This window comes from Crocodylus siamensis, chromosome 2, assembly GCF_052110815.1.
Source record: "Crocodylus siamensis isolate JL-2025a chromosome 2, ASM5211081v1, whole genome shotgun sequence".
Taxonomy (NCBI): Eukaryota; Metazoa; Chordata; order Crocodylia; family Crocodylidae; genus Crocodylus; species Crocodylus siamensis.
In genome coordinates this window covers 87627793-87688740 of record NC_143396.1, presented here as the reverse complement: position 1 = coordinate 87688740, position 60948 = coordinate 87627793, and the positions used below count along the sequence as shown (strand labels likewise).

Genomic DNA, 60948 nt, shown 5'->3' with positions numbered 1-60948 from the left:
AAACACAGTGTGTACTGGGCAAGCTACATGTATCATACCTGTTTTTCTCAAGCCACTCACAATTATCAAGACCTCATTTATAACTGGCAAGCAAGAATTTTCTCATGAATACATGAGAAGAGGAAATTATTCCAGATAGCAGATTTGCAGTTTTATTTCTATTTCTGTGTAGGATGTTTCAAAAAGCACCAGACAGTCTACCATTCCTGAATCTTAACCTCAAAAGGAAGATAGAAAAGAAAACAAGTAGAGGAGAGGCTGAAACTTTAAGGCAGGAGGCAAAATACATAGTGACGGCTGAGGGGACAGGAAAGAAATAGGGATGGACAAGAGCAGGAGTCTAGAGGGTCCAGGGATAGATGGGACAGAAGAAAACTTGGGAAATGCTAAAATTAATGTACCACTGAAATTTAGTTCTCTTGTATATTTTGAGTAATATTTTTAAATGCAGAGTATCTACTAGATATCCATAGGACGCAGTGATAAAATTCACTCCAACTGAATGTCACCCTTGAGAACTGGATCCTGTCCCTGCCTTTGCCATAAGACCCTGTGTGATAATGGGCAGTTTACTTAAATAAAAATATTGACAGGTGATCATTAAAAGTGTGGGTTCTCATTTTCTAGTTGTCAAGCTCATAACACCTAGAACTAGATTTGCACAAATACTGAGCTTTCATGATTGCAAAATAGGGTAGGCTGGGGCTGTGTTTCAAACATACAAAGGGCTAGGAAAGTGTTAAGTACTCTGAAACAGAGGATCTCTGACTCTCTAATGGGCATCTCAAGGCATTAAGTCTGGTCCCCGTATGTCCAAAAGGATCAAAAGACTATCTATTCTAACCCCTCTCACACATCCCAGTCACAGAGCAGCTTATATAAATACAAAAAAAATCTACAATGTGCCACGGGTTAAAAGAGGATATTGCATCCACCAACTGTTGCGTCAAGAACACCCTACCTTATTTTACTCCCATAAAATTTCCAACCAAATTTCAGAGCAATTCAGGTGCCTTGTTCCCCTACCTAGCTTAGATGACTGTTCCAAAACTTCAGTTCTCTGATCCTTAGAAACTTCCTCCTTGAAGTCTGAATTTGCCACAACAGGGTCTAGGGAGCACTAGAATTAAAGCGATTTTGGGGGACACCCTTTGTAACATGGTGATAACATTATCCACTGACCTTGCAGAGGCCTTAGGAGAATGAATTAATATTTGTGATCTGTTCAGATCACGTGGCAATGAGCCCATGAGGAAATGGATGAATCTCACTTCATCCCCAGGCTTGAATAAATGCAATAAATAAGGTACGGGGACATGCAGTAAAAGAGGAAAAAACAAAAGAATGAATACCTGCTCATGACATGAACATCATGAATTTTGCTCAATGAAAGAGACACAAGAGTTAAAGATTATGTCTGAATGTGTATGCATGAGGGGATCGAGTCGAGGTTGTCAGTACCCAACTTTTTAAGTGCCCAGCTTTACAACCTTAATAGTGTTCTTTTAGCACAGCGTATTTGTGTGTAAGATGCATGTGAGCCCATGCAAAAATGGCCATTAACATTCAGTTAAGGTTGCAGGTACATATTATGGCTGTGAGTGCCAGTTACCTACTCAGAACATTAGAGGTTGAGGTGAGAGACAAGGAACAGGATCAAAGCCCTAAAGGATTAGAAATCCAGGAAGCAGCCGTGCGTGAGCTACATTTCTCAGAGTAGACAGCAGAGCTACTTTAGCTGTAGCCGGTGCTCCTCCCACTGCTTCTGTCACTGCATCAGGCCAGAGCACATGACATGAGACAGCTGCTGATACAGCACAGCCACCCTGGGGACCAGCGTGGGACAGAAAGTTCAGAACAGGGATGATTTTCTGCTTAATAGGCAGTTTGAACTCTTCACCACTCACAGCACTTCAAAGGCAGTGGATCCCTTTAGTGTTATTTGTACTTTAAAAGATAATAAATGGGAAGGAGGTGTGGTGTGGGAGTCTGATCACATGAGGAGGAGAAGGAGGAGTAACTGGGTGCAGGAAGTCGAAACTGCAAAGGAACAATTGTAAGTAAAGTCCCAGTGAAGGAAGGGGGTACTTTTATATCTAGGGGTTTTGTAAAAAGTGAGCAATGGGGCTGCAAGGGAGGGCATGGAGGTGACTGGCAAGAGGAAAGGAGAAACATTTGTACAGAGCAAAGTAAAAAGGGGTGTTCATTTCCTAAGTTAAATAGACAGGGAGACTAAAGCAGTGATTGGATGGAGGGGTGGCGGGGGGGGGGAGGGGAGGAAGACTCAGAACTAAGAATTGAGAGAGGTGATTCCCACCATAGAGAATATACAAGTGCTACTTCTGAAATGAATGCTTCAGTGTTTAAATTAGTGCTTCTCTGAGTATCTCATTCATGTTTTTGTGACAGACAGAAAGGGCCAAACTTCTGCTAATGGAAATGAATGAAACTATATTGTCTGGAGCTGAGTTCATTCACCCCAATAGACAATTTGGCCCTAGATCATCCACACAAAAACACTACAAATGAGTGATTGCTGAAACAAAACCATGAAGGCAAATTAAATCTCTCACCCATGCAGATTTTCTGTGAAGGGTAAAAGGATAACTAACACCTTTGTTTCACTTGTAACTGTATTAAGAATGAATTATTTATTTTCTGCCACCTGTATACTTGGTGGGGAAGTCCATGCTAGGACAGTAGTTCTTTTGAAATAACATAGCATAGTAAAACCTAAATAAGGGAGGGCCTGTATATTCATATTATTTAAGTACAGCTCTTTGAAAATTTAGCCTGAAGAATCATCTCTCAAACGCTTCTAATTACAGAAAGAATGAGAGCTTTCCTTAGCAAATCTCAGTCTCACATCTGAATGTCATTGTAGGTTCTCCTTGATGTGCAAGAAATCTGTGACAGTGAAAAAGAAAATGCTGTCTTAAATCTAAAGAAACTGCTAAGCAAATAACTGTCTGTGTAGCTTGCAACTTCTGAAATGCAAGTTTGTGTAGCGTGGCTATATATCCCCAAGGAAGCCACAATTTCTCTCAAGGCTCAACAATATCTTTTATGTGCCTTAAGATGAAAATTCTTTCAAGCTGGATACTGTTTTCAAGCTGTCTGTTTTCACCTGTCTGAAAACAGCATAACATACACTATGGGTACCACATACATAATAATTAGAAACCTGTGCCCTCTACCTGTGACTTGCAGGCTCTGGCCTGCAACATGTATATAAAACAAATGTCACTATGTCAGTATTATGTGATATGTTGTTTCTTCCTAAGAACAATTCAAACCTAGTTGAGATACTGGTCCTGAAATTAAACCTGAGATCTGAGCATCACCGATCTCTGATCTCTGAGGCATATGAAATTCTGAACCTGTATTTCTGCAGAAAGAGCATGCATCTGTTTCTGCCTTCAGGTTGTTGATTTTTCAGAATACTCATATAGGCTGTCATCTAATGACACTTATTCCATAAACTAAAAATCACAGCCCAATGAAAGGGCTGATTATAAATATACCCATTTCAACACAAACTTTCTGCCACAGCCGTTATGCACAAACACACACTCCCACAGAAAAGGGATTTTGCACTGTGCTCAGAAGCAATCAGTGTGGCTAGGGACAGACATTCAAAAAGCCTGAGTCTAAATTCATTCAGTCTTTGCAGATTAGTCTAAACTGCAGAGAGTGAACTGGTTTGCAAGTGGATAGATGTTCGGCACATGCCTGCAGTGGCTCAAGCCAAAAGCCCAGGGGGACTAGAGCAGCCCTCCCTTCCACAGGGAAGCTAAACTGAGGAGGGGGGCATGGCCTGGCCCTAGCGGCTCCCTGACAGCCGGGAGCACTCCAGGCGTACAGGGCTGCCCAGCCCCAAAGGGGAACTCTTCCCACTCCTCCCTCTCCCCCATCACTGTGGGACTGGGAGGGGGACCCTGTTTGGTGCTGGGGGAGCTCTTCTCCTCCCCCCAGGGTGTGGAGGCAGGGGCTCTATGAAGCTGCCTGGCCCCAGAGGGGAACTCTTCCTCCTGCTTCGCCCCCCATTGCTGCGAGGTATATGGGATGCTGTCCAGCCCCAGATAGGGACTCTTCCCCCCAATCCTTCCCCCACAGGGCAGGTGGAGGCTCTGTTCCATGCTGGAGGGGACCCTTCCTCCTCCTCCTTCTCCCCCCAGAAGGGCAGTGGGAGTGCAGAGCTCAATTGGGCAGGGTGTGGGTATGTAGGGTTTGAGGGAGGGCGCACTGCCCCATGGCATGCAGCCCCCACTGCATAGCAGCAGCAGCAGGTGCAGAGGTCAGGGGGCTCCGCCCAGCACTCGCAGCGAGGCAAGTCCCACACTGAAGCCAGCTGTGTCCCCTGCTCCCTGCTGTGTAGGTCCCAGCACTCTGCTGGGAGTGGAGGGAGCTTTGCCCCTGCTTCCCCGCAATCTAGCGCAGGGCTGCCCCTCTGCAAATGCAGACCTGCAGGCACGCCCAGCCATTTCTATCTCCAGGGCTCTGTGCTGCATGCCTGCAGCTCTGCACTCGCAGATGGGAGGCCCCCCGCTGGACTCTGCAGGGCTCCCTCCATTCCCAGCAGTGCTGGGATCTGCACAGTGGTGAGTGGGGGAAGCAGCTGGCTCCGAAGCGGGGCTTCCTCCCTGCAAGTGCTGGAGCTGCAGGCTCAAGGAGCAGAGCTGCAGGGATAAGGCAGGCTCCGCTCCCTTCCCCTGCGCAGCCCTGGCCAGAGCCACACCTGCTAGGGGCACAAGCACCCTGGCTTCCCTGCCTGCTGCTCCTGCCAAGCAGTAGGGGCTGCATGCCATGGAAGAGTGTGTGGGGATCCCTATGCCCCCCACCTCCCCTCACACCCCATACACCCACACCCTGCTCAGCTGAGCTCTTCAGTCCCCTGCCCCTGGGGGGGGAGGATGAGGAGGGGGAAGAGTCCCCCCACCAGCATGAAACAGAGCCCCCCTGCCCACCCTGTGGATCAATCAGCCCAGTATGGTCCTGTTAAGGTGAAGGGAGCAGGGAGAAGGGTTAATTCCTTCTTCCCTGCAGCTGGGGTCTAGCAGCTCCAAGGGCCACTGCTGCATCCGCCTCCCCCGCAGACAGGCTGACCCCGGCTGCAGTGGAGGAAGAGGCGAAGGAGGGAAGAATTAACCTCCTCCTTGCACACTTTGCCTTAACTGGGGCCATGTCAGTTGGTATCTCCCTTAGGGCCTGGCCCTGCTCCAGCTAGAGAGCAGAGGAGCCCTTCTATGGAGCAGAGAGCCCCACCCAGCCCAGAGAGCATGCTGGGATGCTGGGGGTGTCTGGTTTATCTTACGACAGACATTGTATAAATGGGTTTGAACCAAATCAGTTTAGTCTCATACTACATTCAACCAGGTTTTTCTCAAACCAGTTTCAACCAGTTTCATACTGGTTTATGTGCACTGAATGTCTGTTCTGTTAAAGGTTTAAACCAGTTTCTGATCGCTTAAACTGGTTTATGTGTAATGTCTGTCCCTACCCCTTAGGTCAGGGGTGGGCAAAATGTGGCCTGCGAGCCAGATGTGGCCCACCAGGCCATTCTATCTGGCCTACGGGGCCCCTAAAAAATTTAGAAAATTCATATTTATGTGCCCCGGTTGCCTGTCATGCAGTCCTCGGTGGCTTGCCAAAACTCAATGAGCGACCCTCCGCCCAAAATAATTGCCCGCCCCTGCCTTAGGTCTATGTCTCTAAGAATCCTGAAATGTGGCTTTGTCAAGACAAGCTGATTCCGGATCAGCATCAGGCAGCATCTTTATTCATCTCATCAAAGGATGCAGCACAACACTACAGGGTGCCATGTGAATTCAGCAACCCGCTTCTATCTTGGAATGTAGATGTAGGCTAAATATGTTAGAAAAGCAAGTATTTTGAAGGAAAGAGCAAGTATGCAAAATTGTTTGGAATTTGCAAACAGAGTTTTGAGTATCCATGTCAAATTTGGAACCTGCTGATTTTGAGTATTCCTGAATGACTGTAAATTTCATAACTTCGGGTAGTGTTTATATTGCATCAATAGTCATTGATCTGTTAATTTAGTCCTTACTTAAGATTGACTCATAGAGGGAAAAATGTCTTTCATCTTTCTTCATTCTTTCAGACTATAAACAAGGAGTCTGAAAGGTTTTCACACCCCCTCAACAACCTTTCCCTCCCATGCTTCCAATTTTCTGTAGCCTTTTCCCCTTAAAATTAACAAAAATATCAAATTTTATCTTGATCATGGAGGACTTCTTGGTTGATTAATACAATTAAATTAGAAGCTTTCTCAGACCTTAATTGAAGTGAGGACATTGTGTATTACAGCATGTTTTCCTTTGAGTGTCTTAGATACATAGCTGTTAAGAAAAATATGGTGTTTTAAACAGTATGAATAAAAACCACTTCTCAGTAATCAGAGGTTTCACTTCCATTGTACCTCAGATGGTTCCCCAGTCATATCATATGCTCCAGAACGCAAAATACAAGAGGAAGTATCAGGCGAAGTCTCTGTCCATGCATCACATGCTTTTTCCCCTTGGCGGAAATATGCAAAGCATTTGGGGGCTCCTTAAGGCACCATAAGAAAGTTAAAAAGGGCACAAAATTATTTTCTTCCTTTGAAAGGCACTTAAAGCACTGTAGTGATTTATCCAGCTAAGGGCTACAGAAATAAATCTGCAAAATAAGCAGAAAAATAATTATTATCTGAATGCCCCTAACAACAGGTCCTCTTTCTTGTGCAAAGGCCATTTTCCCACTTATATGTCTGGGACAGACATTGCATAAACTGGTTTGACACAAATCATTTAAGTCTGATACTACATTCAACCAGGTTTATCCAATGTCCTCACTTCAATTAAGATTTTAAAAAGCTTCTAATTTACATGTATCAATCAACCAAGGAGTCGTCAAATAAATCGGTTTCAGCCACTTTCAGACTGGTGTATGTGCACTGAATGTCTGTTCTGTTACAGGTTTGAACCAGTTTCTGATCACTTAAACCAGTTTATGTGTAATGACTATCTCTAGTCTATAGAGATTAGCATATTGACTCACTGAGTAAATAGACTTGCCTTATTCTTCGCCTGACACTTCATGCTTAGTGTTTCTCAAGCTGTGATACTCTGAAGCTGTTGCAATGTTTTATTATTGTTTGTATTTTTATTTTATTATTTTTATTGTTTTATTATTACTATTATTATTTTATTTGGTTTTTTACTTTATTTTTATTATTATTTTTACAAAAACAGTAAAAACAACAAGGGTTCAAGAAGGAGACTTGGGTACAGTGATCTGGTGGATAACTCTTCTCACAGTGGGGTACTCCAAGCCTAAGGGAGAATCCTCCAAAGAGGAAAAAAAAATCTAGGTGATTAAATGAACTGTACTACATGTGAGGACTAAACTTTTCGCCTGCTAATACTAATAGCTCCTTTCAACCAAAACCTACTGAAACTGTTGATGATGCCATACCAGGGGAACTTACACTGAAAAATAAGGAAAGCAAGGTAAGGAGTTAAAATAAAATGGATAGATTTCAGGGAACACAGCTCTTCTTGTCTATTAACAGCAGAGTGCACCTCCTCTCACTTACCTAGTCAGGCAAGAATTTCCTGTTTCAGTCAGCATCTCCTTTAACCACTAGGAATAGTCAAGAAGCATGTACAGCACTGCCATAATCTAGCATAGGAGTGGCTATTGAGGGGACTGATCAAAATTTCATACACTGTTTAGTCTCCAAAGTTAACATGATTTTCACATTCCTTAACACCTCTGAGACTCTAGTCACTTTTATTTTTGTGCCTACTTTTGGCAAATTGGGGGATATTATAACCACTGTTATAAATGTGTGTTACTTTGTACTAGCAGTATTTATTATATCTAAGTCTGAAGATCTCAGACTGCACTAGGATATTATTAAGCATACAAGTATCAAGTATATAATAACATTGCATGGATTTCACATCAAAGAACCTCCTTCATAATTACTACATAATGATGGTTTGGGGGATCTTTACACATCAAAATTCTAGCATTGCAGACAGTCATTTCATATAAACAAAATGTTTTACATTTTGTTACCATCTGAAGCTATTTCCTGATAAACTCCCAGTAACTGATTTTTGCATGTAGTCCTCTAAGTCTGGTGTTTCCAGAGTATTTAAAATGCCTTATGTGCTGCTGCCTACATTAAACATTATTTCAGTGATGGCTGTGATAGCAAACAAATAAATACTAGATAATTACAAAGATAAAGGGAAAATGGACAAATACTAGATAATTACGAAGAAAAATAAAGAGGGAAAAAACAGTAAAAAGCTCTGTGGTATACTATATCTAAAATCTACAAAAGAATGTGAAATTCACTTACTTACTAATATCAGGATGGCAGTTCAAAAGATTTTTTTCTATTAATAGGCCTAAAATAGTTTTTCCCTTGGGGAAATCCTATTTGCATGAGACTGATATGAAATAAAATTCTGCAAGTTTTATTCCCCCCCACCCCCCAAAAAAAAAAAAAATTTCCATGGGGATTGAAAGAACAAACTTGACAGGGTTCCTTTCTCCCTCCCTACAATCCTTCGCAGAAAAAAAAAAATCAGGGGTCTTTTCCTTCACTTCCATGGGTTATAACATCTAGAGTAATCCCTATGGCAGCTCTGGGCTTCAGTCCTCACTCTGTGGGACTGCAGAACCAATTAGATACCAAGGTTTCTCTCACCAATAGAAGAAAACTACACATAATTGCCTAACCCTTGTCATCATGCAAACGCAAAGAGGATCAACCTGTTTGTTTTCAACCTGCTTCCAACAGCAACGTTCCAGAACCAGCAACAGCCTAATGTGGGTGCTTTCCTCTTAAAAAATAACGGGCCTTCCTTTAAGCCTGATAATATGAAAGCTTAAGGGGGTTCCCTTAAGCTTTCGTAATTCTGGATGATGGTCGTCTGTTCTCTAATGACTCGTGTATTATATTTCTTAATATTCTTCTCCAGAAAGTTACTTTTAGGTGAAATATTTATTGTGTTCCATTAATTTCCACCTTACTTACATTTTAAGGTGGCCATTCCCTTTGTCCTACATCATTCCTTACTTTTTCGCCTTTTAGGAGGTGTAAAAGTGGGATCTTTTAAACCTTCCTACTATTAATGTGAAAAAAAAAATTAAGCTATATTAAGAACCCTATGGTGTGGTCCTTAAACCTTTTTTTTTTTTAATTCCAGACTCTGGTTCCAGAAGGTATCTGAAAGGAACTGCATCAAAATAGTGCCACAAAGGGTAACACCCTCAACACAGAGATGACCAACTTTGTAAGCAGCAATGGAACCGATCTAACTATTGGCTTTACCTCTTCTGCAGTAGCTGTCTTCTTATTTGGGACAAACTTTGTACCTGTTAAGAAATTTGACACTGGTGATGGTAAGCATTTTGGGGTTTTCTTATGTGTTTATTATTGTGAGAGCAGTAATTAAGCTTTTATATGAACTCTTACAAATGTTAAAATTCCTAGTAATGTCACTATCAATATCAGCCACAGCCTTGAACTATAGTGGCTTAGAAAAGGAAGTACCACATTTTCGCCTCGCAATAATTTGTTTAACTGAAGCAATCACTTACATTTCAGACCGTGGCAAAACTGGAGAGGTCCTTTTATATGTTGCTGTGCACTTTAAGGTGGGCAGTATGCATTTAAGAAGTTCTGCTGGCTAATAAAGCAAAAATGAGGTACCTCATTTCAGATTCTCAAACATACCATGACAGACAAGGCTCTTTGGGTAAATCTGATATCTTTTATTAGACCAACTCAAACAGTTGGAAAAATTTTTCTTAGCAAGCTTTCAAGTTTAAATACCCTTTGTCAGGCTGAGGACACCTCTGCAGTTGGTGTGTGCTCTTCCTGGATGGAATGAATAGTAAAGAAGCCAGAGGCTGATGTGATTACAGAGCCATTGACCATCATCTTTGAAAACTGATGGCAATTAGGACAGGTCCTAGATGATTGGAAAAGGGCAAACCTAGTGCTCATATTTAAGAAGGGAGAAAAGGAAGATCAAGGGAACTACAAGGCAGTCAGCCTCACCTCGGTCCTTGTAAAAAATCATGGAGCAGTTCCTCAAGGAATACATTTCTAAGCACTTGGAGGAGAAAAAAAGTGATTACAAACAGTAAGCCGGGATTCAGCAGGGGGCAAGTTATGCCTGTCCAACCTAATTATCTTCTGTGATGAGATGACTGGCTCTGTGGATGTGGGGAGACTGGTGGATGTGGTGTGGATTGTGGTGAATCTCACAATATTCTTGCAGGCAAGCTAAGGAAGTATGGGTTGGATGAACAGCCTGTAAGGAAGATAGAAAACTGGCTTGAGCATAAGGCTCAGAGGGTAGTAATCAATGACTCAATGTCTAGGTAGTAGACGGTATCAAGTGGAGTGCCCCAGGGATCGGTCCTGGGGCCGGTTTTGTTTGATGTCTTCATCAACAACCTGGAAGATGGCATGGAGGTAGGGGGGGCATGACTTATGAGGAAAGACTGAGGGAACTGGTCTTATTTAGTTTAGAGACGTGCAGACTGAGGGGTGACTTAGTAGCAACTTTCAACTATGTGAAGGAGGGTTCAAAAGGATGGCGCTAAACTGTTCTTAGTGGTGGCAGATGACAGAAGAAGGAGCCAAAGTAACAGAACAGGTGTCAAATTACAACAAGGGAAGTTTAGGTTAGATATTAGGAAGAATTTTCTCACTAGGAGGGTAGTAAAACACTGGAACAGGTTACCCAGAGTGGTGGTGAAAGCTCCATCCTTGGAGGTTTTCAAAACCTGGCTAGACAAAGTTTGACTGGGATGATCTAGTTGGTGATGGTTCTGCTTTGAGCAGGTGGTTGGACTAGATGACCTCCTGAGGTCCCTTCCAACCCTAACTTTCTATGATTCTATGAAGTCTGGCCTGAAAGCTAGCAAATGTGTTACTGAAAAAGCCTGAAGAGGTGTGTCCCATACACTGCCAGTTAGGGCAAACTTAAAGTTGTCCTTTATGGCACTGGAACCAAGTCAGTGATAGCTACTGACAGGAGTGGGGGGAACTCTATCTTCTTCAGGATACAAGCAGACCTCACATATATCTGTAATAACCTTAACAAAAAAGTGCCTTTGCCTGGTTCTCTACAGGGCATGTGAGAAGCCAGAAATAAATGTCCCAAAGTACAACCTTTTTAAAAAGAATTTAACACAGGTACGTTGCACAAAGACTATGACCAGATTTCAGTTCTGTCTGCACAATTTCATATGAGATATAGTATGTTAACAAGAAGTAACTAGCTCCTACATACATTAGTCTAAAAGTAATCTGACATTTAACAGTTTCCTGTAAAATATTAACAAATTCATTTGTTTGCTTCCCAGGAATGTTCTTCCAGTGGATTCTCTGTACTGCAATATGGATAGTTTCTCTGGTGGTCAACCTTATCCAAAAATGTCCCCAATTCTGGCCTCTGGCTATGCTTGGGGGTTTTCTATGGGCTACAGGTAATAAAAATAGAGATACTACTTCTTCAAAGATGCGACAAAAGTATCTTCCCAGAGGAGACAATAACAATACTGAAGTAGTTAATATACGAAGTGTATCTTTTGTTATTACAAAAACTGACAGAACCCTGCCATTGCTGTATGTATTATCTTGAACAAATCATTTTATAATTACATCATTAGTATTAAGTAACATTGATCTTACACAGCTTCCCTTGTAAACCAATATCAAAACATCAGAGTTTGATAAGGACTGGAAAAAACAGATGGTGCTGAAGACACTTATATTTCTATATCTATTTAAAAGATATTTCTAGATCTATTATAAATCTACCTTAAATATATACTGGAACTATATTGGCCAAGTTTTTACCAAAATGTACCTCTAAGGTAAGCTTTTGAACTAGTTAACTGATTTTCAAGTGTTGAACATCCAGCCCTTCCCTCTGATCACGGTGGAAGCTGCTGTGTGATAAGCACCGAGCTTTTAAATTAAACCTTAAAGACACATACAAGAAAGGAGTCATGAATTATCCAGTGAATAGTCAGAGACAGGCTTGGGTGTTTTAATTTAGTTGATCTGAGAAAAATAATTTAAAACTTTAAAAGGCCCCTGAACTGGACTACAGCTAAAAATGAGTGGCATTGCATAGACTAAAATTGTCTCATTAGTAGTGTTCTTCACTCTTGTTAGTGGCTTCACTGCTAGCATGAGACTCAGTGAACTACACAAAACGATTCTGTATGACATTCACAACTGGGTGGAAAGTTTAAAGATAGTCCCACATACCATATTTAGACTCTGATCTTGTTCAAATCATCTGGCCTTATAAATCATATTGAAATGCAAAGTGAAAATACAATTAGGATTTATCCTTATAATAACATAATTTGGATTATGTTTTCTGTATTGCAGGTAATATTACTGTTGTCCCCATTCTTAAAACCATTGGCTTAGGTCTTGGGCTCTTAATCTGGGCTTCTTTTAATTTGCTAACTGGCTGGGCAAGTTCAAGGTAAACATATTTAAAGCTTACGTTATACCTTATAAATGCTGTCAGTTCTTCAATAACAACTCTAATGAAAACCTGTTGCGAACATATATGTATGTGTGTGTGTATAATGCATTATTACTGTTCACATTTGTTCACTCAGCTGATTGAGGGTATAGGCATACAAGCAAGTTACTGTAGTTGTAGGGTGAGAACATACAGTGCATAGCTACTCGACTGGAACTGCCTATGTGCATGCTTTACCTTACTTTCACTGAGGCACAAATTTACTCCACATTTACCTTGGGCCAACAGCATGCACATGGACTGTGACCCCACAGAAGCTCTGTGGCGCTCTGTAAGTTCCCAGTTTTCTTTACCTTATGTGACTTATTTGTGTCCTCAATGAACTTTTTTCCAGGTGCATGTAAAATGCTGTCCATATTTCATTAGTATTCTTCATAGTGGTATATGAATAGATTTTTTTTTTCAGCCTGGGCATTTAGGTGTATATATCTTCCTGTAAGATTTCGCTTAGCATAAAACAATAGCTGTAGTCTGGACTTCAAAGAAATCACTTTCATGAATAAGGATCTTCAAGATTAGATCTTAATTAAAATGTATTTGTAAAACTAATACAGTCAAATGAAATTGGTTAAATATTACAGGTTCGGTTGGTTCGGAATTGATCCAGAAGAGGTAGCAAAACCCACCTTAAATTACATTGGAGCTACACTTTCACTGTTAAGGTAAAATATTCTTCCTAATAATGAATAAGTTCAGTAATTTAAACGATCATTAATTTAATCACTAAGGTGTAGATTTAAAGACAGTGAAAATGGGTGAGTTTAATATATTGTTCTAAATACCGTTTAATTGAACCATAATTCATGACTTGCCCTACCCAGTGTTACAGAGGTATATTTTCAGAATTAGATGCATGTTAATTCTGAGATAATGGCTAAACCGGTCTTCATAAATGGAACAGCACATTTTTAATCCAATGTTAAATATCATGTTCAACAGTAAATGTAGACAGAGTAGTTTCAGTTACATTTCCAAAATGATTCGCTTGGCTCTAATTTTTTTACCGTGGGAAATTATTGTATGGTAAAACTCCCTGGAAAAAGTTAGGGGAGGAAATCTATAAAGAAAAAATAAAGGAATCTTGCATAGATTTCATCTCACATTGATCCAGAACTGTGAAGTTTATCTCCTTTCTACCTTTGGCAAAATGTAGGTCCAAGTCCTGCAGAATCTACTGGAAGCCATATTATCTCTTGCCATAGAAGTTCCCCAGTTCCCAACACCATAGCTCCAACACCTCATTGCCAAGGATTCCCCTACTATTCCATTTTCCAGGATGTAGCAGAAGGGCCTCTACACTTTTTTATGGAAGCTTTGACTATGGGCAAGTCACTTTACAAACACTTAGGAAGGGATGACCATTGCTCTTTAGAGCTTATAATCTAAACATTTAATCTTAGTTTAATGGGGCTGCAGGGGGAAGAGCCATGAAAAAGGACCCTCCTTTCAAGGACCTCCAAGAAACAATCCATAGGCTTAGAATTAAACCAAACCAAATCAAAATAGAAAAATCAAACCCTACCAATCCTGATTATTCATATTTCTCTGATTAACTTGAAAATTAAATGTGTGGGTCATATAATTGCTATTTCTACCTATCATAGAACCAGGCCTTCTAAGAGAGGCCTACTGTTATCAATTGAAAAATGAGTAAAAACATAAAGAAAAATCAGAAACCTTCTTAAGGGAAGGGGCAAAAAACTCATTCTCAGATTATATCTTGGATCAAGCTCAGTGCAGTAAACTGCTTAGCGTCTTATTCAGAAACTATGAAAAAAAGGAGCATTACAAACATTTTCAATACCAGCCTAATTCTAGAAAAATGTAAAGAGTCTCATTAATTTGCACCTTATTTTTCCCTTCAAGTTGGGCTGCTATAGAATTTCCCCTTGGATATCCTAGTACATATCTGTTACAGTCTGAAAATGAATTGTTATGTAACGTCAATTGCCTTTGGAAAAGCATGTCAGAACAATGACACTTCAATACCTTTCTCATGATACAAAATAACTACAAGATCTCTATGATGTTATGATAAAAGGTACACTGGATCAATTTTTTTTCCTGTAGTTTAAGTATTTTTAAGCTAAGAATTCATTTCAAAGATACATTGAAGCCTGACAGTTGAATTCTGAGCAAAATAAGGAACAAAATGATATGGCATTACATTGTTATCCTTCAGTATTAAATATTATGCTCCTATAAAGTGATGTGTGATATTTACTATTGTATTACCTCTTTACAGTGTGATCATATTTCTTTTTGTAAAAAGTGAAATTCCAAGTTCTTTAGCTTCATCAGAAGCTAGGCCTTTATTGGATGAGGCAGTAAGTATTCTATACTTCTTCTTCAGCAAAACATACAGTAAAAACATATATCAGTATAAAAAGTAGTTTCTTAGTTTTTACCAGATGTATAAATGCTCCGGGTGAAATGGAAAAATTTAGAGACAAGCAGATAATTTGTATCTGAACATCAAGTTATGGATAGTGTAAACTTAATAAAATTTAACAGAAAAGTTTTTTTCCCAAAGTCCTTTCTTGACTGGCATGTTTTATATGGCTCAGAAACCCAGCCTCATTATGACAGAGCTCATATGAAATAGAGTTTATCCTTCCTGCATCTGAGAAGGAAACAATTTAATGTACAGTTTTTGAAGCCCAAACCAAACTGTAAAATGTAGACTATTTTGACTAAAGAAAACATGCTGAATAACTTTTCATCTAGATTCTCCTACATCATAGGGCAGAGAAGCAGCTATGGCTCTCTGATTCTCCATCCTGACCTTACTAAAGGTTAGAGGTCAAAGGCTGTGTCTATGCAAGACACCAACACAGTGGCATAACATGACAACAACCATGCTGTGACACTAATACGTAGTATTATTAGGCTACTGCACAGTAGCACTACTGCACAATAGTGTCACAAAAAAAGGTGTTCATTGGTGCTACTGAGCAGTAACTTGGGTTACTCACAGTCATTTAGTACTTGTTTGTACAAGTACTAAATGACTGCACAGTAATAACTGTGCAGTCAGCATCTCACATAGATGGAGCCAGAGACTATTGTTACCCCTGAAGGATGAAACAAGCAAAGGTAGCTGGAGAGCTGAATGCTTCAAACACTTGCCCATGCTGGGTTGCTTGATGTAGAGGCTACAGTTAAAAAAGCATGGTAGCCACTAGAGTCCACCAGGTCAGGGAAAACCTCAGCAGAGTATTATTTGTGGGTGAAACAAAGAGAATAAATACTGGTATACAACCTACTTGTATTATCAAGAGGGATACAGTGCATGTGTGAGAAAATGAAAGCAAGCAAAACCAGTTTATGACAAAGGACGTGCACAGCCAGCAGTATAATAGGAAAACAAATCAATAAGACCTCAAGACTGAAGCATCCACCAAACTTAAGGGAAGACAAGTTTGAAATCAAAAACTGATTCTGATTAGTATTTTATTTTCTCTTTCTGCAATGTGGTGAGTTCAAGCCCACAGTCAAGCAGTCTTATATTTTGAAGCACTCCATATCACAGTCTAGTCTTTTTGGTTTGGGTTTATTTCCCAACACATTATCTTTTGTTAGAAAGGTTTAATTTCCTTTTCTACAGTGTGAGACGCTTTCATTTTTTTCAGTGAAATAGGGCAGCGGTTTTAATTATTTTAAAAGCATATGACACAAAAATTGCTACTGTTTTCCACAGCCAATCAACTATTCTGTAAACACCAGTTCTGATACATCATGGGTGGACAAATTTTCTCCAAAGGGAAAAAGAATTATGTAAGTAGTTACCATTTCTTTTCTTCGTTCTGGTTATTTGACAGGGGCATCTTAAAGTTGCTTAAATATTACAATGGATGTGAAAATACAGTTTCACTTAGTATTCAAATACATTTTAACTCGAATAAGGTGGTTATTGATCTACTTGCTCAATAGCCTCTCTCACTTTCCTCAGTATTAGTTATAGCAAAGATGATCTGAACTGTCTAGTAGAGATCACTTAAAAACCAATTTCATTGCCTTCTAAATTTTCCCAGATGGGTTATTGGGACACCCTAGTACACTGTATTGTCTTGTCTTTAACTTAAATTTTAAGCTGTTTAGGGCAAGAACTGTCTCTTTACAACATTCTTGTCCTTTCCTTTTATGTGTCCTTGCAACAAGGTATTTAGCAGAATTTGCAGATTCACTGGAATCTGACAGGCCATGCTGTGAGTGCTTCTGCTATCGCCTTGAACTTGCAACCTCTGGGTACCTTAGTGCCCATATCACCCCAGCCCCCACTACATTACAGTACAGTACCTAGTTCAGTCAGATCCTAGCTAGGGAATACATGCAATATTATATTATATTATAAAAAATAATGTCCTGGACAGTGTAATTTCTGTAACATTCTTAGCACTTTCCATATAGCAGTATGTTTTACACAGTATCATTATAATCTGGACAGGTCTTAAGTAAACTGATAGATACTGATTTTTTTTTTCTGCCTTTTCTGTTTAAGAGGCTTTAGCCTAGCAGTAGTAGCTGGAATACTATATGGTTCCAGTTTTGTGCCAGTGCTTTATATCAAGGACCATGGCAGAAGAAATGGAACTATATACACAGGAGCAAGTCAATACGGTAAAGACCAATACGCTTTTTTGCATTTCCCCTTGTAACAACAGCATACCCTTGTTGCCTGAGAAGTCTACTTGGTGATTCTTAAGCCTTCTTCCTCTGGTGATATATGGTGATAAATGACTCATTGTCCCCAATTCTCCAAATCCTTGCCTAATAAGTAATCATTTACTTCTGGGCAAATCAATGCAAAATGCTAAATCAAAACGGTAATGTTGATATCCACTATTTCTGGATGTAAATAACCAAACAAAGTATGAGGCAGGGAAGGATTAAAAAAAACAAAAACCTTAACTGATGTGATAAAAAAACAATAAGCCAATAAGATTTTCAAGAACAAATCACATCAAATCAACAATATTTCCTTAATTATTCTAGTGAGTAAGGGGAAAGAATTAGATGTGGTATCTCTTGACTTTAGTAAGATTTTCATATTATATACTTGAAAAATACCAGTGGTTCTCCATCAAACTAGAAACAAGTTCAAGGGGCAGGTACAGCTACCTCCTGCAAGTTGATCTCACCACATTTAGCAGTCCTATATGCTTTTTCTTTTCCACCTCCAATAGTTCACACAGTCTTCTTGCACCACTGTCAATCTCGTAATCTTGTGAGATAGTTTTCATAGATGGTCCTCCTCCGCAATATGCATGGACTTCACCACATACTTATCCCAAACTACTTGTCAGTCAGGTGAACAAGGTGTCTTTTCTCATTAGTATTGTCTACTGGCTATTGCACTCTTCATAACATCACATATGCCTGTAGAGTACATAAGTTTGGGAAGGCAGACCAAACAAGAAGAGGGTCTCACACTTTAACTCACAGAATAACTTTAGGAATGGGACATTAGGCTGAAACCTGAGGATCCATATTCTTGATTCAAAAGGTTTGGTGATTATGGTTAAAAATAAGGAGATACAGTAAGTGAAAACACAGTAAGTGATTTTAGGATTGTGTTATCAAAGACCATGAAGACATTTCCTGCTAAGATAAACAAAAGAATAAAACAGCCAGTACTTCCTCCAATTCTTCCACTACCCCACTTTTTTCAGGAATTTAAATGAAATCAATGTTTTACAATCTATCCATTGTTTAGCTATCCCAAGGCACTAATTCTAGCCATCTCTCTGTTTCCTAATTGTCTTCCAAAGGGAAGTTATATGAAGAGGGAAAAAGTCTTACTTGCATTTCATTTATTCTAAGGTATCTGAGTAGAGAGATGATGCAGTATACCCTTGTAATGCTCTCTGGAAGCAAACTAGCCACCAAAAAACTATAAGCTCAAAGAAAGAACCAGATCCAAAGAGTTTCCAACAGTTCTCACTGAGCTGATTGCCAAATTACTGCAGAAGATTTGGCAAATATAATACAGTTTACTGAGAAATAGTGATTAACTAAAACCCTGTAACTGTTATCATATACACTCTGTCTCTTACTGAATATAGCACTTTATAATACAGTGGAAACTAGACAACTGTTTCATTGTCTTTTTCCATCCGTGGCACAATGAAACAGAATGAAACAGACGCCAACATGCTATATCATACATTTTCTTTTTGTCAGTGCTTCCACAAGCACACTACATAAAGAGCTCATTTATTTTTATAGTGACCACAAGTGCGCTACAGACTTCACTATTGATACATAAAAAGCAGATCCCTATTCTAAAGAGTTTAAGATGTGAATGACAAAACAATTCCATATTGCATACATCAGGAGAGGGAGGAGGAAGGATATAGATAGGGTGCAGGCCATTGAATTACAGACTCACTCAGTTGAGTCCTTCATAAATTTCAGTAGCTTCTAAACTGATATAAAGTTTTTTTGTAGAATGGTGGTTAACCATGTTAGTCTGAAATCAGAAAGTAGGGCAGGGTAGCATCTTAGGGTGTTTATATATATGTTCCAGGAGTTGGGGAGGAGGAGGGGTGCACTTTAATTACAGTGGCTTTAAGAGCCACTCTGATTAGAGCAACTACAGCGTCTCATACGTCAGCATCCCCGTACTTCAAAATGGCAGAGCAGGCGCTTTAAAGCTCATCAAACAAATTTTAGATAAAGCACCCCCGCTGCCAGTTTGAAGCATAGTGACACTGATACACAACACATGGGAGGCCACTGGAGCACAGTAATTGCCACGCTCCAGGAAACTCGATTAACCAAGTCTGCTCCAACACGCTGGAACTACAGTGTATTGAAGGAGCCTCACTGCTCATATATAAGCACCCTTAGAGACTAACTGGTTCAGAGAGCTATGAATTTTTGTAGGTAACAATCTATTATATTAGATGCCATGAGAAAGACTTTTTGTGGATAATGCTGTAGAACTGAGGTGAGAATTGAGGTTTAAATAAGAAGTTTCAAAGCATAAATGCATAGAAAAATGCATTAAAGTGTTGGTGAGAAAACTACTTGTGGATAATATGGTCAATGCACCAAAGCCCCATATTTAATTTAAACAGGTAGGACTAACTCCAGCTATAGCCATATTTGCAGGCATATTTGTATTACATGTGGACAGTACAGCCATGAGCAAACTTCAGATTATTACTATGAATGCATTTTATACTTATGAATAGTATGCCTGATATGTCATAGAATAAATTTAGTAAAATACTCTTAATAACCAAAGTAAGATCTTGAAAATTGACTTTACAATTTCTGTTTCAGATTTAGACTATGTCTTTGCACACTTTAGTGGAATCTTCCTTACAAGTACCATCTACTTTCTGATCTACTGTATAGGCATGAAAAATAAACCTAAAGTTTACCCTGAAGCTATACTACCAGGTATGATTATTTTTATGTGGCTGTTCATTTCACTTACTTTCTCTTAACACCTCAACTCTTCTACTAGAATTAGTACAAGCCATATTTGGGGGAATTTAGGTAGCTCTTGGGAGTTTGTTCATTTGAAATCTTATGAAAGGGCATATTTATTAAGGGAAAGTAATTAGTAGTGGTCCAATTTGAAATGTGAAGTGCCATACAGAGATTTGTTAATGTAGACATTTTGCCAAAACTAAAAAAAGGTGGAAATTGAAAAGTACATCAGCACCCAAGAAATTATAAATCTTAATTAATTGGGTATTTCCATCAGAGATGGTAATCTTTCTTATGAGTTGAAATTTAATAATCTCATAAATTTGTTAATGTTTTAAAGATACTAAAATATTTCAATCTTGTTTTACACTGTTTATACTTAGGCTGATCTTTCAGAACTTGCAGTAGATAGCCTAAAGTGTTGTTGGACATAGTTTTCTATGATTGTGATTTATTGTTTTTAGGATTTACGTCTGGTATACTTTGGGCAATAGCCAACTGCTGTTGGTTCATAGCCAATCACTACCTCAGTGCTGTGGTCAGCTTTCCAATAATTACTGCTGTAAGTATCTAAAAACAATATTTTTCTTTGTGCCAGGTTTTCCATTTTTTCAGAGAAAGCTACAGCTTCAGAGTGTCTGTTATACCCAACCTGCAGACTTTTCTCAAAACACTGTTCCTTTTTCTGCTTGTTTTCATTTGCCTTGCCATGTTTTTAAGAACACGTGCAGTTGTCATGAATGCCATCCTGACCAAAGTCAAATTCAGGATCTCCGAACTGAAAAAGAGAACTGGTCTGTGTTGCTCGTGCTATAACCCTCAGCTGTTTGGGGTTGGAATGGAGAATGGGTTGTGGGTCACATGATTTCATTTGGCAGTTATATCTTCTTGGTTTCTTACAAGTTATGACATTTCTGTCTGAAGAATTCACTTGGAATTAAGATATAAATTCTGCTATTAGCCTTTATGTACATGAAGTGAGACTTAAGCAATAATATAAACAATGAAAATAATACAAAGGTACTATTTGTGTGAGGAGGTGAGCAGAAATTTGCCTATGTACATGTATAAGGCAGTATGTATAAAGCATCTTTAGTCTTTTGGAAATGCTTACATTTTACCCTCTGCTTAGTATGAGCTGTGCGCTCACAGCCTGATCAGTAGAACCTCCCACACCAAAAATAGTTTAACCAGAAGCAGCAGTCATGTAACATAGCCGCTCTAGCATGGCTCTGAGGGTAAGCTAATTAGTTCTGCTGGGAGTTTTGGGCATATCACCATATTAATGTGGTTATACTGCTTTCATTTCAGGGGTACTAGCATGTACAGAACTGTCCCAGACAACTCTGCACAGTGCAAAATAGTGACATACTCAGATATGAACTAATTAGCTAATTAGTCCACCCACAGCACCATGCACTAATCTAGTGATATCACTTCCCATTTGGGAGGTAGTACCATATTTTCTCATATATCACATGGCCCCAAATAAGGCATGCACCATGTTTTTGGACAGTAAAATGTAGGAAAAGTAGATTTCTTCAGAGTCATGGCTGACTGCATAACAGAATAACTCCTGAAAACCCAGAATATCTAGGAAGTGTGATGTCCCAAGAAACAGTGTGGGTGAGGATCTTTCTGACATGACATGACAGTGACAGGGCAGTAGCAAGACTGTTGCTTCTTTACTGTAAATAGTTCTTTCTCTAAGTTCCTTCAAATGTTAAAACATTATTTCCATCCCATGAGCCTCATCAAGAGACAGACTGCAGAAGCTCAGATGCCCTGAACCAGTTGAATTACTCCTTTAGGCACATCTACAGTTCTACAACTATCAGGGTGCATCAGCATGTGTATTTAATGCACTCGAATTTACTGTGCAGTAAATTCAGGCTCATTAAATTGCTCCTGGGTGCATATATAAATGTGCACCCAAGTTGGGAGCAAATTGAGCCTCACAGGACCAACCTAGTCCAGGGCTGCACCTGCCCTGCTCTGCCCCCCAACAGCTGTAGGAGGAGCTTCAGGCTCCCCCATGCCTGGGTACCAGCCCTGAGCTGTCAGGGAGCACTGGGGGCAGCCTCAGGCTGGCAGGGAGCACTGGGGTCATGCCTAGCATCCAGGTGGCAGGGGAGAACTGTCCCTGGCTATGGGGGCAGCTCCTAGCTGTGCAGAGCTTGGGGGTCAGCTGTAGACAGTGCTCCCAAGGAGCACATGCAGGTCCAGGCCACTGACTGGGGAGGCAGAGCCCATGGCATCCATGCTGTACCCATCCTTCCTTCCCCTGGGAGCTGTGATTCCCCCAGAGCCACAGTGGCAGTGGGGCCTGGAGCTTCCCTGCAATGTGTGTCCTACAACCAAAGGGGATGTTAGGGGAGGCAGCAGGGACCACATAGCAGCCCTAGGGCTGGGAGCTGCGCTTATGCTGCTGAGCAGCCAATCCCATTCCTAACTAGGCTGTCCAAGCCCCTGTTCCCCCGCACTACCTGGTACAACAGCAGAGCGCAGCCCAACTTGTCACCAGTCTTGCCTAACTCTGAAGCTTCTGAGGTTTCTTCAGGCCGGCTGTCCCCTGCATGGTTACTTCAGTGCAGAGCTGCACCCAATGCACCTGCAGAGCTCTCAGCAAGGGGTAGGTAAGCGCTGGTACAAGGTGAAGCTGTGAGCACACAGCCCAATGCAGAGAGCAAGGAGCAAGCACTATGGGAACATGGGACTGCAAAAACATTGGGAAAGCTAGGGAGTAGTCAGTTGACCATGAAATCTCATCCTGTATTCATGCTTTCTAAAGGTTTGCTATCTAAAGAATATATCCAGCCAATATATCCAGGCAGTTCAGATAATATTTAAATGTTACATGGTCATCCTGGAAAGACTATTGAGAAAGAATCTATTATAGAAAATGCTGTATATGAATAAAAACTAACCTTGCCTTTTAGGGCCCTGGATTTGTAGCTGCAATGTGGGGAGTCCTTGTATTCAAAGAGATAACGGTAAGTCTACTAGTATCCTAATTATTTCACTTGTATCTGATTCAAAGAATTGCATGTGAATCCTGAAATTTTAGGATACATGGCACAGTACAGTATCTGTAAGACTTCATCTTCATGTCTAACCACTGGATAGATGAAATGCAATCATACAAGAGAAAATTTTCCAAGAAAAAATAATTGAGAAGTTCCCATTCTATAGGTACAGAATTCAGTGCAGGCTAATTTATTCTGTCATGACTGTAATGTAGATATAGCCTCAGCTCCAAGAGAGTGATGCTAAACTGCTCCCCACCCTGCAACTTTATATGCCCCTAACAACTATAGACAACTCGGTTTTTGCTGGTTTAATGGTCTAAGCATCTAAGGTTCTCATTCTGTATATGAATATATGCAGTAGCCTGATAGTAAAAGCACTGGACCAGGATGTAGGACATCAAACCCAATTTCCTACTCTATCTAATGACTTTAAAACCAACGCCTCTCACCTCCCAAGCATCTCTTTCCCCATTTGAAAATTATCTGCAAGTCAGTTGAATATCCTCAGGAGATATGTTGAAGTATTTGCAATATAGGAATAATTCACAAAAGCTATCTGTGACACAACCTGACCTTTCATGCGGTCTGATGTGCCTTTAAGACACAGTCCTAGGGTGTTCTCACATCCTCAGGGGTGCCCTTCAGCCCCAACTCTTTTCTGCCATCTGCTTGACCACTAAGAACAGACTGAGATGCTCCAAAGGTCACTTCCCTGACTTGGGGCACCTCAGCTTTAGCTGCTTCACCCAGGTCTCACCAGCATTTAGCAGAAGGGATTTTGCCAGCTAGAAGAATCACTCCTTTGTCCAATTACGTGCTCAGAGATGATAGATCCTCCTTCCTGGGAAGAGGCCTGCCTGTATGATAAATGCTCTGAAATCAGTTTTGCCCTTGATACTAGTAAAATCTAAAATATAACAAAAAGAGTTATTATAAAAACAAGAGCAAAAGTAAGACATCAGTAACCATACATTGAGATATAGACAGAGTTATAAGAACAAACAAATACTTTCATAGTTGTTAGGGTCGGAAGGGACCTCAATAGATCGAGTCTGACCCCCTGCCCTAGGCAGGAAAGAGTGCTGGGGTCATATGACCCCATCCAGATGCTTGTCCAGTCTCCTCTTAAATACCCCCAAGATAGGAGAGAGCACCACCTCCCTTGGAAGCCCATTCCAGATTCTGACAACCCTTACCATAAAGAAGTTCTTCCTGATGTCCAACCTGAATCTGCAATCTGTCAGTTTGTAGTCATTGTTCCTGGTTATTCGAAGGGGTGCCCTGGTAAACAGAGTATCTCCAATTTCTTGCTGACCTCCCTTGCCCCCGATGAATTTGTAAATGGCCACAAGATCCCCTCTCAACCTTTTCTTGTGGAGGCTGAACTGATCCAGGTCCCTTAGTCTTTCCTTGTAGGGCCTTACCTGCAAGCCCCTAACCATATGAATGGCCCTTCTCTGGACCCTCTCAAGGTTATCCACATCCCTCTTGAAGTGTAGCGCCCAGAACTGGATGCATTAGTCCAACTGTGGCCTGACCAGTGCCACATACAGGGGAAGTATCACCTCCCTGGACCTGTTCGTGATGCACCTGCTAATTCATGATAGAGTGTGGTTAGCTTTACTGATTACTTCGTCACACTGATAGCTCATATTCATCATGGAGTCAGCTATGACTGTGCTGTGCTGTGCTGTGCTGTGCTGCTGAGAAGGTCATCTCCTAGCCTATAGGTGTATTGGTGATTCCTTCTCCCTAGATGCAGCACTTTGCACTTGTCTTTCTTGAACTGCATCCTATTTTCTGCCCACTTTTCAAACCTTTCCAGGTCCACCTAGATTCAATCCCTTCACATTAGCCTGTTAACTTTACCCTATAAATTTGTGTCATCCACAAATTTGGACAGAATGCTCTCCACACCCTCATCCAAGTCGCTGATGAAGACATTGAATAGCACAAGTCCAAGGACCGAGCCTTGAGAGACCCCTCTGCCCACATCTTTCCAGGTTGATACCGACCTGTCCACCACCACTCTCTGGGTGCAACCCTTAAGCCAATTTGCCACCCACCTGACTGTAATCGTCTGTCACAGCTACTCAGTTTGTTTATGAGAATAGGATGAGATACTGTATCAAAGGCCTTCTTAAAATCCAAGTAGATAACATCTACCCCAACTCCTGCATCTAACCATTTGGTGACCTGGTCATAAAAAGAAACAAGTTTAGGAGTTACCTGCTGATTGCCCTTCAGCATTATTTTTCCTGCTGGGCTCCCACAAATGTGATTCTTGACAATTTTTTCAAAGGTTTTCCCAAGGATAGAGGTGAGACTAACCAGCCTGTATAATTACCCGGATCCTCCTTCCTCCCCTTCTTGAAAATAGGGACCACATTGGCCCTTTTCCAGTCCTCTGGGACCTGACCTGAGCACCATGAGCACTCAATCAGCCATGCCAGTTGCTCTGCTATGACAACTCCTTCAGCACCCTTGGATAAAGATCATCCAGGACTGCTATCTTAAACACATTCAGCCCATCCAAGTGTCCCTTTACTAGGTCAGTGCAAACCGTTGGTGGGCTGGTGTTCCTCCTGTGCCTTTTGAATGAAAGAAAAGAGCAATAAGCTCACCCTACCCTGCATTTAAGAATGAAGCTTCTATGCAGCTCCAGCAGGTTAGAAAGCAGCTTCTGCCTCCCACCTTCAGGTCGGAAAGGACCTGAGTAGATTATCTAGTCCAACCCTTTGCCATGGCAGGAAAGAGTACTGTGGTCAAATGACCCCAGCAAGGTGTACATCTAGCCTCCTCTTAAAGACCCCCAGGGTAGGAGCCAGCACCACTTCTCTTGGAAGTTGGTTCCAGATCCTAGCCATCCTGACTGTGAAGTAGCACCTCTCCTCTGAGCCTGCTTCACTCAGTCCGTATCCTGTGTCCAGAAAAAAAAAACCTGAAAACAAACACTTGCTCTCATGGAAAGGTTTAAGGACAGTTTCTTATCTGGTCATTAAAATCTTTATCCTTTAGATCAGGGGTTTTCAACCTTTTTGAATCTTAAGTACCCCCAGCAGTCAGATGCCGAGCATGGGGGTGGGGAGGAGGCGCATGGTCAGATGCAAATTGGGGAGGTGGGGACAGCATGCCAGCAGGTGGGGATGGAGTGCTGCTGCCTCCCAGGAGCAGGGTTGGGGCAGGGAAGCTCACTGGGCTGGGGTGTGGCCACGTGCAAGCTTCCCTGCCCCGGCAGCACTCTATCCTTGCCTGCCCACACACACCCCCTAGGACTGGTTCAAGTACTCCCAGGGGTATGTGTACCCTTAGTTGACAACTCCTGCTTCAGATCCTTAGGGAGCCCATACTGCTCATCTAATTTACTGTCCCCTGGACTACAGGGGGCATTTACATTTAAAATGTAAGTTCATCATTATCTCAAAGGGCCTGGCTCAAGAGCCTTAGACCAGCATTTCTTGAACCCAGAAATGGGTCGTAAGAATATATGAAAGGGTCATGAACAAACTTTAAAAATTCTCTTTTAAATGAGAAAAGGGTGGGAAACAGTGGCTTTTCCCTTTCAGGCTGACAAGAGTTCTAGCCTGCAAGGGGCTGTTTGGGGCCCCCCATGACCCACACATGCCCCCCTTGCCCCACATACCCACCCCCTGCCCCACACACTAGGTGGCTTAGGGCAGGGGGCAGCAGGTCAGGAGTGAGGGACACTGCATCAGGATTGGTCATTGATGTTTACAAGTGTGTCCTAGTACAAAAAAGGTTGAGAACCACTGTCTTAGACAACATCCAAAAGAGTCTATTTGACTGGTCATTAAACATACATATGTCAGATGCTAAGTCTTCACAATTACTTCCCTCAAGTGTGAATAAATGAGGAATGCTTAAGTTAATTATTGCCCTGGTAAACAGTCTTGGACAAAGTATGAAACAAAAATTACTTTCATGTCAAATACCACAATTCATACAGACATAATGATTATGTATGTATGTCTCTACCTATATGTAGAGACAGCTCATGTCATATCAGTCAACCAAACTGAAGAAAACATGCATGACATTCCACAAAGACCTGCAAATATTGTAGGTTCATGATATCCTATACTAATTTTGTGAATTAGTTGAGTGGGAAAGCAGTTGAGTGGGTAGTCCATGCAGACCTACTGGGACTTCAATGAAAAGGCTGTCAATAACGTCATAAACTTTACTTGAGGTATATTTTAGTGGGGTTTGAATAGACAGGATGAGAAGTCTGGTCTGTCTTTTAAATTAGTTGAATAATATGTGTCCAGAAATAACTTCTGTGAGCATTTTAAAACTTGCTTCTGAAAACATGACACTCTGGAAATCTCATTCATTCATGCAATCTACTGTGCATTCTATTAAATTTTACTTTGAGGTGGTAGGGGCTGTTGTGTTTTGTTTTTAACAAATATTTATTGTATTTTTCTTTTCTCTTTCTTTGGCCATGCAGGGATGGAAAAACTATTTGTTACTCATAGTAGCATTCATTATCATTTTAGCTGGCTCACTCTGCACAGCTTTTTCTAAAGTTTAAAGTGATTGCAGAGACCAGCAGATGGTGCAATTGTCTAATAAAATACATTGTGGAGAAGATTACACCTCTATCTTTTTTAAAAGGACTATTTATTGTGACAATGAAGGTAAATTAAGTAAATATTCATATTCAAGAAATGTTATCCCAATGGAACCATTTTTTTCATACCTGAAGCAAGCTTTGGATAATATAAGAAAAAAACTTTTCAATGTACTCTTCTAGAAGAGAAGCGTTGGCCTTTGTAACTGCACAGTCAAAAACTGAAATCAAAGGGCTGTCATTATTTAGAATTATTTAAATTCTACAAATTTTTATTTTATAATTTACTGGTTTTCTGGTAGTGTGGTAACTAAATAAGTTCTCACAGAATCATCATAAGTTTAATACACTTTTGTAGGTGGAGGATAAAGGGAACATGAATGCTAAGAGCTTAATATTTTACTCAGTTGCTAAAAAAATTAACATATAGGACATTTTGGCTTCTTATTTTCCTGAGAATTTATCCTTTTGGAATATCCTTGTTTACACTAAGATAAAAAGACATGCCAGTAAAAGCTCACTGAAGTATTGTTTTTCTTTAAAGGGCAACTATCTATAAAAACTTGTTTTACACAAAAATGTTATCTGCCTTTTACTTTATCAATTAGAATGTGAAAGATTTTTTATTGTTGTTATGAATCACAAATGATTGTTTATAATCATCCAGTTTTGTTCAGAAAGGCATTCATTCATGGTTCTGTTTAAATTATGCAAATATTCTGTATCAGAGGGATGATTTCTGTGGCATTTTTTTCTACACTCTGTTGAGAGTTATTGGGAGGAACTATGCAAATAAGCATTTCATTCTGTCATTAGGACTGTTACAATGCAAATTAAAAATACAGTCAAAAGGTTGTTGCCAGGAACCAAGTATTGTGCTTTTTCTTCCTTTAGCATGTTTGAGGCTAAAGTTTCATAGTTTCATAGGGTCGGAAGGGACCTAAGCAGATCATCTAGTCCGACCCCCTGCCATGGCAGGAAAGAATACTGGGGTCAAATAACCCCAGCAAGATGTTCATCTAACCTTCTCTTAAACACCCCCAGCGTAGGAGCCAGCACCACTTCTCTTGGAAGCTGGTTCCAGATCCTAGTTGCCCTGACCGTGAAGTAGCGCCTCCTGATATCTAACCTAAACCTACCCTCTGCCAGCTTGTGACCATTATTCCTGGTCACTCCTGGCGGTGCTCGGGGGAGCAGAGTCTCCCCCAATGCCTGCTGATCCCCCCTAACTAGTTTATAACAGGCCACAAGATCCCCCCTCAGCCTTTTCTTTTGGAGGCTGAACAAGTTCAGGTCCCATAGCCTCTCCTCAAAGGGCCTGCCCTGTTGTCCCCTGATCATACGAGTGGCCCTCCTCTGGACCCTCTCCATGCTGTCCACATCCCTCTTAAAGTGTGGCGCCCAGAACTGGACGCAATACTCCAGCTGTGGCCTGACCAGTGCCACATAGAGGGGGAGGATCACCTCTTTGGACCTGCTCGAGATGCATCTGTGGATGCATGACAAGGTGCGGTTGGCCTTCCTAACTGCCTCTCCACACTGCCGGCCCATGTTCATCTTGGAGTCAATGATGACCCCCAGATCCTTTTCCGGCTCCGTGCTGACAAGAGGGGAATTCCCTAACCTGTAGGTATGGAACAACCCAGGTTGTTCCTCCCCAGGTGCATCACCTTGCACTTGTCTGTGTTGAAACCCATCCTATTCTCATCCGCCCACCCTTGTAACCTGTCTAGGTCTGATTGTAGCCTGTTGCATCCTTCCAGTGTGCCCACATCCCCCCACATCTTAGTGTCTTCAGCAAATTTGAACAGGGTGTTTTTTACCCCCTCATCCAAATCACTGATGAAGATGTTGAACAGTGCGGGCCTGAGGACCGAGCCCTGTGGAACCCCACTGCCCACGTCCTTCCAGGTTGAGAAGGACCCATCTGCTACCACCCTCTGGGTGTGGCCCACCAGCCAGTTGGCGACCCATTTGACTGTGTGGGTGTCTACACCACAGCCCCCCAGTTTCTTAATGAAAACGGGGTGAGAGATGGTGTCAAAAGCCTTCTGGAAGTCCAGGAAGACTATGTCCACTGCTACCTCTGCATCTAATGATCTGGTGATCTGATCGTAAAAGGCCACCAGGTTGGTCTGACAGGACCTGTCACTGATGAACCCATGTTGGTTGCCCCTAAGCATGCAGTCCCCTGCTGGCCCCTCCTGGATGTGCGCCAGCATAATTTTCTCAAACAGCTTGCCTAGGATCAAGGTAAGACTAACCAGCCTGTAGTTTCCTGGGTCCTCCTTCCTCCCTTTTTTGAAGATGGGGACCGCGTTGGCCCTCTTCCAGTCCTCCGGTACCTCACCAGAGCACCACGAGTGCTCATAAAGTTGTGCCAGGGGACTTGCAATGACCTCGGCCAGTTCCTTTAGAACTCTAGGGTGGAGATCATCCAGGCCGGCTGACTTGAATACGTCCAACCCCTCCAGAAGCTCCCTAACTAAATCCTCGCAACCCATGGCCCAGGTGTGCCTCCCCCGGGGCCCGAGCAGGGCCCAGCAGGGAGATGGCCGTTCTGGTCCCTACTTAGGAAGACAGAGGCAAAGAAATTGTTAAACATGTTAACTTTTCCGTCTGGTGTGACGACCAAATTTCGCAACGCGTCCTGCAAGGGCCCCAGATTACCCGGGACCTTCTTTTTACCCCCTATGTATTTAAAAAAAGACTTCTTATAGTCCTTAATCTGGGAAGCCAGTCCCAGTTCCATCTCTGCCTTGGTCTTCCTAACTACCCCCCTACATCCCCCAGCAACTACAGAATAGTCCTCCCTGGTGATGACCCCTTCTTTCCATTGGGTGTAAGCCTCCTTTTTAGCAAGGAGACATTCCCAGGTGCTTTTGGTGAGCCATGGAGGCTTGTGTGCTCTCCTGCTCCCTTTGATCCTCGTTGGGATTACCTTCCTTTGGGCTTGGAGGATCGTCTCCTTAAGGAGCGACCACTCTCCTTGGACACCTGGCACCCCTCCCCTCCTGGACCTCAGCACTTCTCCAACTATCCTCCTTAGCTCGCTGAAGTTTGCCCTCCTAAAATCTAGAGCCGCTTGCCTTACTGCATGCCTTTGCCACCTTGCGCTGGATGGTGAATTCCAGCAGGCGACGATCATTGTTGCCCAGGTGGTCGAGCACCCGCAGCCCCCTCACCAGGTCATCGAGTTATAGATACCAATATAATATTTGTCAGTGGCAATGCATAGGGGTGATCTGGGGGTAAATGTGCACCCCATGAAAGCACTGGTGCACCCCCTAGGAGGCTCCACTCCCTGCTTAGGCAATGTGTGGGGGGGGCAGTTGGGAGTGCTGGTGCCTCCCCGTGAGCACTGGCCAGGGAGTGGGAGCGCTGAATGAAGTGGTGCAGCCACTTCCAGAAGCGACCACTTCTGGGAGTTGTGTAGCTGCTTCCCAGTCGCCTCTATTAGCCACAGGGACACCCCCCCAATCGATGTTATTGGCCTTGGTGGGACACCCCCCCCCAAGTCGGTGAGACCAGCCGCGTGCAGGGGGACCCCCCCCAGTCACTGACTGGTTACTGTGGGGAGCACATGCCCCCCTTCACTAAAGTGGCACCAGTCACCCATGATATTTGTATTAACTTTACTAAAGATTAGTACTATAGGACATTTTTACATGTGATCCAGGTGTTACAGGGGGAGGGGGAGCCTTTAATTAGAGCGACTCAAGGCCTCACACTTTAAAAGGGTGGTAGGAGCACTTTGTCTAAGGCTCATTGAATAAGCTTTAGTTAAAGTGCCCCCACCGCCATTTTGAAGCACGAGGAAACTGATACACAAGATGCAGAAGCTGGCTGAAGCATGATAATTACCACACTTCAGCAGACTTGACTGAGTCTCGTCCGACAAGCTGTAATTACAACACATTGGAGTAACCTCTTGCCTTGTGTATAGACACCTATAATTTCTATATGTTCAGATAGCCTTGCTGTATGGCAGATAGGAGGCAACATATGATCAGTTTGTATGTTCACTTTCAAAATGGAGCGAGATTTAGGAAAAGCCTACAAGATTAAAAAGCAGATGTTGTATGAAAGGGCTGAACTTTATGCAAAAAATTCCTGAAGCAGAAAACATAGCCCTGACCTGCTGCTGCCTTGGACATGGGCTCCATGCTGCTGCCAGCCCCAGCCCCATTCTCTGTGCTCCTGCTCAGCTGTGGCTCCACCCTCTGCTTCCCTACCTGCTGCCCAGAGCCAGCTGGGTGCTGGGGAAGCCAAGTAGGTCCCTGGTAGCTGCAGCAGTGCCAGCAGCAAACCCTCCTGGAAGCTGTGTGCTGGCTGGACCAGGCCCTTCCACCCAGAAGGGTGGGGGCAAGGTATGCAAGCTGGGCAGGGTACAATTAGTTAGTGGGTCCCTGTGGACCAGATGAAATTGCCCGGTGGGATGGAACCAGCCTGACAGCCATATTTTGCCTGCCCTTGCTACAAACTGAAGCAGAGACAAGGGACAGAATAACTGAAGTTACCACATTTTATTTTTAGGATTAGATTGTGCTGCCCCTACTTGTTCAGCCAGCCAAAATAAAGGTTGTGAGCAAAGGCCACACAGAGCAAAGGCTGTGTATTGCGTCAATACTTAGAATAAACCTTGATGAATATAATATCAGACTTAACTAATTTGAGTCAAACTGGTTTGTGCAATGCCTGTCCCAGACCCCTTGCTGGTTCAAGATAAATTAGACTCCCTCAGCATCATGGCATGCTCTCTGGGCTGGGTGTGGTTCTCTGCTCCATACCCTCTCCCCTCTACTCCCTGGCTGAAGCTCCACCAGAGACTGCAGGCTGGTCACCCCACTGCCCTTCACCACTCCCTGCTAAGCAGAACTTGCCCTCTGCCTTGCCAAGAGGTGTCTGTGTATTAGCTAACAGACCACATGTTGGCTACAGTCCGTGCTGAATCAACAGGTAGAATCAACAGGCAGAATCAACAGATAGCTGGTAATATCCGTCTGTTATTTTCTTAATGGGGTGATAAGCACTGTTATCAGTTCCCTCCTGGGCTAATCAGAAAGCCCTCCAGCAGCCTCATCATCACATGTGTGAAGTATCCCCACTCTTCAAAATGGTGGTAGGGGAACTTTAACTAAAGCTCATTGAACAAGCTTTACTTAAAGTATCCCTACCACCATTTTGAAGTGTGAGATGCTGCATACACAAGATGCTGTGGGCATTTTAATTAGAGCTCCTGAGAGATGCTTTAATTACAACACCCTCCCAATCCTGGAGCACATTTAAAGATGCCCACAGTGACTAACCCAGGCCACAGAAAAGAGTAGCAAATGCAATTACAACATTTTATGAAGTATTACAAAGTCAGAGGTACATGGTTATATTTTCCAAAATTTGTTTGGCTTGGTGAGGTGGTGGCATTGGGGAAAGCAGGTATACTCTGTAAATATATTTCATTAAGTGAAACCCCAGTTTTCCAATAAAAGAAAATTCTGGCACCTTTCATATCTCAGTGTTTTTTGCTCCTGACAAAGCATTGCATGCAGTTACTATCATCTGAGCCATTGCAGTTGTGAGAGCAGCAATGAACAGGATGATGGAGCAATAATGAAATGAGGCCTGTGCAGCCAGGCTGCAGAGATTGCAGTTAATAAATTCCTGAGCCGTACTGTGGTCTGAATTTACTTAGTGAATAGAACATATTTCCTGGTTTAAAACAAAATTAAATTATGTAATATCAATTGTTTTCTCTATTCAGGGATATGGGAGATGGGAGGACAAGAAAAGTTTCATGTGTTTCAATTCACTAATCTAATCAGGTTCTTCCTGTGCAAGATGTCTACCGCTGCTCCTTTGCTGTACACATATAATCATAATTTCATACACCAACATAGCTCCTATTAGAAACCTAAATAACCTGAATTCAGAGGTGCTGGGACTTTTGATTAAAAATTAATAAAGTGTGTATGTACTCTTAACCTGTGAAAAAGGAAGCCTATTAACGGTGCTTAAGTAAGGATTTAGGGACTTAACTAAGGAACTCAGAATCTTCTATGCATCTTTCCCATGCATGGGCATTTATGCATCTTGATAGCCATCTAGGTCAGAGGCATTTGTGTGAGTAGAATTTCAAAATTCACCCTTGCTCGGTTATTAATCCCTGCCTTACCCACAAATTCTATGTTATATCAGTAGGAGATCAGATAAGAGAAGCAAAGCACTTTCAGACCCTTCCTGGCTAGGGACAGACATTACACATAAACCGGTTTAAGTGACTAGAAACTGGTTTAAACCTGTAAGAGAACAGATGTTCAGTGCACATAAACCAGTTTGAAAATGGCTGAAACCAGTTTGAGATAAACCTGGTTGAATGTAGTATCAGACTTAACTGATTTGGGTCAAACACGTTTATGCATAGTCTATCCCAGACCTCTTGCTGGTTTAAGATAAACCAGACTCCCTCAGCAGTCCAGCATGCTCTCTGGGCTGAGAGGGGCTCTCTGCTCCATAGCAGAGCTGGCTCCTTTCCTCTGGTCCCTGGCTGGAGCTCTGGCAGAGACTGCAGGCACAGCAGGAGCTGCCTGGATTCCCCCTGCCCTACCCCAACTCAAGTAGGAATTGCCCCTCCTTCCCTCCCATCTCCCACAGCACAGCCCCCAGCCCCATTGACCCTAGGCATGTGGTATGCTAACTAATCCCAAGTGGAGTCTGTGTGTATGTGTGTCTCTACAATTTCACTGGGACAGGCAGACAGAACAATGATCACTTAGGGCTTTTTGGAGCTAATCAACAGGTCAACTGGTAAGCTGTTTAAGAAGAGTTTGAACTAATGGACCGAGTCTATTTTTACTGATGGGGTGATAAACACTGTTATCATCCCCCTGCTGGCTTGCTTGCCTGTCAGTTTGCTGCAGACAGTATTAAGAAGCAGGGAGGAGGAATGAAAAGGTCTGTACCATCAACAGATGCATGCACTGTACCATCCCCACACCTTGCCTCAGAATGCTAGCAGGGGGCTGGCAACACTCCCAGCCCTTGAGCAGACGACAGGGAAAAGCCTAGGATGGTGCAGGCAGACCTCCTTAATCTAAGCATCCTTCCAAGGCCTGGCCTCACTCCCCTCAGTTTAGCTCTTTGCAAGGAAAAGGAGGGCTGCTCTAGCAGCCCCCAACTTCTAGCCTGAATTTCCTCATTCCAGAGAGAATGTCTGTCTGGTTACAAGCTGATTGAACCTAGCCAGGTTAGACTAACCTGCAAAGATTGAATCAATTCAGGCTCAGGCTTTTTAAAGGTCTGTTCCTAGCCCTAATGTTCAGGCTGGCTGTATATAGTAAGCTAGTTCCCTGAGTGGTATGAATCAGCAAAGTTTGACTGAATTAAGTGAGCTAGTCTGACAGACCAGATAATAAACTGACCTAGCATTTCTTGCTGTTGTCTGAAACACTGAACATCTATCAAAACTAATAACTAAGACATGCACCTTTCTTACTCATCTTAATAGCCTTGACAATAGGTATTTTCCTCAGAAATAAAGTATTTTAGGGAAGATTCTGCTTCTAGAACATTGCGGGTGGCCTCAGATTACTACAGATTCTCATGCATTTTGCTCTCTGAATACACTATTAGGAATAAAGGCCATAATCCTTTATGCTCATTGCTGAGTAAGCAGCAGTGTTTAACTGAATTGCCTCAGGAAGAAATTAGGTCTCAGACACTTTTTCACCACCTTCTTGTTCCAGAGAAAATGGACATATGTTCATATAGCCTAAAATATAGTTCCCATTTCCCATTTCACATGTGGCCAACCAAGGCCAAGTCTTTGCTCTGTGTATTAAGGAAATATCTTAATCTTATACATTTTCAAACTGGTTTATGTACACTGAACATCTGTAATAATGTACATACTGATCATAAAAGATTAATTTTTTTGATTAACTTTAAAAAAATTAAACGGTAGATGGCAACACAAAACATGTTCATCCAGATGACAGAATATGTATCTTGTTATTTTAAGCAATGAAAAGAGATTTGATTTGATAGTCAGATAACCTGACAGAAGTGCCTTCATCCTGACTGGACTGGACCAGTCAATGACAGAAAAACAGTTATCTAATATAAAGAGTAGGAACAGAGAAACATGAGAAAAATCCATAGGATGATAAGTTCTAAGGCAATTTTCTACATAATAATTAGCTTGTTACTGAATGTATGTCATCAATTTTAAATTTTGTTTAAATCTATGGATTCCCAAACAGCTACAAATCCCTGAAAGCAGTGGAATAAAGCTGAATATACATTGCAAGACAGTTTTAAGTAAACCCAAATTGATAGACGTATCTTTGCGTATCTACAGAGGTTTTCCTTCAGGTTTTATTATTTCTTCCTATTGACCCTACTTTTACATTTAAATAATGGGTAGGTTTTTTTCTGTCATCTTATATTAAACATATTTATAAACTCTCTCAGGTGTGGACAATTCTTTTTGGGTTTTTTTTAATTTTTGGGCTGCTGTGACCCCTCACTTTACAACTGCAGGAGAGAAAGGGTTGCCCAGACTGTGTACATGATAGCTCTGGGGATGAGTGTTGTGGTTGGGAGAATAAAGGGTATGATGAGTTCATGGTTGAGTGCAGTGTACCTGGCCTGGTGTGCCTAGTCCCTAATTCTAGCCCATGCTTCATTCCAGGTACTGGGAGGTACAGAGAACTGCAATATGGGTGAATTGTGGTATGCAAGGGTTCCCATATGAGGAGAGTCTAGGCCTAACCAGTTTAGAAAAGAAATACTTGAGGGGCACATGATAAGCATTTACAAAATCCTATGTAGCAAAGAGACAGTAAATAGGGATTTATTATTTAGTATCTCTCACAATGCAAGAATTAAAGGTCACCAAATGAAACTAGTCAGTAATAAGTTTAAAACTAACAAAAGGAAGTTCTTTTTCACACACCTTGTGATAAAAGTGTGGAACTCACTGCTACCAGAAGTTGTAGAAGCTGACAGTTTAGACAGATTCAAAAAAGGACTTCACGAATTCTGGGAGGAAAAAAGCATCAGTAGCTATTGAGCATGGGAATTAGGAACCAACATCTGAATTAGAATTTCCTAGACCTTAAATGCTGGAGAAAGAAAGTGAGAGAGGAACAATAGAAAAAAAAACCTTAATCATACCCAGTTCACTCTCCCTTTCAGGATTCACTGTCCTGCCACTGTGGGATATAGGATACTGGGCAAGATGGACCGTTGCTCTAATCCAGTCATTGCCAATTCTTAGGTTCTCACATTATTATGGGAGTGTTTATGAGGATGGGTCAGCCAAAATATGACCAGGGCACATAGCAATGTCTGAGGCCTAGCACCTTTCCCTGCAAAGCTATCAGGCCAGCACTAGGGGAGCATGGAAAGGTAAATGGGGCTGCTACTGTAGCCTGGCTAACCTGCTAGGGTTCAAGATCCCCTTAATAAGTAGCCCTCTCAGATATGAGAACTTTTTTTTTTAATTTGGAGGTAGCTGAGACCTCTAATTCCATGCCATAGAAGACATCTGAGAGAGAAGATTGTCCAGGCTGTGTGCTTGGTGCCTCTGGGGCTGGACATTGCAGCTGAGAGATGGAAAGTTGTGAGTTTAAGGCTGTGTATAGCCCCTTTTGTCTGGTCAGAGGCACCTGCACTTCAGCAGCTGAGGGTTTCCCTTTCCCCCATGATGCAAGCATAGCTTAGATGGGCTCCTGTGCCCATTTTCTGAAGGGGAAGATAAATTTGATTACTGTAGACCAGGGGTGAGCAATTATTTTGGCTAGATTGCCATTTAATGAGTTTGGTGACCTGTTGAGGGCCCCAAGGGTAGCCCCACCCCTTCACAGGTGCCCCACCCCTTGGTTGCCATCTTAGGACCAGAAGTCCTGTCCCTAACCCCTGACTTTTGCTGGAAGTCCCTCCCCTCATCCCCCAGAAGTACTTCTTTTGGGAGGGGAGGGTTGCCATCTTGGAACCAGAAAAAAACCAAATCACATACTAACAGTCAAATACCTACTGTAACATATTTTAATTTTATTACAACAAATATTTGTGTCATGATTTGTGTCTGCATACTGTATATAGGGTTATTGCATAATAACTCAAAAATAAAGTCTTACTCTTGTATATTGTGGGGGGAGTTGGGGGGAGTGAGTGTGCATGGAGTGTACGGTATGAGAAGAGGTTTGTGAGAGGGTGTGTCTGTGTGGGAGAGCAATAGGGTATGTTGCAGGTGTGTGTATATATGGGGGAGTTGCGGGGGTAGTGTGTGCGTGTATGGCATTTGTGTGGGGGGGTGAGGAGAGTTAGGGCATGTGAGGTCCCCCCACACACTCCCCTCCATGGTGTACAGCCCCCACCACTGAGAGGAGCAGCAGCAGCAAGCAGAGGGCACTCGGGGTGCCCATAGCCCATGCAGGTACTGCTGCCTGGTGGTGCATGACTCTAGCCAGCAGTGCAAGTGGCCTGCCTCTATCACATGGGGCTCCACACAGCACACTTGCAGGTCCCAACACTCATGTGCCACTGGGAGAAGCCCTGCACACTGAAGCTGACTTTTTGCTGCTCCCTGCTGTGCAAGTCCCAGAAGCAGCAAGCAGCAGGGCACCTAGCTCCAGCACACAGGGCTTCCGTGGTGGTGTGTGAATGCCAGGACCTGCATGTGCACTGCACAGAGCTGCATACAATAGAGGCAGGCTGACCTGTCTGAGTTCTTTTCTGCCATTTGTAGTGTTGGCTGGAGCTGCACGCCACCAAGCAGCAGTGCCTGCATGGGCCATGGGCACCCCAAGTCCCTGCTGCTTGCTACTGCCACTGGTGGTGGGGACTGTGCACCACAGGGAGCAGTGTAGGGTGGTACCCACACCTTCCCCCACCCTCATTCACACACATACCCTGCCCACCTCAGCTCTGCGTTCGTGCTGCTGCCCTGGACATGGGCTTCATGCTGCTGCCAGCCCTAGCCCCATTCTCTGTGCTCCTGCCCAGCTGTAGCTCCCCCCTCTGCTTCCCTACCTGGTGCCCAGAGCCAGCAGGGTGCTGGGGAAGCCAGGTAGGTCCCCGACAACTGCAGCAGTGCCAGCAGCAGACCCTCCTGGAAGCTGTGTGCTGGCTGGGCCAGGCCCTTCCACTCACAAGGGCAGAAGCAAGGTATGCAGGCTGGGCAGGATACAATTAGTTAGTGGGTGCCTTTGGACCAGATGAAATTGCCTGGTGAGATGGACCCAGCCTGCAGGCCATCTTTTTCCTGCCCTTGCTACAAACTGAAGCAGAGACAAGGGACAGAATAACTGAAGTTAATACATTTTATTTTTAGGGCTAGATTGTGCTGCCCCTACTTGTTCAGCCAGCCAAAATAAAGGTTGTGAGCAAAGGCCACACAGAGCAAAGGCTGTGTATTGCATCAATACTTAAACTTGGTTGAATGTAGTATCAGACTTAACTAATTTGGGTCAAACTGATTTGTGCAATGCCTGTCCCAGACTCCTTGCTGGTTCAAGATAAATCAGACTCCCTCAGCATCATGGCATGCTCTCTGGGCTGGGTGTGGTTCTCTGCTCCATACCCTCTCCCCTCTACTCCCTGGCTGAAGCTCCACCAGGGACTGCAGGCTGGTCACCCCACTGCCCTTCACCACTCCCTGCTAAGCAGAACTTGCCCTCTGCCTTGCCAAGAGGTGTCTGTGTATTAGCTAACAGACCACATGTTGGCTACAGTCCATGCTGAATCAAAAGGTAGAATTAACAGGCAAAATCAGCAGGTAGCTGGTAATGTCCCTCTGTTATTTTCTTAATGGGGTGATAAACACTGTTATCAATTCCTTCCTGGGCCAATCAGAGAACCCTGCTGGGGTCTGGCCAAAACCCTGCTTAGCTCAGTGCTCTGCAGTGGAAGAGAAGGCTGCTCTAGCTTCCCCTGGCTTCTAGCCTGAGGCAATGCAGGCATTTGCCTGCATTTCTGGGGTGTCTGGTTACAAAACTGATTTAGCCTAGCCAAGTTAGACTAACCTGCAAAGAATCAATCAAATCAGGCTCAGGCTTTTTGAATGCCTGTCCCTAGCCCTGGAGACAAGTAAATCATGGAGGACTGGAAAGGTATGGAGGGGCTAACAAGTCTGCAGGAGGACTGCCCACTCCACAAGTGCCTTGGTCAGGAGACTCAAAATAACCTGGTCAGGGTTGGGAGGTAAACATATCACATACCTGGGGCTGTGGAGAGTAGCTGGGTTTTCCCAGTTCTGGGACTGTGCAGCAGACAGCCATGCAAGTCATTAGGTCAGGTTAAGTTAGTTCTCATCTGATGGGACCTAGTCTGACAGGCAATCTAAGCTTTGTGAACCTTTGAATGCAGCCATTTAAATTGCCCTAAACTCAGTTACCAAAATCTAAATATAACACTTGTATACATCCTGTATAGTATCACTGTTCTTAGATTTAGAAAACTGTTTCCCTTTCCATCTGCCTAATATGACATGTTGACAGAAGTTGCAATTTCTTAAACAATTTCTTCCTCTCCTACCAATTATTTTTTATGGGAGAAACATTTATGTAAATAAAAATAATGCTTTGCAAGTTAGTTATGAGTCTCACAGATCTGCCTAAGTCACCATGTAATGGTCTGTCAGCCTATTTAGCTTCATTTCTTTGCAGCTGCCCAACAGGAGCATGTAAGTAATGGATTTACCATACCATAGCTGAAGTAAAGTGGTGGGAAAGTGGCAGTCAATTTTAGCCAAGATCTGAATATTCAATCTTTCATGAAAGAAGAATCAGTGTAGAAGAAGAGCTTTGTTTTCATCTCTCAATTGATATTAAGCAGGAAAGTTTTGAAGTCACATTATAACATTTATCTGAGCTTTAAAGTGTCTTTTTCTCTCACCTTATACATAAAATTTTTAATTTACTAGAAGTTTAAAATGGGAAGTTTTGCATAACAAACCCTTTTATGCAGCTGCTTCATTGTACCTTCAAAATTGCCTATTGCACAGTCTTTATGCTAAAGCTGTTTAATAAAGCTGTTTAAGCTAGCAATTAATAATTTTGATGACTGCTTTTGGTTCTAGGTTTTCTTTACATTTCCTATAATAATGTGAAGTAAACAGGGCACATGTGTTCACTTCCAGGGTTCTGTGAAAAAGGACACAACAGGTTTCTCAGATAACATGATAATTTTTTCTATTATTAATGGTTTATAAAACATACCTCATCAGTGAAGCTACAAAGAAATGCTGCCATTGAGGGCACTGACAGAAGTGGCGTTTGTTGTGTGATCAACCCCTTGAAAGCACTCTACCACTGTGTTCCGACAGAAGTGCATGGCTGCAAAGCCCTTTACAAGTGCCCAGTCGTGTGACAAATTAACCCTCATCTAATAAGGGTTGAGATGAAGATGCTCCAAAGCAGAGTGCTTTACGGCGCTTCTGTCAATCCTTGCATGTGATAAGGGCTGCACTGCATCAGCCCAGGCCCATCCCCAGTACTGTCAGTCTGTTGGGTTGTGGGGAGGTGGGTCTAACTCATGATGCTTTCTGTGAAGTGCCATGACTTAGACGAGGGAGCTGCAAGCCTCCCTGTGTGAAGGCTTGGGTCCCAATTAGGAAACAAGAACAACTCACTTAGAGCTGGAGAGAGGAGTATAGCCACATCTAATGTATATAGGTTTACGAGTCTGCTTCTGCTTGCAGTCATGGGATTTAGTCCTTTAAATCCACAGTATGACAAGGTTTAAAATTAGGTGTAGCCTTATGGTTTGCCCAGTGAAGTCAGTCACACATACAGCAAAAATGTTATTGATTCTGATGCTCCACTGTCACTTTATTAATTTACAGGTGAAAAAGGGAAGAAGGACATTTTCTTGAAAGCATTGACATCTAGGAAGAACTGTTTAGATTTTGTAAATGTGAGAAAAAGAGAAGTAAAGATTTTTTTTCTGAAACTGCCTGTCAAAAAAGACAAGTGGCAAATGCAACCAAACCATGTTTGAATTTATAACGAGTTCCTAAAATGAGCAATGCTGAATATTTATATTCAAAGATGGAACAGTTATTTGAGAAATACAAAGTACCACTATGATTCACCATGAAACAGTGTCTTAAGTGTGGAACTGAATGTTTTATATTTTGTAGCCAGAAGTTATGACTATCTCCTGTGAATATTTTTTGCAATTTGTATACCTCTTCACTATGCTAGTCCTTTTTGTATAGTACATCCTTGGAAGGAAGGATATTTCTGCAAACTAGCAGTTAAACCTTCCCTTCCTGTTACCAATTGTAAATGATTTGGGGCAGGGACTGTATTTCTCAGTGCCAAGAAGAAAAAGGAGCATTTTGGGCCTCACATTGTGGGAGTATTTTACCATGCCAAAAGTTACTTGAACCAACTCAGATTCATATGTTCCTGGTTTTGGAAAGGATTTTACCATTCAAAACCCTGTAGTTTCATACAAATGGTAGTCAACTCCAATCCCACATACACACACACTTCTGCTAGTCTGAAAGGACAGACAAATCCCAGAAAGCAAGAAACTTATGTGACCAAAGGAGTTTTCTCCTTTCATTTCCTGATTTAAACAGGGATGAGAATCAGCTTTTCTTTTCTTCTTGGATCATATCACTAGATGTGTCAAGTGGGTGGCAGCCGGGTATGAGAAAAGCTAATATATCAGACAAAATGAAGGTTCAAAACTATTCTTACACTCCTTATCTTAAACAAGGGGCAGTACTAGGCTAAGATACCCATTAACCCTGATGGGCTCCCACAAAGAATAGTGATTAAAGGGAAAGCTTCCTAGTAAAATAACCTGAGTTACATTTTAGTTTCTGCCCTAAGCCAGCCCAACAAACCAGACTCAATGCGGGAATAAAACAAATCAATTTTAACTTGGTAAATGCATTTTTCCTTCTGTGAAATATTTTTAAGAACAAGGAATTTCAAAGGATTTAGGGCTAAATAATTTCAAAGGATTTTTCCTTTAAATAAAAGTTAACCCATATTAATGTTTGTGCTGACTATCATTAGAGCAAGACTTTTACATCAGTTTTTTACTTAGTTTTATTTTGGCACTGTACATTGAAATCCGTTTACACTTTTAGTGATAATTACTTTCTGAGAGCTAAAACTTAGTTGAAGGAGGACAGAAAATGTGTAATTTACTGTAAGACGGTAGCAGGAGCCAGATGCACTATTTTGCAAATGGAATTCACAGTTTAGAAGACACACAGGACTTGCCACTGACTGAACTTCCCTTTTCTCCAGTGTAATTCTCATTCAAACAAGCCATGTCAACTTTAATTCTGGATGTTGTCACCTTTTTTCAGTCCATCAGAATCTCACTAAAAGGTATTTAACTGATTAATGAATTAATATGGAACAAACTTGCTTCAGTTGCATTTTTCTTTTAATTTTTATTCTTCTAGCCTTCCCTAAACTAGGGCCTATCCACTCTTACACGTTATTCCTGCATTAAGACAAAGGAAATTGCAATTTTCATTGTGCAGTTTCCTGCTAATTTTTGTACCAGAGTTTTCAGATCAACTAGGGAAGACAATGGAGTTCTTTCACCAAAATAAACCAGACACTTCTGTTAAGGCTTTTCCTAATTCAGCTTTAGCACATTTGCTGTTCAGTTACATTGCTAGTAGCTTCTTGTGCATCTGATAGAGTGAACTCTGGCTCACAAAAGTTTATGAATCTTTGATTTAATTTATAAGGTGCATGTCTGCCCTGTTTGATGGTCTGATATGACTTCAGACTAAGGGCTTCGACACAGGTTACCTATGTAATGTCAGAAATCTGCAGGAAGTTGTGATATCATAACATTGTGGCATTTTTAGAGCAGTCTCAGGTGAAAGCATCATGTTGTTTCAGACCTGCATGACTGTGTCTTCCCGCTAGAGGACTCTGAGCAGGGCCATAGACAGGAGTCAGGACTCTGTTCCTGGCTGTGGTGTGAGAAGAGTAGGGAAGGGTGGCATGTAGTTCAAAGGGAGAGGAGGAGAGATCAGCATGGGGCCTATGGCTTCTCTCCCTTGCAGCCAGCAGGAGCCCAGGCAGATCAGAGGATGGGAGGGGAGAAATCTTGAAAAATTGTTTGAAGTGAGGTGTGGGGAGGGATAAAGAGAAAGGAATAAAAATATATATATAAAAAAAAATTCAAGGACTAAAATCTTGCACATATCTCAGTGAACTGAGGGAGTGAGGGAGAGTTGGGTTAGGGGCAGCAGGGGTTGTGCTGGCTGGAATGGGGGAGTCCTTGCAGGGAGAATGGGGGAAGGAAAGAATAGCCATGGCACAAGGCTGAAAACCAACATGCTTGCTGCATGGTACAGAGCATATGCCATGGCAGAACTGAGAAACAGAGGGTTTGCAGGGTCAGGAGAACAGGGGCACAATGAAGTGGGCAGCCAGCCAGCAAGTGGGGGAGCTTGTCTGGCACAGGAGGAGGGGAGGGACAGCTATGTAGAGAGACCCCTCGGCATCAGCTCACCTAGGACTCCATAAGCCCTCTAAGGTTATGGAAAGCATTTTAATGTAATTATTTAAAAACATTTTCATTTGGAATGAATAAAAGAACTGAAAACAAAGTGTCTCGTGTCGATGTTGTGTTACTGAGTTGTGGATGGTGGTAGAGGGCTGGACCCTGGACCCCATGCCAGCCTGTTCCAAGGAGCCCCTAGGCACTGCCCCCTCTGGGGAAGGCTGGCAGGGCCAGGATTGAGTCATGGGTATGGATGTTGTTCAGACTGCAATGGGGCTGCTGAAGTGTGGGGGGTTGTGTGTTTCCATCCTAGCCACAGGTGAGGAGGGGTCTAACAAGAACCAGCTGCATGCCATAAACCCTACTAAGCCACCAGTACTCCCTCCCATAGGAGGGAGGTGGGTTTAGGAGGCTCCAGATCTCCTCCCATGAGTCTTCCGCAGTCCCAACCATCCTAGGAGGAAGTGAGCTGGTGAGAAGAGCTCAGGTATACCAGCTGCTTGCAAAGAGCCCTACCAAACAGGACCTCATGCCCCACACCCCATTTTTGCCCCTCCAAGCCTTACTCAGCCCAAAGCAAAGTGTAGGAAAACATCAGTTACACTCACTTTACCTGAGTATAATTGACAGTTTCATACAGGGACACGGCCTTTTTCCCATGTTCTCCCCTGGCCAGGTGGGTGTAAGAGGGCAGCTTTCCATCAAACTCCACCAAAACCAGTCCCGGATGAGGGGACCTATGGAAGGTGGAGAGGCATTAGGCACAGGGGGCATGATTCCCCATCACCTCAGTTAAGATAACCCCTGGGATCTGGGAGTGGAGCCACAGGGGTTATCAAAGGCCAGACCATTGAGAGTAAGTAAGGTAAGACCATGGACTCAGAGAAGTCCCTCAGCTTCAGGGTCCTGCTGAACTTAGTCCTGGCAGTCTCCCACTCAGTGTGGAGCCCCTGGGAGATGAGACCATGAAGCCAGGGAAAGCATCCCTTTCTCATCCCCAGGGTCTTGCCATCTGGTGGCTCCCCACCAGATGTAACAACTGCCAGTCCCAGCCACATGGTTTCCAAGCAGTTGAGGCTTGGGGACTCCATGCTTCTCCTGTCTGGATGATCTCCCTTGATTTGAGCCCTGGAGGCTCTGTGCTCAGCATGGAGCCCCATGCAGGAAGACCTGCGGATGGGGAAAACATGTTCTACCATATGGTCTGCAGTTGATTGATCCCCAGCAGTTCCATGCTAAGCAAGGAGTCCTGGGAAGGGAGACCATGCAGCTAGTGCAAGCAAGTAGCATGCTTCCCCCAGCTACATGGGCTGTTCTCAGCATGGAAAGGGGTGAGGGAGGTCATGGGGAGACCAATAGAGAGTTGGAGGGTGGGAAAGGGTAGAGTGGCTGGGACCTATGCATCCTGGGGTGCTGGAAGAATGCACATAAGGCAATTTCTATCCCCAGAGCATCAATGCAATACCCTGGAATGACCTGGGCAAAACATATCAAAGAGAAACTTCAGTTGTAGTGGTATATCTTTGAAACACCTAGACTCTAGGTCCTAGAGGGTTCTTATAGCCATTTAACATCCGTTAACTAATGACTGCTCTTACTTTAAATGGCTTTATGACATTTTTAAGGTAACATGCCAAGGCTCTAACTCACCTAACTACCTCTTTCTGCTCCTTAGCCTGCAGGTATCTCCAGACACCCTTTTCTCTGAGAAATTCTATTGTACATTGAACGGGATATTTTTCTGGATAACTTCCTAATTAGTAGAGCTGTGCGAAATTTCTGCGACCTTTTTGTTCTGGAGGTGTTTCAGGCTGCCTGAAATACCAAATCCAAATCTAAATGGAAGGCTCCAAAATATCTCTGAAATGAAATGAGGCATCTGCAATGTTTCGGAAATGTTTCAGAAACTTTCAGCGTTTCGGAGCCAGGCTTGCAGGGAAACAGCTATACACAGGGCTGCATAGGGTGGGCAGTGGCGGCAAGGGGACCCCCATCGTGGATGTCTGCTCCCTGTGGAGCCAGGTCACACAGCAGGGCAGTACTGCTCCCTGCCGCGCAACCTGGCTCTGCAGGGAGCGGAGATCCGGGACAACGTGGGGTGGGCAGCAGCAACAGAGAGACCCCAGTGTGGATCTCTGCTCCTTGTAGAGTGAGGTCATGTGGCAGGGCAGTGCTGGTCCCTGCTGCGTGACCTGACTCTGCAGGGAGCAGAGATCCGCACTGGGGTCTCCTTGCCACCACTTCCCACCCCGCGCAGCCCCATGTCATCAGGGCAGTGCAGGGCAGTCAGTGGCCGCAAGGAGACACCCAGCACAGATCTCTGCTCCCTGCAAAGCTGAGTCACACAGCAGGGACCAGCAGGCTTGCTCACTACTCTGAGTTGCATCCCTGCCCCATGACCAGATCCATTCAGAAGTTTCTTCTCCTACATGGGGGGCATCAGCCCTCCCCCCCACGAGCCACCCACGGCCCCATCCTGCTCCCCACTGGGGCCCACAGAACCTGGCCCCAAGCCCCGCCTGGCTGGGCAGTAGAGCTGTGTGAAGCTTGCAGCCTGTTTGAAACAGATTCAGCTGAAACGAATCACTATCATCCAAAATGGCCGAATCCAAAACTGAATCAAAACACAGCCGTTTTGCACATTGCTACTAATTAGTCCCGTTAGTGAGGAAAAATCCAGCAGTGGCTGGAGACCCACAGATGAATTTCTGTACAGTTGAACAATGGAAATAGATCTGTTATTCCACAAAGGATCTTTTGCAATGTTAGAAGATGACAGCATGCCAGAATTACCCCACTGCTTTTCCACGTTTCTCTCCCACTACAAAATACACGGACATCCATTCCTTAACTTTTCAAGTCTGAGCCAGATTCACAGTTCCTCTAGCTGAATCAGAGCATGGGCCCATGAAACCTGTCCATCACTTTTCAAAAAATAAATATTTGCCATTATTTCAACAAATATAACATACCCTCTTTCTGCCTTTTGTGTTCCTATTGCATTGGACTCCTTGTAATCTGCAATACCATGTACCTGAGGATATGAATTTGCATTTTCTTACCATTAATAAATACTATTTAAACATATGTTTTATTCATAACATCAAACCTAATTCAATATTTGACAGGAGTAGCAGGCTAAATATTGATTTAGGTCACGGTATAATAACAGCTTTATTATTCAAGAGCATCTTCACTGCAAGGTCTTTTTCATGTGAAAAGTAATTGTAGGGGCTGAATGCTGCCCTTGCATACACACTGAGTTATTATACTATGCATGAAATTGGTATAATGAAGCATTATTTTATAAAAAAACAAACCGGTATCAATTTATTTAAGACATGTGTCTTGGGTAGATGCATGTCCTTAGCATAAAGCAATAATTGATTTTAGCATTATTTGCTTTATTTAATATTTGGAAGTAGCTCCATGACTAGCAGAGTGTTGGGAAAAGACTGCCAAATACTTATGGCACTTCTAACAAAGGCAAAAACGTAAAAATTAATGTTGAGAACAGCTACTGTCATGACCCAGTAGGATACAAAGGGAAGCATGTGCCATTTATAAATGTAGACTACAGTTTGGTAAATAATGGAGGAGAAAAGATATTTGTGAATTTACTTGTGTTTGCCATCATAAAGTGAAGACAAATCATCTAGCCAATGACTTAACAAATATTCAGATAAGCTATGGTATGGGAAAACAGTTCATAGATTTCATAGATGTTAGGGCTGGAAGGGACCTCGGAAGATCATCGAGTCCAACCCCCCACCCAAAGGGCAGGAAGTCAGCTGGGGTCATAGGATCCCAGCAAGATAAGCATCCAATTTGCTCTTAAAGGTGTTCGGAGTAGGTGCTTGAACCATCTCCGATGGCAGGCTGTTCTAGACTTTGGGGGCTCGGACGGTAAAGAAATTCTTCCTTATGTCCAGCCTGAAACAGTCTCGCAGTAATTTATGAGTTATTTTAATCTGTTTTTTTTTTCTTTAAAAAATCTAATTTCAACACACATTTTAGGAGAACTTTTGAGCCAATCTTCAGGAAGTTTCCTGAGGATTCACAACTCTCAGCCTCTCAGTGAATGTTACACTGTTCAGCTAATAGAGTCCTGTGACAGTAAAGGGACAGTTTTCCACAACTTTTATTACCTATTAAGTATGTATATAGTCATCTTTCTCCACCGTAAATGCTGGAAGTTGAAAGTGAGAAAGGAATGGTGGAAAAAAAAGCCTGGTTATACCCAGTTCACTCACCTTTTTATCATCCACTCTCTGACAGTGTGACACAAGATACTGGCAAGATGGACCTCTGGTCTGACCTACTAAATGGCAATTCATATATACTTGCCTTTATCTTTCTTTACACTTTTATTCTCTCTTATATATAAGTGAATGTAATTTCTCTTACCACTCTTAGTCTATCTTTTTTAATTGAAAGGTTACCCTGTCAGCTGCAAATAACCCAGGATTTATAATTCACCCAAACATCTCTCATTGCCTCTAAAAAAAAGAGCTCATACAGAGAAAACACAGAATGAAATCATTATTCATATTAAATAGACACAAGTAATAGCCCATCATCTTTTGCATGAGTTAAGGAAATTAAGTGTCATGAAGGTTTTTAAAGCTGACAGTAAATATAGGTTTTGAGATTTGACAGCTCATCACTAAGATTTTCTTGTTAAAAAAAGTTCACTAAACATCAGAGGGAAATGAGAGCATTACAATCAGCATATTTGTAAAACATTTCATAAGATCAAATGGTCATGTTAACATTTTAAGCCATGAACAAATTTACCTCAAGGCATTGTAAAGAAAAAGTGGATGACTGATTTCACAAGAAATGCCTGGACCAGAGCTACTACATTATGTTGTCTTATAGTTGTAAAATGGCATACTATAGTTAAAAGTAAACTGTGAACTTATGAGAGAAGGAACAGTGAAATACACCTACATTCAAGAAGCTTAGAGCTACCACCTGCTTCAGTGAAGAACTGAATCACTTGTACCACTTTCTTTTTCAGGGCTTTTCAAGATATAAGCAATGTCTTATGCAACAGGTGGACAGAGTTGTTTAGACAGTGAAAGCAAAAATGTAAAGCTCAAACTCAACCTTCTTCAGACATTGTGGGGGGAAATGTGGTTGCTTTTTCCCATTTATCTAATATTTGGACCAAAACTGAGAACAAAAATACAAAAAGGAAGACTGAACTTCCCAAAGTTGTTACACAGTGCTTTTGGACAGTTCCTACAGTTCTTAATTGTCCACACATTAACACCTGAAACTAGTTTTAAGCACCTGTTAGGATGCTCGAAGTCATGCCGCTCCAGGGCAGGATTATCTCGGATCAATGTTATCCAGCTTGGGTTACACTAAGGGGTAGCTCTCTTTAGGCTACACCACAAGTCCGGGGGGGGTGCTAATGGGGCTTAGCCCCCCTGAAATGTGGGCCAGCAGTAGGGCTGCAAGGCAGCCTGGCTGCAGGCTTCCGGTAGCTGCAGCAGGGGTGGGGTGGAGAACGGGAGCAGCAGTGACAGAGGGAGTGGGGCTGGGGCTAGAGGAGAGGTAAGTGCTACACAGCTAGGGTAGCATGGGGCCCAGGACTGAGCCATTCATAGCTCATCCAAGGAGGCACAGCTTCTGCTGCTATGCACACCCCAGGAGGACATGGGGGGCATGTGCTCCTGGATCTGCATGGGGCAAAGCAGGCTGCCACTGCAGGTTGGGGCCAGGGCTTCTCTGGTCTCTTCCATGTGAGGGGTGTTGGGCCAGGCTGCACTCGGGCAGGCGTTGGCAGTGATTTCATAGATTTCATAGATTTCATAGACATTAGGGCTGGAAGGGACCTCGGGAGATCATCGAGCCCAGCCCCCTGCCCAAAGGGCAGAAAGTCAGCTGGGGTCATAGGATCCCAGCACGATAAGCCTCCAATTTACTCTTGAAGATGTTCAATGTAGGTGCTTGAACCACCTCCACTGGCAGACTGTTCCAGGCCTTGGGGGCTTGGACAGTAAAGAAATTCTTCCTTATGTCCAGCCTGAAACGGTCTTGCAGGAGTTTGTGACCATTCGACCTCGTCATCCCTTGGGGCGCTCTGGTGAACAAACGTTCCCCCAGATCCTGGTGGTCACCCTTGATAAACTTATAGGTGGCCATCAGATCACCCCTGAGCCTACGCTTTTCCAGGCTAAAGAGTCCCATGGCTCTCAGCCTGTCATCGTAAGATCTGTTTTCCTGACCTCTGATCATGTGCGTGGCTCTCCTCTGGACTCTCTCAAGCTTCTCCACTTCCTTTTTGAATTGTGGAGCCCAAAACTGGACGCAGTACTCCAGCTGCGGCCTCACCAAGGCCGAGTACAAGGGGAGAATGACGTCCTGGGATTTGCTCGAGAAGCATCTATGGATGCAAGCCAGCGTTTTGGTTGCTTTATTAGCCACAGCATCGCATTGCAGGCTCATGTTCATCTTGTGGTCAACGATGACCCCCAAGTCTCTTTATTCTGTAGTGTTATCCAACGTAGCACTGCCAAGCCTATAAGGAAGCTGCAGGTTTTTCCTCCCAAGGTGGAGAACCTTGCATTTTTCAGTGTTAAACACCATGAGGTTCTTGTCTGCCCATTTGCTGAGCTTGTCCAGGTCAGCCTGGATCACCCGCCTATCTTCTGGCGTGGATGCTTTGCCCCAAAGTTTGGTGTCATCGGCGAACTTGGCCAGTCCACTCCTGACTTCAATGTCCACATCGTTAGTGAAGATGTTGAACAGTATGGGTCCCAGGACAGAGCCTTGAGGGACCCCACTGGTCACAGGGCACCATGATGAGTGACTGCCATCAATCACAACCCTCTGGGTCTGACCTTGGAGCCAGTTTCCCAGCCAGTGGATCGTGGTGGAGCCAAGGCCACAACTGGCCAGTTTTGCCAAGAGTGATCATGGGATACCAGATCAAAAGCTTTTTTGAAATCAAGATATATGACATCAATCTCTTCTCCCTTGTCCAGATGATAGGTCACCTGGTCATAGAAGGAAATGAGTTTGGTCAAACAAGACCTACCCGCAACAAACCCGTGCTGGCTATCCCTTAGGATGTTAGCCTGGGCCAGTCCCTCAAGGATGGCCTCCTTAATAAACTCTTCTAAGATCTTCCCCAGGATAGAAGTCAGGCTAATGGGCCTGTAGTTAGCCAGATCCACTCTCCTGGTTAATTGGGGCTGCCTGTGCTGTCTGTCCTGGAGAAGCTGGCAGGGAAGGGTCACCCTGTCTGCCAGGTTGCTATCAGTGCCACTGCTCTCTGGTCCAGGTTCAGCCCAAAAAAGAGCAGCAGCCCAGCAGTGGAGAGTGGGGAAGGGGGTCAGGCATGCTAACCCTTCCCTGTCTGCTCCCCTGGGACAAACAATGTGGGAAGCCACAAGTAAGCAAGGAGGAAGTGGGGAACCCAGGGGAGAAGGGGAGAGAGCTCCAGGGGTTAGGGGAACCAGAAGAGCCCTGAAGGCCACGGGGGAAACCCAAAATGGGAGAAGAAGAATTCTTACCTGTCATTCCTCTAGTGAATATGCTGCTCCTAACTCAAGCTAGCTCTAATACTAATTGACATTTGAGAAGCTCATAGCATAACATGTAATAAGGCCCTTAGAAGCCTAAAGGAACCAGATACCTTTTGGGATTTCTAGCCCATTTGCTACACTCTCTGACCTTTTAGCTGCTTATATTAACCAAATCAAAACCCCAGACTCAATTAGGGAACTGAAATAGGAAGTAGCAAACTAATTCAGAATTTTGGAAGAATGTCCTGGAAAAGCTCTTTCAATCCCCCTTAAATATGTTGTTACCTCAGAGTGCCTATGAGCATCCAAGGCTCCTCAACATTTATGTATATCCAACGACTTATGAAAGAAGAACAGGAGTAACCTTGGGGTCAGAAATCATAATTCAGGTTTCCCCATCCCATCCAACATCACTGCTCTCTTCCTCCATAACTCTTGAATTCTTTCTGCACATGCATCCCAGTCCAACAGAAGGGTTGGAAGGTGCCCCATCCAATCTATTCTAATCACCTGCAGTAAGGGCACTCCCTTGTGAACTGGAGATGTAAATTTGCATCCACTTAGACAGAGGAAGCCTAGGACCAAGGTGTCTCTATCTTCTGGGCTACATTTCTAACTCCTAGGCTATTATGCAAAAGGTGGGCCCCACCACCAGCCTGCCAGCTCTGAGTGACAGTGACTGGGCTCAATATTGTAGGTGCACATTTGGCATTTAAAAAACATTTCTAACTAGATTATACCCTTTCAGGGATTCAGGAAAAAACTTTGCCTTGTTTCTGGATTGCAACAATCTTTAGGTGAGAGTTAAGCACCTAGCTGTTCAGACTAGCCTGCATTGAAAACTTGTCGGCTTCTGCACACATGTGAGAACCTAAGGGCCAATTGCTCAATTAAACAAAACCAGCTACATATGCAAGGTACCTATCATGCCATTAAAAGGTCCCTCTCAAGTTAGACCTTAAAAATACATATTAATTATGTAGCTGGTTGCTATCCATCTTTAATTTGCACATATAGCAGGGTCTGCCCGTGGCTGGGAGCCCCATCAGCTGACAGAGCTCCCAGCCACAGGGGTGCACCATGCACAGCTGGGATTGGGAGTCCTGCAGCGGTAGACTCTTGGTCTGGGTGTCATGCATGTGGCGGGCTTCCCGACCCTTGCCTGGCATGCCAGGCTCAGAGAATCTCAAGTCTGATTAGTGGACTATTTCCACCAATCAGGGAACTCATGACGAGGGACTTGCCCCACCCCTACCCAGGGCGAGGTGAAGAGTCTGGACCTGGTTGCAAACCTGCTCCACCTTGCCCTGATTGGTCCATTTACAATCTGGGGGTGGAGCCTCCAGAAGGGATAAAAGGACAGCGTGCTCAGCACACAGCAGCTGCTGTGAGGGACAGAGAAGAGGATGGGAGAAGAAGAGCTGCTATGAGCTGGCCAGTGGGGTAGAGCCAGCATCCTGAAGAGCCCAAAGACCCCTCTTCACTGGATGGAAGCAGCGAGCAGCCGTGTCTCCAGCCCCACCACGGGGAATGCAGTGTCAGTGCACAGCTCAGTGCCTGGAGCGGGGACTCTAAGAGCCGCTCAAGGTGGCTCAAGTTTACAACCTCCGGCATGCAGACAGGAACACAGTGCACAGGCAATGCATGGAACAGTCTGGGAGTGGGCAGGACCCTGGGAGCTGTTTGAGACAACTCAGGTCCCCAACCACTGGCAAGCGGCAAGGACACCATGTTGGCAGCATAGCCCAGAGTGGTCCAATCAGGACCAGGATCCTGGGAGCCACTCTGGGCAGCTTGGGTCCCTGGCCCCTGGCATGAAGCTGGGTACTCAGTGCAGAAGGCACTGCATGATGAATCCCTGAGCTAGACCAGGCCCTGGGACCATGCTAGGTGGCTCACATCCCCAACCCTGAGCAGAAGGCAAAGCCCCCGAGAGCACGTGACAGTGCTCAGGGCTCCAAGCAGGAGGGCAGCCCAGAAGGGGTCAAGGGCCCAGGAGGCTCCTCCAAGCAAGAAGCAACATGCCAGAAGAGCCAAGGACCACTCTCTCGAGACCCCAGAGTCATGAGTTACCTGGAAAAGGGGTTTCCCACAGGGGAGAGGGGATTCAGCCTGGGTTTGTGATGCTGCCTACTGGAGGAGAAGTCTAAGCAAGAAAAGGGCTCCCCAGGTCTGGGTTTTCTTCTGGAGGAATCCCTTTGGGGTTGCAATATGCCTGAAGGGCACTGGGGATTTTCCCCTCCCACTGGATGCTGGGTGCCAATAACCCAGGACCAGCTGGGGGCCTGTGGAAGTTAAAGAATTAAGTTTAACTTGTTGATAATGCCTTATATTTTGTGAGAGAGCACCTTATATTTTATGTACTTTTATCTGTATATTTGTAGTTTAATAGAGTGTAGAGTGTATCATTCTTACTGGGGCTCTGCTGGGACCCTTCCCTGACACTTACCTACACCTGTTGTTTGCCTATTTTAGATCAACTGTTTACCTATATATTGTTTGATGCCTCTTGAGATGGTGTAATCTTCTTGTCTTCATTTACAGGATATAGTATTATATAATAATAACATATTTGTGTACATATGTTTATTAATAACTATTTCTTTTAATTTTGTATGTATTAATAAATCTGAATATAGTTAAGCATCCCTTGTCCTGATCTGACTCTATAGGAAATAGAGGGAATTAGTCTGCATTTGCAGATCCCTCTCACAGCACTCCTGCCTAGCCAATATTTCCCTTCCATTGAAGGAGGAAGCACTTAGTCTGGGTGCACCCAGACTACAAGCGGCACCACTGGGATGGAGAGTCCTGCCACTGCCATGACTGCAAGTCCTGCTGGCTATGGGACTCACAGCTGCAGGAACTTTTTACTTGCCATTACAGGGGTAGCCTAGGGTGGTGATCCCAGGCTCCCCCTGTACCAGCAATAAGGCATGATAGGACCTAATGCTGGAACAACAAATCACACCTCCTGCCATGCATATGCAGCATTGCAGAAGGTGTGTTTGTGTGGATTGTGCTTCAGATCCTATCACAACTTTACCTGAACATCTAGAGGGTCCCTAAGTTTAGGCATCTAGGGACATCTGTGGTCCAGATGAATTTAAGCACCTTCAGAATTAGGCAGCTGCTGACCAGAAGTTTCTTTTATCACTTTCTTTGGACTTAAACTCTTAGAATCCACTTACCTCTGCTTTCAGACTCCTATAGTACTATTCTGGATCTTTCCATAACCTATTTGTTCTACTGAATCTTCTCAGCAAAGTCTTCCAAAGAAAGACTGAATCTCATATTAGGAAGAATGATGTGTTTTCTTTTCATTTTTCCTGCATTCTGCAATGTGCTGCAAATAATTTTTTTTATGTAAAAAATGAAATGAAGCATATCTCACTTGTGAAAATATCAGTATCAAAACAATGGGAATCTCCCTCTGACAAAGAAAGGGAAAAACAGCAGCAGTAAGGTAGAAACTGATTGCATAACTCATTAAGAAACTTCAAGTTTTAACCAAAACTTTACTGTTTACCAGCTAATTAAACATAAATGTCATTTTTTAATCTTACTTTTAAAAAATACAAACTAAAAGCAAGAACAATTTTAAGGGTTCACAGATTTTTTTTAAAAAGTCATTTTGGTTTCAATTTGAGTAATGTTTGAAATATGCTAACTATCAACCTATCAACCTCACCACATCGATAGCTTGATGCTATCTTAAGAAGCCAAATTTTCCCGTATATACTGTCTTTTGATTCTTCCCACATAGAAAACGACGCTAGATATAAAGCTGATATCCGGAGCTGAATGGCAGTAACATTTGGGGATAAGTTGATGTATGTTTGGGCCTAGAACCTATGGCTGCCTATACACATTCTTGTTAGTGTTCTAATTTGAATGCTTCAGGGTCCCCATAGCGTCACATGTATTTGCCTCTGTGCATTTTAAAATAGCCATGGGGGCACTTTATCTAAACCTCACTGAATGGTAGATAAAGCATCTTGCAGCCATTTTTAAACATGTGGAGCCTTAATACAGAAGATGGTGAGGCATTTTAGTTAGAGTGGGAGCCTCTCTATCCCTCTGGCCCTTAGATTTCCCATCTGTAAAATGGTGGAGCAATATTTACTTTCCTTTGTAAATTGCTTTGAAATCCATAGAGGAAAAGCAAAATAATGCCCAAATATTAACTGTATTAGTTTCTGCCCAGTCCATTAATCAACAACCTGTTTACAAAACAGTACACATTCAAGAAGCCAAGTCATTTTTGTAAATCAAATGTCATACCAATAAATATTTATATTATATATCAGAGTCCTAGAATTCAAGCTCAGGATTGCCAATTATCAACAGCATAGATTTCTAAGGATGTAGCATTAGAAATAAAAATCAAAAGTTTCTAATGTCAAATGATCCTTGCTAGATTCATACTCTCTGTGGTTAATATTATCACAATGGCAAAAAATGTATTCAGGCATGGCTAATAAGGCAGTCAACCTTTTAATCTCTGACTGTGCAGCATTTAGATAAACAGGAAAAGCTGAAATGGCTATTCCAAAACAGTAGCATGAAAGAATATATGTATAAATAGTCACTTATGAATAAAGAGGCTTAACCTGAAGACTCATCTTCTGATTGACAGATGACAAAGGTGAAAGAATAACAAAATGAGCATTGCTTTCTGCAGACCCTGAAAGAAGGCTTGTTTTTGCTTGGAGACTGGATCAAGTCACCATTGCCCAGCAGTGGCTGCTGGCTTTTGTTAGAATTCAGCACAGAGGAAAAAAACATGCAACAACACTTCAATATAAATCTAGTTTCAAAATATTTTTCCCCAAGAGAATTATTGTGACTGGTTTTGAATGGAATAATGATTGAACAACCTGGTGTAAAAATTATGGCTTTTAGATTTGAAAAGAAACATACTCTAGATTAAAAGCTGGGAATTTAAAAGGAATGCAAGGGAGTTAGCACCCAAGTACCATATGAAACTAAATCAAGAGTTGGACACCTAATTCCCTTAGGCATCTTGAAATCCCAGTCCAAACATAGGGCCCATGGGTTCATTCAGCTCCTGATTCTACTTGGCTAATACATGGGTGAAAAGCTTAAAACTGTGAGGAGTACCTTTCCATATCGCAAACCACTACACTGGCTGCAAAAGGACCGTGCACAATTGCAATTCAGGTGTTTGGATGAGCACAACCAATGCTCGTCCCCAGTCCACTGTGATGTACAAATAGTTCTAGCAAGGCAGAAAGCTGTAAGGAAAACAAGAAAATCTCATTTGTCATTTCTGCTGATCAAAGTTTTACAAGTTGAGATCACTTCTAAACAAACTGCCAGTAAAGTTTTATTTCCAATTAGCCCTGTGCATAATGATAAAATGTTTTCATGTCAAGTCAAATGTTACTAGAATGCATCATGATCCTGCATTTCACTTGTGTGTTGAATATCACTTAGATTTGTTACCTTAGTTTTCCCATGAGTCATGCATTTACAATCAAGGCAAAAAAGGGAGACTGCACTTCCACCAACTAAGGATACTAAACAAGCAGTAGTGTGACTATGTGTGAGCAAGAAGGGCACCTACTTCAGGCACTAAGGTGCCAGAATCACCCCCCATCCCCACAGAGCCCTCACCCCAGCAGTATTGCCATGCCAGGACTCCAAACCAGTTCCTGGCTGCTGTTGCTTGAAGAGCAACAAAGTCAAGCCAGCAAAGCACAGCCAGCAGTAGCAGCTCCGCCAGGACTGTTTTGGGGTCATGGGATGGGAATGCTGCCTGGGTATGGACTCTCATCCCCACCCCCTGCTCTAAGAACTCATGTGCCCCTGTCCCCCCACTCTCAGGGCCTACATCCCTGCCAACCTCTTCTCCCCCCTCCACCCCCTCAGACTCTGCATGCCCCACACTCCCATCTTGCCCCCACCCCACTCGTGGAACAGTGTGCCCTCTCTCTACTCTCCCTCCAGGTTTGCTCTAAGCACCAACTTAGCTTGTTACACCACTTGTTAAAAGAGAAATAAGGTTAACTAAAAGAGAAATCACCTAAAGATATTTTTATTAAGTGAAGCAATAAAGAAGGTAGCAGAACAAATTAGTGAGAGAAAGATCAAAACTCCATTGTGGTGGTGATTATATAAATACTAGCCAATTGCCTGTCAAGAATGATGGGGGAGAAGTGGGCAGGGATGGAGCCTCAGGGCCCACCTATCTGGGCCAGCTTCCTCTTCCCTCCAGCTGCTTGGGGTCTGGGTACACTCTCCCCTTCAATGGCAGAGGGAAGGGAGGAGCAGGCCCGGGCCCGATGCATGGGAGGAGCAGGCCCAAGTGTGGGGAGAAGCCAGGCTGCCATGGTGGGGGGTGGGAGGGAACAGCAGGTCCGGCCAACCCAGTGACAGCAAAAGGGCAACATGAGTGGGCTCAGGGCCAGTGCGAGGGAATGGGGGAGGGGGAGGAGTGGGCCCAGGACTGATGGGAGGAGGAAGGCTTGTCCTTACCCTCCCCACACAGCTGCCATGTTGGGGGACCACATCTGCTGTTCCCCCCTCCCTGCCGCGGTGGGCCGGCTTTTCCCCTGCTTGGGCCTACTCCCTTCCCCGTGTTGGGCCTGGGCCCACTACCCCCCACCACATTACGCCTAGGCCCCTCCCCCCTGTGTTGAGCCCAAGCCCACTCCCCACCCTGAATTACCTGCAGGGAGCAGGGCGGGGGGGAGGGGCAAGGCAAGCGCTGCTGGCCTCACCCGCTCTGCTCCATCTCCTGTTTCCCCACCATCATGGCAATAGGGTGCCTTTTGTCAGAACTCTGCTCTGTGCATCTGCAGATGTCAGTGAAATGTTGACTCTCCTTTGTCTTGTCTTCCCACCATTTCTTCCTTATATCATAGATCCTCCTTTGGACCTCTGCCTTGGTTTCTTGGAGATTCAATTTCTTTTGCTTGGAGGTTGGAAAAGAGGTTGGAAATTGGAGATTCAATTTCTTTTCCCTTTCTTTCTTCAAGAAAGGGAGGAGGGTGGATCTGGCTAACTACAGGCCCATTAGCCTGACTTCTATCCTGGGGAAGATCCTAGAAAAGTTTATTAAGGAGGCCATCCTTGAGGGACTGGCCCAGGCTAACATCCTAAGGGATAGCCAGCACGGGTTTGTTGCGGGTAGGTCTTGTTTGACCAATCTCATTTCCTTCTATGACTAGGTGACCTATCATCTGGACAAGGGAGAAGAGATTGATGTCATATATCTTGACTTCAAAAAAGCTTTTGATCTGGTATCCCATGATCGCCTCTTGGCAAAACTGGCCAGTTGTGGCCTTGGCTCCACCACGATCCGCTGGCTGGGAAACTGGCTCCATGGTCGGACCCAGAGGGTTGTGATTGATGGCAGTCACTCATCGTGGCGCCCTGTGACCAGTGGGGTCCCTCAAGGCTCTGTCCTGGGACCCATACTGTTCAACATCTTCATTAACGATGTGGACATTGGAGTCAGGAGTGGACTGGCCAAGTTCGCCGATGACACCAAACTTTGGGGCAAAGCATCCACGCCAGAAGATAGGCGGGTGATCCAGGCTGACCTGGACAAGCTCAGCAAATGGGCAGACAAGAACCTCATGGTATTTAACACCAAAAAATGCAAGGTTCTCCACCTTGGGAGGAAAAACCTGCAGCTTCCTTATAGGCTTGGCAGTGCTACGTTGGTTAGCACTACAGAAGAAAGAGACTTGGGGGTCATCATTGACCACAAGATGAACATGAGCCTGCAATGCGATGCTGCGAGTAATAAAGCGACCAAAATGCTGGCTTGCATCCATAGATGCTTCTCGAGCAAATCCCAGGACGTCATTCTCCCCTTGTACTCGGCCTTGGTGAGGCCACAACTGGAGTACTGTGTGCAATTTTGGGCTCCACAATTCAAAAAGGATGTGGAGAAGCTTGAGAGAGTCCAGAGGAGAGCCACGCGCATGATCAGAGGTCAGGAAAACAGATCTTACGATGACAGGCTGAGAGACATGGGACTCTTTAGCCTGGAAAAGTGTAGGCTCAGGGGTGATCTGATGGCTACCTATAAGTTTATCAAGGGTGACCACCAGGATCTGGGGGAACGTTTGTTCACCAGAGCACCCCAAGAGATGATGAGGTCGAACGGTCACAAACTCCTGCAAGACCGTTTCAAGCTGGACATAAGGAAGAATTTCTTTACTGTCCGAGCCCCCAAGGTCTGGAACAGTCTGCCAGCGGAGGTGGTTCAAGCACCTACATTGAACACCTTCAAGAATAAATTGGATGCTTATCTTGCTGGGATCCTATGACCCCAACTGACTTTCTGCCCTTTGGGCAGGGGGCTGGACTCGATGATCTCCCAAGGTCCCTTCCAGCCCTAATGTCTATGAAATCTATGAAATCTATGAGTTGGTGTCATTTTGCCAAACACAAAAGGCCTTGCACTTGCTATCAATCAACTCTTGGATCTCCTGGTCATTCTCATCAAACCCGTCTTGATGTTTCCTGGTACAAAATCCAAGCGTCTCTTCGCAGGCACTGATGATGCTGGCCTTAATGGCACCCCACATACTGCTGACATTTTCCCATTGTTGTTGATTGGAATTCACCAATTTTTCATTGAGGTACTGGTGGAAAAGGACTCACTTGCTTGGGTCCTTGAGTTCTTCAACATTGATCTTCCATTGCCATTGCTTCTGCTGCAGCCATCATTTGGAGGCCAGTTTGAACAACAAAGTGGATGAGTTGGTGATCAGTCCAGCAATCGTTGGCTCCTAGCATAGCTTGAGTGATGGGGACATCTTTGCAATCTTGGGTACAGATGATGACATAGTCAATCAGGTGCCAATGCTTAGATCTTGGGTGTTACCATGATGTCTTCTTCCTGTTTTCCTGGTAGAACAGGGTGTTGGTGACGGTGAGTCCATGTTCTGCACATTGGTCAAGAGGAGGACGCCACTGGAGTTGAATTTTCCTGCTCCTTCCTTACCGATGGTTCACTTCTAGAGGTGATTTCCAATTATTGTGGCATTGAAATCATGAAGAAGAATAAGTCAGTCACCCTCTGGAATGTCAAAAAAGACTTGTTCAAGGTTGGTGTAATTTTGCTCTTTGTTTTCATCGGCGGAGTCAATATGTGCTTATGACAGTGGCATATTGGCTCACCACCAGTTTAAGATGGAAATTCATGAGGCACTTATTAATTCTGATAAATAATTCACTGGGTTGGTTTATGAGTTCATTCTTAA

General features: G+C 43.4%; 1 protein-coding gene across 2 annotated transcripts; it reads left to right on the top strand.

Annotated features, from left to right (window-relative positions):
- Positions 1-1807: 1807 nt before the first annotated feature.
- Positions 1808-28783, top strand: TMEM144 (transmembrane protein 144). Of its 2 annotated transcripts, XM_090036292.1 has the most exons (13): positions 1808-2056; positions 7254-7511; positions 9228-9423; positions 11401-11523; positions 12440-12539; positions 13184-13264; positions 14848-14929; positions 16303-16379; positions 17104-17222; positions 19893-20012; positions 20510-20607; positions 22985-23038; positions 27546-28783. In XM_090036292.1, exons 3-13 carry the CDS (start codon positions 9303-9305, stop codon positions 27627-27629), a joined length of 1059 nt encoding a protein of 352 aa, XP_089892418.1. In that variant the 5' UTR covers positions 1808-2056; positions 7254-7511; positions 9228-9302; the 3' UTR covers positions 27630-28783. The 2 variants fall into 2 exon arrangements, with proteins under 2 accessions (XP_089892418.1, XP_089892419.1); XM_090036293.1 differs by lacking the exon at positions 7254-7511.
- The last annotated feature ends 32165 nt before the right edge of the window (positions 28784-60948 follow it).

Excerpts from the sequence above, each read along its gene's own strand:
- TMEM144 (XM_090036293.1), top strand. The coding sequence starts at position 9,303 with ATGACCAACTTTGTAAGCAGCAATGGAACCGATCTAACTATTGGCTTT. Across the intron at positions 12,540-13,183 it reads ACTGGCTGGGCAAGTTCAAG|GTTCGGTTGGTTCGGAATTG; the intron begins GTAAACATATTT and ends TAAATATTACAG. Across the intron at positions 13,265-14,847 it reads GCTACACTTTCACTGTTAAG|TGTGATCATATTTCTTTTTG; the intron begins GTAAAATATTCT and ends ACCTCTTTACAG.